The sequence below is a fragment of the Meles meles genome, chromosome 9, assembly GCF_922984935.1.
Source record: "Meles meles chromosome 9, mMelMel3.1 paternal haplotype, whole genome shotgun sequence".
Lineage (NCBI taxonomy): Eukaryota > Metazoa > Chordata > Mammalia > Carnivora > Mustelidae > Meles > Meles meles.
Genome location: NC_060074.1, coordinates 17,864,891 through 17,936,979, shown reverse-complemented (window position 1 = coordinate 17,936,979; position 72,089 = coordinate 17,864,891). Strand labels below are relative to the sequence as shown.

Here is a 72,089-nt window from a genome sequence, read left to right as displayed (position 1 = left end):
CATGAAATTCACTCTGAGAGTAGATCTTGAGTGTTCTCACCCCAAAAAGAAAGAAGTGTTCATTCTGTGAAATGATGAATATGTTCATTAGCTTGATTGTGGTGATCATTTCATAATATATATGCATTTCAAAACATCATGTTATACATCTTAATATATACACTTTTCAGATGTCAATCATCCTTCAGTAAACTTGGAAAAAATGGGCAAAGGACTTGAATAGATGTTTTTCCAAAGAAGATACACAAATGGCTAATAAGCACACAAAAAGATGCTCCACATCACAAATCATTAGAGAAACGCAAACCAAAACTACAGTGAGAGATACCACTTTGCACCCACTAGGTTGGCTATTATCAAAAAAACAACAGAAAAAACACGTGTTAGTAAGAATGTGGACAAATTAGAACCCTTGCTCATTGCGAGTGTGAATGTACAATGAATGCCACTGCTGTGGAAAATGTTACAGTGGTTCCTCAAAAAATTAAATTACAAAATTACCCTGTGATCCAACAATGCCACCTCTGGGTATAGACCAAGAGAACTGAAAGCAAGGGACTCAAAACAGATATTTGTACACCCATGTTCAAGCAGCATTATTCACGAGGGCCAGAAAGCAGAAGCGTCCCTCTAAAATGTGGTAGGAACGCCTGGATGGCTCAGTCAGTATAGCAGCCAACTCTTGATTTCGGCTCAGGTCATGATCTCAGGGTCTTGGGATCAAGCCCCATGTCAGGGAGCCTGCTTGTCCCTCTCCCTCTACCCCCACTTCTTCATGCTCTCTCTCTCTTTCAAATAAACTTTAAAAATCCTAAAATGTGGTAAATACATACAAGGGAATATTATTTGGTCTTAGAAAGGAAAGGAAGTCTGACCCAGGCCACAGCATGGATGAAGCTTGAAGGCATTGCACTGAGTGAAGTAAGTCTGTCGCACAAAGACAAATAGACAAATGCGATATGTTTCCAGCTATGTGAGGTGCCGCAGTAGCCAAATTCACAGAGACAGAAAGTAGGATGGAGATGGGAGAGAATGGGAGTTCTTGTTCAATGGGTACAAAGTTTCAGTTGGCGAAGATGAAGACGTTCTGGAGAGAGATGATGAAGTCTCCACGATGTGAAAGTACTCGATGGTCCCGAGTTAACTTAACAATGGTTCCAGTGGTAAATTTTATATTATGTATATTTTACCACCCAAAAGAGCTTTGTTTTACCAACAACATCAGGCCTACCCCTGAAACTGTATTCTGTACCAGCACTTCCCAAAAGTAAATCAGAACCCTGGACGGGCGCCCGGTGGGCTGCATAGGAATCACTTTCAGAGCTTGGCCAAATTATAGGCTATAGGGCCCATACCAAGATTCTAATTCATAATACCCAGGGCGAGGCCCGAAGTTTTGTTTTTTGTTCCCTGGGTGACTGTAATGTGCAGCTCTGTTTGAAAGCTGCTCTTCCGCAATTTCACATCTCCAATTTAAAGCAAAGAAGCAATTATCTATCTTTCCTTTGTAACAGGCTCAACTCGCAATGTTCTATTTTTATATAATGAAACTGTATCTTTTAACATAATGCTAAATCAATATTTAAGAAAAGCCTAAAATTGAATCAATCAAAATCTCAAACCTTGACTTCACAGACATCACTCAAAAGAAGAATTGATGTGAATCTTTAAAAATTATGTTTTTAGACACATTTTTCTCAACTCCTTCTGTCAGCTTTGTGTTGAAATCTCTTTGATGGTCACAGAATATTTTCTAAGCCTGCAAGGAATTGTCATCCCACATATTTGTGGGATTTTACCAAATGCTGGCATTATAAAAATATCTGATTCTGGGGTGCCTGGGTAGTTCAGTGGGTTAAAGCCTCTGCCTTCGGCTCAGGTTGTGATCCCAGGGTCCTGGGATGGAGCCCTGCATCGGGTTCCTAGCTCAGTAGGGAGTCTGCTTCTCCCTCTCCTTCTCCTTCTGCCCCTCCCCACACATCCTCCCTCCCTTCCTCCCTCTCTCTTTCTCTCTCCCCCTCAAATAAATAAAACCTTTAAAAAATACAAAATAAAAATAAAAACCAGCTTTGAGGCACCAGGTGGCTCAGTCAGTTAAGCGAGCATCCAACTCTTGATCCCAGCTCAGGTCTCGATCTCAGGATCCTGAGTTCAAGTCCCTTGTCAGGTTCCACACTGGGCATGGAGCCTGTTTAAAAACAACCACCAAACAGACAAAATCAGCCTCCACCTGAAACAATCAGTGTCTCTTCAGCGAAAGTACTATGCAATAATTACATCCCGTTTGCATCTGCAGGTTCATTCATTTTTAACAACTTTCTGATTTTACATTATTGATCAGCATCTTTCTGGAGCCAGGAAGTTTATTTAATTACATGCTAAATCAAGAGTCTAAAGATGTCTACGGGCAATCCTTGATCAATGGTGACACATGGTGTCATGGAAACACTGAACTGAAACCCAAAGGCCTGGTATATTTGTCTGTGTGCTGCCAGATCCCCGCTTTGGGACTTAATATTCTCTGCCTCCACTGAATGCAGGAGAGTGCCCTCAGCTTAAAGGTTTTGCTTCCTCCTACATACAATGACCGGTGGACCCAGAGCTTGTCCCCTGATCCGCACATCTCTAAAGGTCCACCCCAGCTTTACACTTTTCTGGCTAAGGCTCGCCTATGATTCAGCTGCATCACTGTTCCACCTTTCTCTGCCCCTGCCTTCCTCACTCCCAAGAGCAAGCTCTAATGAATCATCCATCAGCAACAGAATGTTCAGCTCAGAGTCTGTTTCCATGGAAACCAGACCTGCATCACCTATTCTCTCAACTAGCTCTGTAACCATAGTAAAGCCTCTTAACCACACACCCCCCCTAATTGAAGTCTTACTGAGCTCGGGCCCACCGAAAATCACCCGTGCCACACAGAGTGAGCTTCTGCAGGGGCAGAGACCTGCCCTCAGGACTCACCTGCTATGAACAAATTCATGTATTTTACAACCCGTCCCTTTATATTCCACCGCCTTGGGATGGCGAGGAGGAGAAATTCTTTATCACTACCAGGCACTTCTTTAAGGTTCATCAGTTCCAAAGGAGGCTCTGACCTTTATCTGGACAGAAAATGTCCTGCAACAGGGTAGATTAGGGTGATCAAGCCACCGGGACCTCCCTAGTCCCAGCGCTAACAGTCCTACATCCCAGGAAACCCTCAGTTCCAGCTAAACCTAGACAGGTGGTCACCCTAACATATGTCCTCTGCCTCATGGGTTTGCACAATTAGTCGTCATCCTAGTGAATGGCTGCGGACCTGTACGTGAGGCAGCATGTAAGACCAGGGCATATCTACCGCTGTACCTTTTCTTTTTTGCATCCCTTTTATTTTTTCCTTTGTAACACCATAACTGTCCTTAGTTATGCAATTCTTTGTCTAATTTTTGTCTCGTCAACTAGATTGCAAATGCCAAATGAACCTGTTTGCCTTGCTCATGGTTGTACCCTTAGTGCTTGGCAGGGAGCCTAGCACACAAGCAATGACCAATAAATATTTGTTGAATAAATAAACAAAGAGGGAAGGAGGGAGATGTGTTACACCTGACACCCACTCAAAACGTGAAAAACTAACAAAAGGATAAAGTGCGGTATAGTCAGAAGGAAAATAAACAAATAGGGGGTAGAGGACCATATACATGCATTCAACCTTGTACCACATTTCCATTCTCCTGTATCATAACATTATATTGCTGAACTATTGCTAAGTATTTGGCTAATGCCAACACTCAGTTTTGACATATATTCATAATTTTCCAACCGATTAAGTACAATGAAATACAACAGGCCCTCAATTTAAAAAAAATTAAAAGTATTGTTGAAATGAATGAGCCGTATCACCATTCTGAGGGTCACTATTGCAGACAAGTACCCTGACAAGGAGATTTTAAATTCTTAGGATCAGAGCCCTTTTTCTAGAAGAAACTCTAGCAATTTTTGTTCAAACCTTCTTCCAGTTTCTCTCTCAAGGCAACTGCATATCGCATCTTGGTTCCCTTAAGGTAGTAGTATCTGTGAATTTTTATTTTTTCTCACTGGCTACTACTAAAATAAAGCACATCCTTTCATATCACTTAGAGACACACTGAAATTCTCTTTTTATATCTCCTTATGACCATAATAAAAATCTTTATGCGAAACTCTCCACCCACGTAACAGCTTTTTGATCTTGTTGATGCTTAAACTGAAACTGGCCTAAATTAAAACATATGCTTAAAAAAATACAGGAACTTCTGTGAAGTCACTTATCAGTAAACGTTATCCATTCTGAACAGCAATTCCCAGAAACAGGATTCATACTGAAATGCCATGCTTTTAGATTCTCGTATAATGATAAGTTTGGAACATGAAAATGGATTTAGCAAAGGTACCAAATTCGAGGTACCAAAATTGATTTTGCCCTTGTTCTTTGTTCTTATAAGAGAATTTTTTTTAAATCAAAGCTGGGTTTGTTTGTTTGTTTATTTTAGAGAGAGACAGAGAGAGCATGCTCCAGCAGGGCAGGGATAGAGGTGCGGAGAGAATCTTCAGGAGGCTGCACACTCAGGACTGTGCACAATTCAGGGCTCCATGTCACAATGCTAAGATCATGACCTGAGCCAAAATCAGGAGTCAGATGCTTAACCAGCAGAGCCACCCAGGTGCCCCTTTTATAAGAGACTTGATATCCCTGGATCATCTAGAATCTATAGAAGCTGAACAGCTTCACTTGCCGAACTGAAAAATTATCTTTTTTTAGAGAGATTTTATTTATTTATTTGTCAGAGAGAGAGAGAGAGCACACAAGGAGGCAGAGTAGCAGATAGAGGCAGAGAGAGAAGCAGGCTACCCGCTGAGTAAGGAGTCTGATATGGGACTCGATCCCAGGATCCTAGGATCATGACCTGAGCCAAAGGCAGCGGCACCCAGGCATCCCTGAAAAATAATCTTTATCTCACCAGTCTAGTTCATACCAACTATGAAATATTTATATTTCATATATTTCTATGATTTTACTGCTGTAGCTTATAATATAAACCATATGAACCACGTGATAGAAATAAATAGGCAAATGAGCCAGGTGATAAACAGAGAGTCGGTAGATTACACATATCAAAACTCCTTTGTCTCTGGCCAAACTTCAGTGCAAAATTGTGACTTACAGTCCTCTCACCTCCACTGCCAGTCTTCCCCGTTAGGATGACGAGCACATCCAGCTCCTGGGAGTGGCTCAGGGAAGAAGGCAATGCTAAGGCAGCAGTAACAAGACTCGCAGACCACTGGAGATCTGGGGGACCCTTTCAGGGTCTGATGAGATAAAAAATCAATTTCACAATATTATTAAGACATTATCAGAGGGTTTTGACTCACCTTGCTAACATTTCTATTAATAGCACAAAACAGTAGTGAAGGGAACATCTGGCACCAGAGGACATGTCATGATAATGGCACCAAACTGGGCTAGCAGCCATTGTATCTTTTACCATAATGCACTTAGTGAAAACAACAAAAAAACAAAACAAAACAAAAAAACAGTTTCACTTAAGAATGCTCTTGATGAATCAGTAAAAAATCATTATTTTTATTAAATCTGGCTAGTGGAGGGGGCATCTCGGTGGCTCAGTTGGCTAAGCATCTGCCTTCAGCTCAGGTCATGATCCCAGGATTCAGCAGGGGAGTGTGATTCTCCCTCCGCCTCCCCCCGCCACCCTAGCTCATGCTCTCTCTCTGTGTCAAATAAATAAATGAAGTCTTTAAAAAATAAAAACAAATGAAGCATGCCACTAAAATATTTTTAAAAATAAATAAATAAATGTGGACGGTTGAGAACATGTCTTCTAAATATTCTATAAGAAGTACGCATAAAGAACTGTAGTTTACTGAGAACAAAGTGGTGATTGCAATGGGGGGTGAGGGGAGGGAAGAAGTAGCTGAAGGGAATTAGGAGGTACAAAATTCCAGATGTAAAATAAATAAGTCATGGGGATGAGAAGTACATTCCCTGCAATGTAAGGAATAGAGTCAGTAATATTGTAATAACTTTGCATGGTAATGGATGGTAGCTAGAGTTACCAACATGAGCATTACCCAATGTATGAATTGTTGAGTCACTATGATGTATACCTGAAATTAACATTCTATGTCAACTATACTTCAATAAGATTTTTTAATTATAAAAAATATTTTAATAATAAAATCTATACTCTCTCAGAAAAAAAGAAAAGAATCACTGTATATTAGAGTAAAATAGTTGTCTCCAGGAAGAACATTTGTTAGCAGTTGGTTTGCAGACTGAACTGGCTGCTTTTTCATGTGATACCATTTTATTTGAAAGAACAACTGACAGGCAAAGTATGCTTATTCAGACTTGGATATTTGGCAGACATTTTACTGGAAAAGTGAGCCTTTAACTTCAAGGAAAACAACTGACAATGTTGTTGCCAATGATAAAATGCAGGATTTCAAGTGAAAATTAGAATTTTAGAAATTTGTATCCAACGCTGTGAGCTTAACAGCTTACCAGTGTTTAAAGACTTTTCTGATGAAACTGGTAGTAATATAAACAAATGTGATTTTTCGATACTGCATAATGAAATGTGTCAACATTTGGGAGATCTGCATAATTCAGTGAAATGATATTTTCCACACCAACGCATGACGTTACAAAATCACGCATGGGTAAAAGATCCATTCAAAATGCAAGATAGATAATAGATGTTAATGCAGCAAACTATTAAAAGATCGTTGGTATGGTTTTAGATTCCATACTGCAACGCAACTATCCTTTAAAAAACTACCACTTACTGGGGCAGTTGGGTGCCTCAGTCGTTAAGCATCTACCTTCGGCTCAGGTCACGATCCTGGGGTCCTGGGATCAAGCCCTGCATCAGGCTCCCTGCTCAGCGGGAAGCCTGTTTCTCCCTCTCCCACTCCCCCTGCTTGTGTTCCCTCTCTCACTGTATCTCCTGCTGTCAAATAAATGAATAAAAATCTTTAAAAAAAAAAAAGAGACTACCACTTGTCATGTTTGGGAGTCAATTCAAAGACAAATATTCACAATTACAGGACAATACTATTAAAATAGTCCTCTTTGTTCCAATTTATGTCTCTGTGAGAGTGCATTTTCTTCACAATTCAAGCAAAGCCACAGATTGAACGCAGACAGAGACAAGAAAATCCGAGTGTCTTCTATTAAATCAAACACAAAGAAAGATTTTAAAAATCATGAAATAATGCCACTCTTGTCACTATTTTTTTATGGGGGAAAATACAGTTGTTTTTCATTAAAAACCTGTTGTTTATGTTTTAACATGTAGTCAAATCATTTTAGCTATTTCTAATTGAATGTATATACAAATGTTTTTAAATTCTCTTGGTTTTAATTACTAATGCAGCAATCTCAGGAGATATAACCTATGTAAACAAAAGCTCCTTGGGATCCTCAATCATTTTTAAGAATATAAAGAGGTCCTGAATCCAAAGTGTTTGAGAACCCGAGCGCGAGATGCTTAAGTCTTTATTTTGCTTGAGCCGAACTCTGCTTGTTGTCACTGGCAACTAGAGTCAGAACTGATACTGAGAAAAGACGGTTTCGAGACCGGCCTCACATCAATACAGACATGAAGCATCCCCCTCAGTATTCAGAGCAAAGAACAAGAAACCAGTCCATACAGGACACGGGAGCCCAAAGTCACTGAAAATGTAAGCTTTTCTCACTCCACCAACTTCAGGCTATGTAGAAATATTGAGGATTTTCAGATCTGGAATTGGGATTTACTCAAAATATAAAGAAGGATGATTTAAACTGACATCTGGGTAACATAAGTTCTTTTTTTTTATTTTTTAGAAGATTTATTTATTTATTTGTTTATTTATTTGAGAGAGAGAAGGAGTGGGGAGAGGGAGAGGAAAGCAGGCTCCAGATCGTGACCTGAGCAGAAAATAGATGCTTAACCAACTGAGTCACCAGGTGCCCCTGGTTAACGTGAGTTCTAATAGAAAAAATTCTGCTATAGAAATTTTATTTCAAGAAATAATGCCCACATGCCATCACTGATGATCAGGTAAAAAAAAAAATGTGGTACATCCAGAGAATGAAATGTTGGGGCACCTGCGTGGCTCAGTCTGTTAAGTGTCTACCTTTGGCACAGGTCATGATCCTAGGGTCCTGGGATTGAACCCCGCATTGGTCTCCCTGCTCAGCGGGGAGTCTGCTTCTCCCTCTGCCCCTCACTCTGCTCATTCACATACTCTCTCTCTCAAATAAATAAATAAAACCTTTTTTAAAAAGAATAGAATGTTATTTATTTGCCCATAAAAAGGACTGAGGTACTGATTCATGCTGTAACATGGAGGAATCTTGAGAGCATTATGCTAAGTGAGAGAAGCCAGACCAAAAGGGCACATCCGTATGAGTCCATTGATATACAAGGTTCAGAACACATATATCCACAGAGATATAAAGTAGATCAATGATTGGCAGGGACCCGGGTACAGGGAAATGGGGAGTTGCTCCTAACAGGTATGGGTTTCTTTTGGGGGTGATGAAACATTCTGGAATTAGTGGTAAAGCTTGCACAACTTTGTGACTATTCTAGAAAATCAATTTACATTTTTAAAGGGAGAATTTTATGGCATTTTAATTATATCTCAATTTTAAAAAACCATTAAAATAGATATTACAAGCCTGGTGCATTAGTTTGCTATGGCTGCTATAACGACTATAAAGTTATGACTTGAAACAACAGAAATTTATTTTCTCACGGTTATGGAGATCAAAAGTCTGAAATCAAGGTGTCAGGAGGGCTGCACTCCCTCTGGAACTTCTGGAAAAGAACCCGTCCCTCCTCTTTCCCAGCTTTGAGGGTTGCTGGCGTTTCTTGGCCACATTAATCTCTGCCTCTGCCTTCACAGCGCTTTCTGCGTGCATGAGGGCGTGCGTGCGTGCGTGCGCGTGTGCGTGCGTGCGCGTGTGCGTGCGTGCGCGTGTGCGTGCGTGCGCGTGCGCGTGCGTGCGCGTGCGCGTGTGCGTGCGTGCGCGTGCATGCGTGTGTGCGGTCTCCCTCTGCGTCTTTTAATAAGGACACTTGTGATGGCATTTAGGATCCACCCTGATAATCTCATCTCAAGATCCTTAACTCAATCATATCTGCAAAGACCCTTTTTTACAAATCAGGCATTTCCCAAGTTTCAGGGATTAGGAGGTAGGCATGTCTTTGAGAATCATTATTAACCTACCACACCTGGTTTATATGTAAATAACTGATGGCGGATGGCAGCCCAAGATGAGCACCACCTCCATCTGCCTTTGAGAAAGAACTTGCCAGTCACATAAGGAGTGCCATTAGCGGACAGCCTCCAGCCAGAGCACCTTCAGGATGTGCCATGCTCTCCTAGCAGCCCCAAGCCAATAACTGAGCGTGGCAGGTGTATAAGGGGCTTGTAATCTGGGCAACATAGAACCTCTCTCCACCAGCTGTCTTGGTACCAGAGCTCTTTATGGAGTTGACTGATTTTAGCTCCTCCTACTTAATCCACCTTCCTTCTTTCTCTACTTTCCTGCCTACTATTTTCACGGGTTACACCCATGAATTTGTTGCATTCCCAACTTGGGCTTGATACTGTCTTCCCAGAAGATCCAAACTCAGTCAGTTAATACTAAGAATGGTCCAAGACAGCCCATAGCGAGACAGATTTCCGCAACTAGGTTACTCACTGACCAGCTGTAAATGATGACCCCACACCCCAGTGGCATGGAGAGTACAAGATGGCACAAGGTGGCAGCCTATCCCCTAAACTTTGACCAGTGGTAACTCAGGAAAGGGTTCTAGTGGAGACTTGTCTGGCCAGTGCCTTGATACAGGAGCTTGGGAGTGAACGACGCATACGGGGACAATGGAATTGACTGGTTATGATGAAGGGATATGAAGAGATAGTGAGAAACTGAAAGCAGTTAACATTTTAAAACTAAGCATGAGACCCAAAGGACCTCTCTGACAGCTTACAAAGAGACTCACCTCCTGCAAGAAGAGAAGAGAAAGAAGAGACACAGTGAGGGAAAAAATTCAGGGTAGTCAAACTGCAAAGACCATTGAATACTCAGTCAAGGCAAGTATGTTATGCTAAGTTTGGGGCTCTGGCTAGAAAATAGGGAATGCTGAAACACTGAATGGGGTTGTATCCCCTAAAAGACTTGAGCTCTGTGGGCTCCCTTGAACATGTAGAGACTGCAGAAGCTACCTACCCCTCCCTATTAAGAGTTAGTGTTTCCAAAGTGGCTGCACCAACTTTTGTATCAACATGGAAGGGACTGGAAGAGATTATGCTGAGTGAAATAAGTCAAGCAGAGAGAGTCAATTATCATATGGTTTCACTTATTTGTGGAGCATAACAAAGAACATGGAGGACATGGGGAGATGGAGAGGAGAAGGGAGTTGAGGGAAATTGGAAGGGGAGATGAACCATGAGAGACTATGGACTCTGAAAAACAATCTGAGGGTTTTGAAGGGGCGGGGGGTGGAAGGTTGGGGGAGCCTGGTGGTGGGTATTATGGAGGGCACGTATTGCATGGAGCATTGGGTGGTGCATAAACAATGAATTCTGTTACGCTGAAAATAAATAATTTTTTTTAAAAAGGATAGTAATGAGAAAAAAAAAGAGTTAGTGTTTCCTCCATGAGACCCAATTCGGAGTCAGCGTTGCCCCTAGTCAGAAAGACACTGCAGAGGCCACTCCCCTCCTCACCAGGCTGCCAGATCAATGACTAGGGCAAAATCCCAGCATGACTGAAAGACCCGCGGATCCCCATACCCAAGAATTCAACACTGCCACAGGATGCAAACAGCAAGAGGATCTTTATTGTAACGCGGGCGCCTGCAGGTGGTCAGCAGCTCCTGCCAGCTGAGCACACCAGGCTGGGGTGGTGCAGGGTTTTTATAGACAGGTACAAACAAGTTTTGGGTGGGGCGGAACTGATTGGCTGACAGTTTGAACATTTGAAAAAGGCATACTTGGCGTTAGCGGATTGGCTTTGGAGGACCCGTGCGCGCGAAGACGAAGGAAGGCGGGAAGGGGGGGTAGAGCGGGGGAGCGGGAAGCGGACTTACAGAAGCAGATGCTTAGTTACAGGAACCTGATTGGTCTATTTAAATTAAGCATAGTCAGGCGTTGGGTTCAAGACAAAGACATAGCTGTTTGTTCTGGCGTGGCGGCCTTGTTTCAGCACTCTGGAAAAAACCCTCAGCAAGGAGGAAGGGGGTCTTTCACGACGACAAGGGAAGAAGAGATTACACCCTAAATGAGCTGCAAGGATTAGCTAGGATGTCCTAGAACCACCACAGGATTGGATTTCAAGTGCGCTTGACCAACTCCTGTATAAGCAAGCATTCACTCACTTAGTGGCACTCTCTCAGAACACAAGAGTTAACACTTGGGGAAGGACCCGAAAGGATGGGACAAACTCACTGGTAGGGTGGCTTTAGAATTCCAAAGAAAGCAATGGCCCATGCTAAGCGAATCTGAAATGCAAGAGTTGCCATGGCAGGAGGTGGAGAAAATAATTAAAAGGCTCAGGGAACTGGAGATGCTGGGATGCATGTATTACGTGGGGCCAAAAGACCACTCAGAGGATCATATTCCACAGGAGGACCGAAGGCCATCACTCACGGAGGCCATCAGAAATGTAGTGGTGAGAGGGGCAGGGACATCACTAAAAATTCCTTGCCGGTCCTCCTCTGCAGATTAGCGTCAACAGTGGGACTGGCAGTCACAGAGAGTGGTTCCTTCATAGCGATGGTAAGAATGGGTCCACAAAAGAGTAGAGGCCAGGTCATGGAACTCAACTGCCTAGCAGAAGCCTCTTTAAGATAGAAAAGGTACACGATGGGGGACCTGGGTGGCTCAGTGGGTTAAGCGTCTGCCTTTGACTCAGGTCATGATCCTGCCGTCCTGGAATCGAGCCCTGCATCAGGCCACCTGTTCAGTAGGGGAGCCTGCTTCTCCCTCTCCCTCTGCCACTCTCCCTGCTCACTCTCTCTCATTCTCTCTCTCTCTTTCTCTGTCTCTCTTAAATGAATAAATAAAATCTTTAAGAAAAGAAAAGAAAGAAAGAAAAGGTACATCAGGGATGAAGCTGAAGCAGGACCAGAGCATGTGTGAGCTGCGTGAGGAGGTGGTCCAGGCTCCCACGTACCTTCCCTAGTTGCACCAATGGTCCTCCTTGGGTTTATGCTTCCTGGTCATACAGAGGGCCTTGCGTGACCAACCGAAGCAAGAGGAGGGACCCTGCCCTTGATTTGAAAATGAATTGGCTCTGGATGTGAGTGAAAGCTGAAAATAAATGGAGGCTGCATTACAGTCCCATTCAGGGTGATTTTGAAAGACAGTGGTGAGAGGAAAATCTTTACAGTGGCTGGAGCTTCGACAGTTACCTGAACGTTCACCTTGTGCAGAAGGAGAAAGGGTTCAGGGTAAGAATGTATAGAGAGAATCGTGGACGGTAATGGCCTGGTAGGCTGGTCAGGGCCTAGAAGAAAAATTCTGGAAGACTGAGGCAGGGAGTTCTGGAATAAAGGCAAGTAGATAAACATATGAGAAGGGGCACAAAATGGAAAGATCTTTGTATTGCATGTTAACACCTATCAGGAAGCATCCAGGGGCTCCTGGGTGGCTCGTCAGTTAAGCATCTGCCTTGAGCTCAGGTCATGATCCCAGGGTCCTGGGATGGAGCCCTACATGGGATTCCCTGCTCAGTGGGGTGTCTGATTCTCGCTCGCTCTCTATCCCTCTGCCCTGCTTCTGTGCATGCGCTTTCTTTCAAATAAATAAATAAAATCTTTTAAAAAATAAAGTAAAATGTTGTCTTTCCAGACCAAACTTCCCCTGCCAAAACCATGATCTGGGGGTGCCTGCATGGCTCAGTCCCCTGAGTGTCTGCCTTCAGCTCAGGTTATGATCTCTGGGTGCTGGGATTGAGCCTAGCATCGGTCTCCTAGCTCAGTAGGGAGCCCACACCTCCCTCTCCCTTGTGCTCTCCCTCTCTCTCAAATAAACTAAACTAAACGAAAATAAAATAAAATAACCACCACGAACTGAAAGCTTAGAGTGAAGCACCTGCAGCCCTGAAGTCACACACGACACAACATGCAAGCGACTTCCCAGCAAAGGAAGTACGGTCGTGGGCCCACGACCGTGAGATCCAATGGTTGTATCAGACACAATCCTATTCCAAAAGCAGCCAGGCTGCAACAGCAGTGAAATGGCCCACGAGGGTGCAAGCTTACAGGCAATACTCCGTAATGCACCCCCCCATTGTGTGTGGAGAAGTGCCGCAGCACAACTCAGGAGAGGACCACAGCAACCGGTCACCCGTAACCACGGAGCTGCAACTCTTGGAGCTCCCTTGAAGAGCTGCAGTCAGGAATGCAGTTGGCGGACAGCCCCTCTCCGCAGCCCCTTCGGGGTCCCAGTGAGCTGGGCAGCACCCCGCCAATGATTGAGCCATAGCTGCACGGCGTGGAACTCCTCTCTGGGTCATCTTTATATTAGAGCTCCCTTTAGAGGCAGGGAATGGGGCCGAGACTTTATCCCCCTGCACCACAGTCTAGGGCTCTTCCTACCCAACAGTCTTTCTTTCCCCCTCTCCTTTCGGAGGTGTCAGACCTGCATTAGATCTGAAGACTTCCTGTGCCTAATCTTGTTTCCCAGCTCCCTCCTCCCCCCTCCCCCGCAACACACACATTCATTTAAGGGGACCTTAACCTGACAGTGATGCTTCACAGTGAATCTTCTGCATTTATAATTCTATCCCAGTGTTTCCTCCTGGAGGGCCTGAGCTGACACAGATGATAATCACATTTTTCCTACCAGTCAATACAATAAAATTAACTTAACATTTCCTGCCTCACCAGTAGCCCCCTATTTAACACCATGCAGTTCAAGCACTTACTAATGACCTCAATTTGTGTTGTTAGCTACAGCTCCTATGAAAAGCCCTGAGTCATTAATGTATTCATTCAACAATTATTTATTTGGTACCTAGTCCCTGCTAAGTACAAGCACTAGAAATACAGTAACAAAACGGGGGGGGGGGGGGGAGTCCTTCTCTTCATGGAACTTATATTCTTTTTTTTTTTTAAGATTTTATTTATTTGGGGGCGCCTGGGTGGCTCAGTGGGTTAAAGCCTCTGCCTTCCGCTCAGGTCATGATCCCAGGGTCCTGGGATGGAGCCCCACATCGGGCTCTCTGCTCTGCGGGGAGCCTGCTTCCTCCTCTCTGCCTGCCTCTCTGTTGTGATTTCTCTCTGTCAAATAAATACAATATTTTAAAAAAGATTTTATTTATTTGAGGAGCTCCTGGATGGCTCAGTGGGTTAAAGTCTCTGCCTTTAGTTCAGGTCATGATCCCAGGCTCTCTGCTCAGTGGGGAGCCTGCTTCCCTCTCTCTTCCTGCTTCTCTGCCTACTTGTGATCTCTCTGTCAAATAAATAAAATCTTTAAAAAAATTTTTATTTATTTGAGAGAGGTAGAGAGCATGCAGGCGCACGGACGCACGCGCGCATGCACACACACACACACACCACACACACAAGCGGGAAGTGGCAGAGGAAGAGGGAGAAGCAGACTCCCCGCTGAGCAGGGAGCCCCACTCAGGCGGAGCTCAGTCCCAGGACCTGAGATCATGACCTGAACCAAAGTCAGACACTTAACCAACTAAGCCATCCAGGTGGCCCTGGAACTTACATTCGAATGGAGGAGACAGACAAGAAAAAAAAAGAGAGATCACCAGAAAAATGCATATCTATTTTATATTGGGTTTTTTCCTCAGTGAAATTGCCTTTCACAATTACAACAGCCAAGAGTTAGTGTGAACTTTCTATTATGAGCCAATATAAGAGAGAGTCATGTGTAAAATCTCCACTGCATTATTTTAGTTAAAAAAAAAAATACCAACAACTAATTATAAATCCAATTTGGTCTATATTAGAAAGAGTACTTACTAAAAATGCACATAGGCTTTGTTCCAACTTCCACTTTTAAGAATTTATCCCAAGTAAATTACTATGGATATTCAAAAAGGTTTATTCATAGGAATATTAGTTGCAGGGTTTTTATACTTGCAAAAATAAACTGAAAACAGGGCACCTAGGTGGCTCAGTTGGTTAAGCGGCTGCCTTCAACTCAGGTCATGATCCTGGGGTCTTGGGATCAAGCCCCACGTTGGGCTCCCTGCTCAGTGGGGAGTCTGCTTCTCCCTCTGACCTCTCTCCCCTCATGCTCTCTCTCTTGCTCACTCTCTCTCTCAAATAAATAAAAAAATCTTTTAAATAAATAAACAGAAAACAATCTAATATATATGACAACCTAGAACCGTTTACATAAACATTTGGCTATCTATACAATGCAATACTGCACAGCATTAAGACGATGTCATAGAAAATACAGCGAGGAAAGAGGTTCACAAAAGATGTAGTCAGAGGCAGGAAAAGCTAGTCACAAACAATACCCCATATTCTAGCTATAGGATCATCCCATAAAACGTGTCTCTGGAAGAACATACACCGAAAAACCAGCTGTGTTATTTCTGGACAATGGGGTTATGAATCATTTTAATTTCCCAGTTTGCTTATTCATAGCTTCAAAATTTTCTGCAATAAACAGACAAATTTCTCTAATCTGCTAACTTAAATTTCTTACACTTGTGTTTTCACTTTTGTTTTTGGTAAAGAAAAGGCAGTCAACATCTCTGACTTGAACATCCATAAATAAACCCAGATGACTTTCAGGTTGGTAGCCGGAGTTGTTCTAGAACTAAGTTTTTTTTTTTTTTTTAAAGATTTTACCCATTTATTTGACAGACAGAGATCACAGTAGGCAGAGATGCAGGCAGAGAGAGAGGGAGAAGCAGGTTCCCCGCTGAGCAGAAAGCCCGATGTGGGGCTTTGATGTGGGGCTTGATCCCACGACCCTGGGATCATGACCTGAGCTGAAGGCAGAGGCTTTAACCCACTGAGCCACCCAGGCGCCCCTAGAACTAAGTATTTTTAATGGCCACAACCCTCCCCCTCAGGGCGCTCTGAGAAAGGGGTTAAATTGCCTTGCACTCTCCTTTAATTAGCCTGAAGAAAAAGTAGTCCCCAAACACCGGTGTCCTCAGAGGCGTCTGCCCAGGAGCACAGATGCAGAAAAGCTGCTGAAGAACACAATATTCCTTCAGCAGTAATTGATTGATTATAATTGGTCTCCTTCTTTGTCTCAGTTTTCTCTCAGTTAAGAGGTCTTCTCTTCTTCCCTAGCTCTCCTAAGAAAAAACACACATATGAACACACACACACAGCATTCTGTAATACCAAGTTATGAGGATTTTTTTGAAAAGGATTTTTTTTTTTTTAATTTAACAGAGAGAAATCACAACTAGGCAGAGAGGCAGGCAGAGAGAGAGGAGGAAGCAGGCTCCCTGAGGAGCAGAGAGCCCGACGCGGGGCTCGATCCCAGGACCCTGAGATCATGACCCGAGCCGAAGGCAGTGGCTCAATCCACTGAGCCACCCAGGCGCCCCTGAAAAGGATTTTTTAATGAAATTCAAAGGAGGGGAAAAAAACCCTCTTGTGCCTAATAAGAAGTCAAAAGCTGTATGGCAATTGAAAAAAGATTAACCCTTCCAGAATCCTAATGCTAGGTGTTTGAATTTTAATATATGTTTTATAAATAATTGAGGCTATTAATTAGATATAGATATAACTAATTAGATATCTATTAGATATAGATATATCTATATAGGATATATACATATGGATATTTTTTTCAAGGCCAGTCATAAGGGGGGGGAAAAAAACAGGCTACCACTCCAAGTGTATGCATCTCAGTAAAATTTCCCCTCTCCAATTCTTAGCATCTCCTTCTACTCAATTTCAAAATTGGAAAAAAAAAAAAAAAGACAATGACTCACCCTACCCCACAAATTCTTAAAAATTGAAAGGAATCTAGGAGAAACAACCAGCATCTGGACTTCAAAGCCTAGGGACAGAGTTCCACAGAGGGAAGACATAGCCAGGTGAGGGAGAGGCAGCCCACAGGTCTGGGGTGAGAGGACTCCCACTGTGGGACCAGCACCCTGCAAAGCACACAGCAGCAAGCAAGGCCAAGGTCAAGACCAGCTGACAGATTGAACTGGTAAAAACAAACTAGCCCTTTTTAGAGTTAGGCGGTTTATAACTTACAGACAGCAAAAGAGTAGCCAGCGGCAGTAGGGGGTGGGGAGGGGGTGAGGGGGTAAGGAAGTGGGTGGGGGGGTCGTGCCTGGGTAGTTGCGATGGTTAAGTGTCTGCCTTGGGCTCAGGTCATGATCCCAGGGTGCTGGGATCAAGCCCCACGTTGGGCTTCTAGTTCAGCGGGGCGTCTGCCTCTCCCTCTCTCCCTGCCTCTCCCCCTGCTTGTGTTCCTCTCTCTCTCTCAAATAAATAAATAAAATATTTTTTTAAAGATGTATTTATTTACTTGGCAGAGAGACAGCGAACACAAGCAGGGAGTGGGGGGTGGGAGAGGGAGAAGTAGGCTTCCCGCCAAGCAGGGAGCCGGATGCGTGGCTCCATCCCAGAATCCTGGGATCATGACCTGAGCTAAAGGCAGACGCTGAACAACTGAGCCACCCAGGCGCCCCAATAAATAAAATCTTTTAAAAAAAGAAGAGTAGCCAAAACTCCAACTCCATCTTATCTTGTCCCACACAACAAAGAGGATGACCCCCAAATAATAAGAGACAGCAGATTGCAACAATACACGGCGGGGTGTCCCATGGCTGCAGAGCTAATTCTAGAATGCAGCTAGCTGGCTGTGTAGTCTGCCGCTATATTCCAAAGGGGCGTGGCAGAAAACTCCATACCTCACCGTACCCCTAAGTGATGAGGAGCTCAGGGGTGATGGCCTTGGGCCACCGCATCACAGATCTCCTGTCCTCTCCTGTTGTGGGAGAATAATAAGGCAGTCTGCCGAGACTCGGATTAGCTGTAGCTCAGTCTTTTGCAGATATGACCTATGTGGGTGTGCATAAGGTTGCCACCCGGCCATATGGAATCCTTCCTCTGCAGGCCCCGCATAAATCCTATCACTGTGAATCATGCAAAGACTCAAATAAACATCTGGAATTCTGTGGATGCTTATTTGCGAAGGGCAGGAGGAAATCAAACACCCAACCAACAATACTCAGGGGAAGAACCAGGGAGGTCCAAAATTTCCTGCCTTCAAGATCGTCTGATTGTTAGCCTGAAAATAGTATGTTAACCCAACCAGTTTTGCTAGTGGTCTTCACCGCCTCCAAAATAAATTAACCCGGATTATAGAGATACCGATAGCCATGTTGAAAGGATTACAAAGACCAGTTTGGATACTATATACGAAAAGCACAGTGTATAGTATGCAGCAGATGCTTATCGAATGGTAGTTCCTCCCCTCTCTTTAGGCTCTCTCTCACACATAAATACACAAAATCTTTTTAAAACTTTAAAAAATAAATTACAAGCAAACTAATGAATGAAAGGAGCTATCATTTTAAAACCTTAACCATCAGCCAGATATGAAGTCAGATACTGGATAGATGCGAAGTTGAAAGTACACAAGGCCTGGGGGCGCCTGGGTGGCTCAGTGGGTTAAAGCCTCTGCCTTCGGCTCAGGTCATGATCCCAGGGTCCTGGGATCGAGCCCCGCATAGGGCTCTCTGCTCCGCAGGGAGCCTGCTTCCTCCTCTCTCTCTGCCTGCCTCTCTGCCTAGTTGTGATTTCTCTCTGTCAAATAAAGTACACAAGGCCTGATTCTCATGAAGTCTCCAAGCTGGTGGGAAGACAGGCAAACAAAAAATACATATTCACAATTACATATGCTAAGTGCCAAGCAGGAAAACCAGGTATTACACTAGACCTAGGGAGAGACACAAAAATGTAAGGTGCCTGATAACCATTACACCTTGAAGGAGCCTACCTAGTAAGGAGGACGTGATGTTTGTGTTTTTTATAGAAAATTTTTACTGAAAAGATTGTTCAACCCCAGAACTTCTGTTTTGTTTTGTTTTTCCAATTTCTCTTTATTGAGACCTCTGTTTGGTAAAGCATTGTTCTCACAGTTTAATTCTTAAGATATGGTTTCCTTTATTTACATTTATGTATTTATAATATTAATATTTATAAGTATTCATGTTTATATTTATCTTATAAATAGGAGTCCAAAATTCAGACCCCTCAGGAATAGTTTTCCAAGAGTGGTTTTTGGTTTTGTTTTGTTTTGTTTCCCCTGGGCATGGGCCATGCTTTCCTGTTTCTTTGCAATTACACAAAAAAGATTTTTATTGAAAACTGGACATTTTTAGGGGTACTCGGCTGGCTCAATGTAAGGGGCATGTGACTCTTGCTCTCAGGGTTGTGAGTTCAAGCCCCGTGTTGGATGTAGAGATTACTGAAATGATTTTGTTTGAAAAAGTAGTCATTTAAGGGGTGCCTGGGTGGCTCAGTCCTTAAGTATCTGTCTTTGGCTCAGGTCATGATCCCAGGGTCCTGGGATCGCCAGCATTGGGCTCCCTGCTCTGCCGGAAGCCTGCTTCTCCCTCTTCCACTCCCCCTGCTTGTGTTCCCACTCTCGCTGTGTCTCTGTCAACTAAATAAGTAAAATCTTTTTTTTTTAAAGCAGTCATTTTAGATAATGTGACAACTCTGGAAATCAGACTTTCCCCACCCCAGTGTCTTTTGTTGATGCTGTTTTATTGTTATCTGGGCCGCTGTTCGTTAGGCTAGTGGTCTTTCTGCAGAGACTGATTTTATAAACTCTTTATTCTCTAGAGTGCACAGACACTGAACTCTCTTTTCAATTAGCTTAGTGGTCAGTTAATGATTGGCCAGAGATTTCCTGAAATGCCTGGAACCAATACAAATTGCAACCTTTTGTGAGAAGCTCTGTATAGGTATGTCGGGGCATGACCTCGACACTCGGGCTGTTTATAATTCTGCCTTATCCATCACCTCCTTGCACAGGGCCTCCAGCCAGCTCCAGGCAGCCAGAGGTGAGAGACGGTGGGGGCGGGGGGGGACCTCTTGGGTCTTTTCCAGGCATGCACACAGCCTAACACAATTGCAGAGCCTTTTAGAACCCCAGGAATAAGTCAGAGCTTTTCAAGTCCTCCTACAGACACTTTGTTCCCCCAAATCTGCCTTTTAGGTTTGGGCCAGCATCTTGTTGGCCCCAACTGGTATCACAGCTGTGGTGTGAAACAAAGGCTGCTGGTTGTTTTTTGACGAGGGTCCTGAGGAAGGAGCTTTTCTGCAGATTAAACTTGAATCAGGACAGAAGGAAAAAAAAAAAAAAAAAACCACCCCATCCTGGGTTTTCTTCCGGGAAGGTGCAGGACAGACAGCTCAAATAGAGCGAGTGTTCTGGAGAATAGGACTTTCTGAGGAGCTTGATACTCACTCTGGCCCCTCCAGGAGCTGCAAGGCTGCGGGTTACACGGCGACAGGGGGGTTGGGGAAAGGGTAACGGGAGCAGGACAGGTTAAAATGCCGCAAAGCCCACAGTTCCTCCTTGAGAGGCAGCAGTTTTTCCTGAATAAACATTCCTCGTAGTATTGCAAGACTTTGGTCAATTTCCCAAGTTCTGGAAAGGTAGATTCGGACATACTTTCTCAGTATTCTCATTGTTCCTGTGGATGGGAACATGTATAGAGGTCTTCATTCCATCGGTCCAGAGACCTTGGCCTCTTTTAGAAGACAGTAGGCATAAGATGAAGAAGTCCAAGATGAGGTTAGGAGCCCCAGGAGGGGAGATGGGAGAAAGGGTAGGTAAGTGTGTAATACAACTTGGTATTAGGATATGGTGGCCAAGAAAAAAGTGAGGAGACAGAGAGGATGGTGAGCCCACTGTGTTATTCTCCCTGACCCAAGTACGGGCTCCTCATGTTCATTCAGAGGCTGGCGTGATTCACAGGCAGAGCGGCCTCTGCTGAAACACTGGGCCCTCCTCCGTCACCCCGGAGGAGCGCTCACTGCCTCTAGTTATCATCAGGCACTTGCCTCTCAAGCAAATACTTCCTGAACAATTACCTTTTTGTTTGTTTGAAATTTTTATTTATTTATGAAAGAGAGACACAGCAAAAGAGGGAACTCGAGCATGGGGGAGTGGGAGAGGGAGAAGCAGGCTTCCTGCCAAGCAGGGAGCCCGATGCGATGCGTGGCTCAATCCCAGGACCCTGGGACCATGACCTGAGCCAAAGGCAGGCGCTTAACAACTGAGCCACCCAGGCGCCCCTCCTGAACCATTTCCACACAGTTTTATTGTGGTTCAGAAGGAAAAGAGAATTACTTTGGCGTGAATGCTAAGCCCTAAGTACTATAAAATGAAAACGTTTCTGTATGTCTGAAAGAAAGGTCACATTTTCAAAAGACAATCACAAGCTTTTCTGTTGGACAGGGGTTGAAGAATGCCAGGCTCCGCGGTTATTCCTTAGGGTAATTTAACTCACTGAATCTGTGCCAGAAGTACTTTAAGGACTTAGCCTGTTAAACAAAAGTTCTGTTGCCACAATATACCTGCACCTAACTAAAAAGGATTTTTGCCCATAGTCTCACGGATGGCAAGAGAAATCAGCTGCTTCGTGCCTGAAAAGGATGTAGGAAAAAAGAACAGAGAGTTTAAATTTACATAACTTAAGCCACATCATTTGGAAAGAGTATAATCAACATTATCTGAGAAGAAGCTAGTCTTCTCTTGATTAACACCTAAAGTGAAGTGGCCATTTTTCTCCAAAATAATCCTCATCAAAATCTTTCATTTAACAGAAACTTCATACATTTTCTCTCTGAAAGAAATTATCTCCCGATAGAGGCATGTTTGTCTGAATTAGAGTAACTGCCCTGTAGGGACTCAACCACAGCATCCTCTGTGTGGGCTTTGTGCTTTTGTTCAAAAGCCTTCGGAGATGGTTGCTTTGAAATACAGTAGCTGCCCCTTATCTGCGGGGCACATTCCAGGACTGCTCATGGACGCCTGAAACCATGAGTAGTACTGGCCTCTATAGATACTGTTTTTTCCTATACAGACACACTGACAATAAAGTTTAATTTATAAATTGGGACAGTGGGTGGCTCAGTCGGTTAAGTGTCTGCTTCTGGCTCAGGTCATGACCCCAGGGTCCTGGGATCCAGCCCCACATTGGGCTCCCTGCTCAGGGGGGAGATTGCTTTTCCCTCACCTTCTGTCCCTCTCCCCGACTTGTGTTCTGTCTCTCTCCTCTGCTCTCTCTCTCTCTCTCTCTCTCTCTCAAATAATAAACCTTTTTTAAAAAGTGACAAGAATACACCAAGGGATTAGAGCAGTTCGCCCTCACCAACAGGTTCAGTTCCCCAGGGTCCACCTCAGTCTAGAAGCCGACGACCGCCTGCTGGTGAATCACCAGAAGGCCAGAGTCGACTTCATTAGCCTCCGCCATTCACCACGCTTCATCTCTCGTCAGGTCAGTGTTTTATCATCTCACATCAATCAGGAAGGGTGAGAACAATACAATGAGATATTTTAAAAGAGACTGCTTTTATCACAGTGTATTGTTTGAATTGTTCTATTTTATGACAGTTACTGTTGTTAATTTTTTTTTAAAGATTTTATTTATTTATTTATTGGAGAGGGAGCGCAAGAAGGGGAGCAGCAACCAGAGGGAGAGGCTGAGCCACCCAGGTACCCCTCTTGCCACTCTGCCTTAAAAAAATTTCTCCCTCAGAACGGAGAGGGGAAGAGGAGGAGGAATATGGCTAAAATCGATGATCAAAGGAAATAAAAGTCATGGAAAGTTTCCTTCTTTGTAAAACAGAAAGTGACTTGAAAGATAACACTGTTAGTAATCTAGATGAAAGCAACATGGATGTTATTTAATATTCTTGTTTCTCCTTTATTTTAGAAATCTCTCAATATAAACAATAATGTAGATGGTATACAGATGTGCCACAGTCACCCAGAAGGGACGGCTGAAGGTGGGCGACACCAAGCTAGGCCAGTTGCCAGTTGCAGGGGTGCAGAACTGAAAAGCACATTCCAGCCCTCACAGTGTTGCGGTCAAGCATGAGACTGAGAAAAGAGAGTTGCAGGGTCTGTGACAGAGGCGAGCCAGGAAAGGCTACCTGGAGAAGGTGAGACCAGAGCTGCCTTTAAGAATCAGGGCTGGCCATCAAAAGAAATGAAATCTTGCCATTTGCGACGACGTGGATGGAACTAGAGGGTATCATGCTTAGTGAAATAAGTCAATCCTACCATATGAACTCCCTGATATGAGGACATGGAGATGCAACATGGGGGGTTAGGGGGGTAGGAGAAGAATAAATGAAACAAGATGGGATTGGGAGGGAGACAAACCATAAGTGACTCTCAATCTCACAAAACAAACTGAGGGTTGCCGGGGGGAGGGGGGTAGGAACAGGGTGGTGGGGTTATTCACACTGGGGAGGGTATGTGCTATGGTGAGTGCCGTGAAGTGTGTAACCTGGCAATTCACAGACCTGTACCCCTGGGGATAAAAATACATTATATGTTAATAAAAAAATTAAAAAATTATTAAAAAAAAGAAAGAATCAGGGCTGGCACCCATCAACAGATGATGGGATAAATTAAATGTGATATATCCATACAATGAGATGTTACTTGGCAATAAAAAGAAATGAAGTACCAATCTGTGCCACGACATGGATGAACATTAATGTTATGCTAGGTGAAAGAAGCCATCCCAGATAGGCAACATTTTATATGATCCTGTGTTTTTGTTTTGTTTTGTTTTGCTTTAAAGATTTTATTTATTTATTTGACAGAGAGAGAGATTGAGAGAGAGAGACAGCAAGAGCAGGAACACAAGGAGGGGGAGTGGAAGAACAGGCTTCCCACTGAGCAGGGAGCCGAATGTGGGGCTCAATCCCAGAACCCTGGGATCATGATCTGAACCAAAGGCAGACGCTTAATGACTGAGCCATCCAGGCGCCCCATATGATCCTTTTTTTTTTAATAAAATGGCCAGAATAGGCAAATCCATAGAGACAGAAAGATTAGTGACTGCCAGGAGGCTGGGATAAAGGGAGGCCAAGGGAGTGGAGGACAACTGCTAACAAGGATGGGGTTTTTTTTGGTGGCAAATGCTATTTATTTATTTATTGATGGCTGGTATGCATGGGGTTTCATTAACCAAAGTGTTCTAAAATGGATTGTGGCAATGTCTGCACAACTCTGTGAATATACTAGAAACCATTGAATTGTACTCTAAATGGGTAAATGGGCATATGAATTCTATTTCAATAAAATGGTCATATAAAATATAATAGGAATTAATTTTTTAAATGTCTTAAATGTTAAAGTCATTTAGGGGCACCTGGATGGCTCAGTCAGTTAAGTGTCTGCCTTCAGCTCAGGTCATGATTCCAAATTCCTGGAATCCAGCCCCGCTTCGGGCTCCCTGGTCAGTGGGGAGCCTGCTTCTCCCTCTCCCTCTGCTCCTCCCCACCACACTCATACTCTCTCTCTAATAAATAAAATCTTAAAAAAAAAGTTAGGTCATTTAATTAGGTGATCCAGACATATTAAAAATAGCCAAGCTATCATCTTTTTTAAGACTTGAGAGAGAGCGAGTGGTGGGGCAGAGAATCTCAGGTAGACTTCACGTTGAGCTCGGACCCAGTCATGGGGCTCCATCTCACAATCCTGAGATCATGACCTGAGCCGAAACCAAGAGTCAGACCCTTTACAGACCGCACCACGCAGGCGCCTGCTATCATCAACTTTAAAATGAGCACTTGGTTATAGATAATACTAAAATTTAGTTTTTTTATTCACCACTTTTTCCCCCCACCCCTCCCCCCCACACACACCACCCCTCTCTTCTGCCACTTGGAACCATCCTCACGTTCTGCCACCTCACATGATCACTCAGCACAACTGAAGAAAAGTCCTAGCTCCAAATGCTACCTGGCAGTTGTTACTGGTTATGCTGGGCAACTTGGGATTACTGTTTGTTCTCAGAAGACTGTCACACGCTGTCATGCAAGTTATCATATTGATGTGAGATTCTTTCTCTATGGGGAAAAAAAAGAACTTTCTAGTTCTACTCGGTTATGGATATGTGAAGTAGCATACCCAGAATGAAAACCTGAAGATGATGATTTATAAGGGTCAAGTGGTTTCTCCGACTCTATAGAGCCATCAGTGCTCCCTCAAATACTCCCTTAAATACATTCTAGATGTAAGAAGGAACTGTGTGAAGCTGCAGTCATAGTTACAAGACCACCACCATTTGGTACCATGAAATAATCACGGTAGATAGTGTTTGCAAGTGGTCACTCACCTCAATAATTTCAGCGCAATGGCTATATCATGTAATTCCGTATGTGAACAGTCGTACCAACTCTCCAAAAAAAATGAATAAACCCTATGTTTTTCCAGTTCAAAAGAGCTGACAACGGCTCGACTCCAAAACTAAACAGCTGCTGAATATGTCAACTTGTCCTTAGGAAGTCTTTTCCGTGCCCCATTAAGACAAATAACTAAGGGGGTCTATGTAACAATTCATCTTGATTCATCAAACCAACAGAGGAGAGACTGGTCATAATAATGCAAACACAGGAAAGCAATCTTTCCAGATGATGAGAAATGCCTTGCAAATGGTCTCTGTGCGAAGCTGATAAATTTTTTCACACCAAAGAGCAGTATCTCGTGTTATCTGTACAGGTTTACTAACAATCTTTTGAAAGGGCAAGAATAAAGCTGTATGCCCACTAACTTATGACGACTGAAATTCTCTGTCACTCGTATCAGTTAATGAAAGTGAGCAACCAGAGGCTTGTGTGGTTGATGGTTGGACCCTTGGCACCCACCAGGGGACTTGGCCTAGGCCCAGAGGTACTGAGGTCATGGAGAGTAGTATTTGTTAAGTGTACACATAAGCTACCATCTTATGTATGAGTTGGATGATGAATATAAGTTAATTTTCCTTCCCAATTCTCTCAAAATTCAGTTGTGAAAAAATGTTACTGTTGATAACGGCTTACCCACCACAAGAGCCCCCATTTCAGATCCTTAAAAGTTTTCCCTCTAAAATAAAGACAAAGGCTGGATATTTTCAATCACCACTTTTATTCAAACTGACGTCACATGGCTGCGATTATGATACATTGAAAAGTCCACAGAATTTCTGCCCCCCCCCCGCCCCCGCAAAGCATTAACTATAAAGAAACACCAGACAAACTCAAACTGAGGGACATTCCACAAAGAAACTGGTTTGTACACTTCAAAATGTCAAGTTATTAAATACAAAGAAAGGCTGAGGAACTGCTCCATACAGAAGGAAACTGAACAGTCATGACAGTGTGTGAACCTGGGTAGAATCCCGGACCTACAGAGGGAACTGTAGAACAATCTGTAAAATCCAAATGAGGTCTGCGGAATAGAGTTATACCATTATCAATGTTGACTTCTTGACTTTGATGGTGTGTACTGGGGTTATGGAGAAGTGTCTTGTAAAGAAGAGTATTCACCATGACCAGTACCGTCATCAACACTGCCTGGCTCTCCAGCCCGTGGAGATTAAGAAGAGAATGGCTAACTTGGGTGTGATTCTTAGTTCCATTACATTCAAGCACTCCACTGTGAAAAAAGATTGAGAAAACGCAGGATAATGTGTTGACAATGAAAATGAGAATTCACAGAGCACGGTGAAGAATGCCAAGATGGGCAATAAAGGAAGTAAGAGTAAAAGACAGAGAAGTATAAGCATTCAAGTATGGGATAAGGGCACTTAAAAAGGCAGATATCCAGTTGGTCTTGGAAATGGGATAATAATCAAGGGTAACAGGTATGAGAGTCATAAAGGAACAGCTAGCCTCAAGCCTAACAGCTTTTATCATATTTGTCAGGAGACCAGCATTCTGTTACCAGCTTCATTAAAAACTAATTATAAATACTATTCAGCAATTAAAAAAAGGAACAAAATACTGATACATGCCACAACATGAATGACCCTCAAACACACTATAGTAAATGAAGAAGCCAGACAAAAACACCACGTATTGTATGATGCCATTTACATAAAATGTTCAGAAAAGGCTAAACTATACAGACAGTAGTTTAGTGGTGTCCTGGCACTAGGGACTGTAATCCCCATCTGAACACAGTAAATAACAACTCATTTGTAATCCCAAAATTGAGGCATAGAGCTACTTAGTGACAATCACAGTACCTAACTCATAGGGCTCTTTGAAGATCAAATGAGATAATACAGGTTAAAAGCTCAGAACAATGCCCGGCACTTAGTAAGTAAGGGCTCAAGATGTACACGCGCGCACACACACACACACACACGTCCAGCTTAAAAACTTAGAAAATAAAATGCATGTAAAAAAAACAACATGCATATAATAAATTATAAACGTAAATAAAGTATAAGTTCATACTTATTTAAAGATTCAGCAACAAATTATAGTTCATCCTAGACCTATTTCTTAATCAAGGTAAACTGTTTAAAATATTTGGGGAGAACCTTTTAAATACACATATAAAGTGTAAGAAGAACAAAGGAAACTTACTGTCTCATTTCCCAATATTTGGGGTCTAAATAAAGTTTAAGGAAATGTTGAGACTCTTCCTCAGCCTCTCATCTTCTCAGGTTGACATTTTGATGTGTTAATTCCCTAATTACATGATTTTTCCGTATGTTCCACATTTTATTATATAGACAAGTCCTTTAGTGAATATGGACATCCATCATATATTTTTACTTTAGTAATTTTTTATCACAGAGAGTAGGCTGTTGTTCCATCTTAGCAATATAATCCTGGACCAAAAAACCCAGAAATCAGTCCTATTGAGGCCCAAGGCCCTGACCTCAGTGACATACGTCTACTTTTCCATGTTTTCTTGTCCTTTATAACATACGCTATGATACTGGAGGCACCAAAGTTCTCTCTTCCCACCAGGTGTCAACTAATGATGTGGCTTCTGCCTCCTGACCTCAGTCCCGTTCATTGACTCTTTCGATACAGGTATACGAAGTGAGAAGTTGCTAACCCACTACTCCACCAGAGAAACAAATAGCTGTTAAATTTAATCCTTTGAAATAAGTACTCCGTGAACATACCTGTATATCTTTGGTTAAAATATTTCCTCACCAGCATCAACATTTATATTCTCTTATTTATTATCTCTAAGACCATTTATAAAATGAACTCGTTTTCATTATTCTCTGATTCCTTAAGTATTCCCAGAAAAACTTCCTAACTTGAGGAGAAAGTAGAGACAAATTTCAATATTTGATAAATTTTATCTTGGCAACCTTGAAAACAAATTTACTCTTTAAACTGCATTATAAAAAATACATTAGTCTTCACATTAGCTTTACATGGAAATATATACTTGCTTGAATATTTAAATATAGTTTCTCTTTACCAAAAAGTGTCACTCAGAGCCCTAATTACACAAATAATTTAAATGCACAAATGCAAAACACACTTCACACAATATTGTCCACATACTGTATAACTTGGGACAATCATAATAAAAATTTATGCAAGATACTGAACAAGGACAAGAGTAATAAAATATTCATTGTGGTTATAACTTGATTTATCACTATTAAAAGAATTTAATGCACTCTTGAATACACAAAAAACATCCAACTGTTTCATCTAAACTGCAAATGAAGCCAAAATATATTTTGACAAAGGGGCACATCTTGTAGCCTACCAAATTCTGAAAGTAATTCATTTCTAATTTAATTTAAATTATAATTTTTACAATTTCAAGTTTTCAAGCTTGTCTAAAATAATGACTACAGGAACTTATAAACATTTGCAAAATGTTAAAAAAAATAATCAGGACTGTACTATACTTTGATATTTTTAGTAATATAAATTTTCAATATAAACCTTTTTTCTCTCAAAAAATGGTATTTAGAAGTCTCCAATGTGAAAAAAGTAGTAAAATTTTTTTTAACTGTTTTGATCATTTCACTTATAAGAACTGTCCTCTCCGCATGATGTAATCACAATAGATATGACACATCATATTCATTGAGTACATTATTTCCATACGATCTGCTTTTTAACTTAAGCCTAAAGCATCCAGAATGCCTACTAATAGTACTTAAGGAAATTACCGTGTCTACTTTATAAGGAAAAAAAGACACCAGTATCCACAAATAGAATATTTTCACATATTAACTGCTGTTTACTTCCTAAACAATAGGACAGTTTTCTTTCTAAATTAAAATTGGAGGATTATTTTAAACTAGTGGCCCATAGTATCGTTTTAAGGAGGGGAATTAAAATATGTTTGTATATGAGGCAAGGCTGAAGTTGCTTTGCAACTAAAAATATAAACATTTGCCCATTTGTTTTTCAACAGAATTACTGTTTTAAATTTAGAAGTAAAGAAATTACAACAGAACGCCATCATAAACATACCCACAGGTTAAAAACGGCCCCTGAAATAAAACTACATTTAGACACCAACTGTTACACTATATTTCATTAAGTCTAAAGTAACACATTTTTATCTCTGAAATCATGGTACACTGATCTAGTTTCAATAAGATATGGTTTATACAAGAGAGTTGAAATTCATGTTTCCTTTAACATTAATGATAGAAAGGATCCAGGATCCTTGTCTTAAACAGGGTAATTAGATGTGTCTGTACCAGCTCAACCAGTGTGCCCGAATAAAGGATCTAAACATGTTCTGAGTATCTCAGACCTAACTGCTTATCTTTTGTTTGAACTATTAAAATCAGTAAGTTTACGGAAAGCCAAACGAATGTACAAATAGGTAGTTTTTCCCTTGCAAAACTGACCTCCACATAGGTTATCAGTTTTATTAGATCTTTTGAAATTCTAAGATTACAAATAATTTGTTAAGGACAATTAATGGTCTGCCCAAATTACCAAAGTTGTAATTTTAGTTCAATTTCTGTTCGATAATTACAGAAAATGATATGATAGTGGCTGAAATATTTTTAGGAGGTAAGGCCATAAAGATAACCCAGATTTTCATATTCAACCACCAGTACTTCAGGTGGAGAGGAATAAAGGTGGTGGGAAACCTAATTACACTGGCAAGATCATTTTCCCCTTAAGATCTAATAATGCTAAAGAAAAACCTACAGAGACTGTATATGTGCATGTGTCCAAATAAGTTAGAAACTTGCAAATCCAATTTAAAGGTAGCAGAAGGAGTTTGTGTGTATGTATAGAAAATCACTAGGCAGTTTTTAAAAACTGGATTAAAGATTACGGAATCTCATTTTCTTGGATGCTTTTAAAAGAATGATCAATTCTATTTTGTTGGTGATTATTTAAATCAACCTCGCTGGAAAGCTGAGAAACTTATTCTAGTTTTTTAATTCTCCAGTTAGAATACGGTATTGACAATGCCACTCTGAAACGCACAGAAGTACATATTCCTTTGTTTCCATTTTTAAAAAGTAAAAATAAGATAGCATTTAATGTTTGCCACATTCATTTTTGCAGTATTATGACCTGCTGACATGAGATACAATCATAAAAAATAAATAAGAGGGATGTGATTTGAGGGAGAAAAAAGTGTGTATATATACTGTGCTAAATTATAGCTATAAATTAAGGTGAAGCTCTTCTAAGGCAAATGGACAAAGGATGCGTTTGGATCTCAAAAAAAAAAGAGAAAGAGACCTTAAACACTAATTCTAAATGAATTATAAAAGTTCTGAAAAATAATGTCTGTAGCAAAATAGTTGAAGGTAAATTTTTTTCACCGAAGCTGGGAAAGCTATGCGCACAAATGTGTTTCGAGTGAAGCACGGACTGCTCAGCTCGCCTCCACGCGTCTAGGCGATCTCGTTGGCCTCCCGCTTGCTGGAGAGCCGAGTCCTCATCCTGTCGGAGTAGGGCACCTGGGAATACAGGCTTCTCAAAGCGTAGATCTTCACGGGTCGGGAGAGCCGTCTTCTCTTCTTCCGAGGGCGTTTCTTACCATTCCTCCTCCTGCCCGCCCTACGCTGCCTCGGAGGCTTGGGGGCGGAGCCGGGGGCCGCAAGGGACCGCCCCTCGGCCGCCGCCGCAGCAGCCGGCAGAGCCCGCGGGACCGAGGGAAGCCGCGGCACCGGGGGAACCGAGGGAAGCCGCGGCACCGGGGGAACCGAGGGAAGCCGCGGGACCGGGGGAACCGAGGGAAGCCGCGGCACCGGGGGAACCGAGGGAAGCCGCGGCACCGGGGGAACCGAGGGAAGCCGCGGGACCGGGGGAACCGAGGGAAGCCGCGGGACCGGGGGAACCGACGATTCCGCGGGAACCGGCGGATCCGAGGGAACCGGGGGATCCGCGGGCACCGGCAGAACCGACGACCTCAAAACCATATGGGTGGTGCTCCTCGCCGCCGCCTTCTTCTTGGGGGGGTCGCATTTTTTCTGGTTGAGATGCAGTCGGAGAAAGGCGCTCCTGGACTGATACTTGCGACGCAGGAAACAGTACTTTGAAAGATACTTCCGAATGATGTCGTTTACTTTGGTCTGAATCCAAACTGGCCGTCTTTCGAAAGCGATCCTGGCTTGTGCCTGGAGACTCAGCGGTTTATAGACCTTCGGGGGGACGTCTGGCTTGTCATCATTCGTTGTCACCCTCCTCTGAATTCTCTTTTTCCCTTCTGAGAACTTCCCGGTACCTGCTTCCGAAGAGGTGCCGGCGGCGTCGCTGTTGAGAGTTACCTGGAAATTACTTTCCTTCGGAGCTGCGCCCGCGCTCGCGGTCGAAGTCCCCGAAGTCCCCGGCCCTGAAGTCCCCGAGGTCCCCGGCCGTGAAGTCCCCGAAGTCCCCGGCCGTGAAGCCCCCGAGGTCCCCGGCCGTGGCACTCGCTCAGGTGAAACAGGGGCCCCCGGATAGGCCAGCAATTCATCTCTTATGGTCCAAATGGATGTTGGGTCACAGTCTTCAGCGTCTTCATCGCCTGAACTGGAGCTCAGGTCGCTGAGACTAGCTTCAAGCCAGTTAACTCTGTTAGGGTCTGATACATCTATGCTCAGAGGAGGATTAATTACAATTTCCTTACTCAGTGGGTCATAGTAATTAAAGGAGCTCCGTTTGTATTTGTACTCTATGCTAACATCCCGACTTCTGGGGGTGCGGTATTTTTTAGCGAAGTTGGCAGTTTCACCGTCCTGAAATTTCATGTTTGAAGGAATAACGTAGACTAAGGCATTGGGTTGCAAAGGCTTCAGAACTTTAGTACATGTTTCAGGATATTCATGTGCTCCAATTTTCACTTTCTTTTTTGTTTTTTTGTCCTGTTGAAGCGAACGCTTCCCTGTTGGCGAGTCGTCCTCCTGTCCACTGTCTTGTGTGTCTGACTGATTTGAGAAATTGGTTTGAGTTCCATGGCTGACTTTTACAGCCTGACATCGAGCAGCGAGTCGCCATGATTGTTCATAATAAGGCCTCTTGACTGTAGAATGATGGCTAGATTTATCTAAGGCCACTGGAAAGTCATCGGTATCTGAAACGCCACCTGCATTATCATCACAATCTGAAAGAACTTGAATTGCGGTAGTGTCCTGACTCGCGTCAGTCCAGGTAATCTTTTTTTCTTCATTCAAATTTTTTTTTTTTATCTTCCTGGTCTCACTGTCATCATCAAAGTAACAGTGGAAACGACCTTCCTTAAATTCTTTCACAAGAGCATTAATTTTCATGTCATCTTCTCTCATTATCTGAGACCACGTTTTCCCCACAAATGAAGGAGGGACATGAGGCAAGGCTTCAAGGACAGGCTCATCAGGATCGTCTTGTATGACCTCCTTTACCTTTTCCAGGTTCCTGGCAGGATCAACTATGAAAATAGAGGTTGGGTGGGAATCGCGGTTTGTTTCTTCTGGGTCCAGAGACATCTTCTTGTAGAGTCCCGTTTTATTAACGGCTTCTTGAGGCTGGTCAGTGTCAGACTGAAAAGAGCACTGGAAACTCATCCCAGAACCACATGGTTCACAGCTCATACTTTCTGGATCTGCATGTTTTAACTTCAAAATCTTTCCCTTACTAGCCCTCTGATGGCCTGCTGACCCAGAAGAGGCACTACAACGCACTGCAGAAACAGTAGCTTCGCGGTGCCTTTCTTTTCGGCCAATGGTTTCTAGACTTTTCCTTTGACAAATGCTGATTCCTTTGTCTTCTTCCTGGAGCTGCTCAGCCATTGGCTCAGCATCGTCTTCCCATTTAAAATCTGTTTTGGGACTATCCGATTCACAACTCTTCTCTTCTGCGTCAATAATTTTCACCATTTCTTTATCAGATTCTTGTGATGAGTAAGTCACAGACCGATCTGGGGGGTCGATTTGAAAATTTATTTCAGAACCGTAAGACTCACAGCTTGACTCCTGCAGAATGATATAGTCTTTCTTCTGGTTTACCACTTTGAAAGTCTCTTTGGATTGGTTTTCCAGTGACTGCGGAGAGTCTTCACAAACATACCCTATTTCAGAACCACAAGAGTCACAGCATTCACCTTCTAGATCATAGCCTTCTGTATTTATACAATTGATTTCTTTGACAGTCATGTGAGGTGAGTCAATCACTGGCTGAAAAGGCATATCAGACTCCGCAATCACTTCACAATCACTATCAGTGGTCACCAGGTCCACAAAGAGCATCTTTCGAAGATTTGCTTCTTTAACTGACACTTGAAGTTCATTAACCACTATTTCAAGAGGGACGTCAGAATCACACATTAATTCCGAATCACTAGGCTCACTGGTCTTTACTTCCATGCCAAGATGCCCTTCCTTTGGAAGATCTATTTCTTTGCACACCACTTCGGACTGGTCAACTTCTAACTGCAAATGAATACCAGAATCACATTTTATTTCAGAAACACTAGGTCCACAGCTCTTATTTTCTAGGTCATTTTGCAAGTTTATTTCTTTGACAGCCAAAGGGGACTGATCAATCACAAAGTGCACAGGAACATCAGAATCATAACTTACCTCAAAGTCACCTAGTTTGTAGCTCTTATCTTCCAGGTAAATATGGTCTTCCTTCCAAAGACTGACTTCTTTAACAGATTTTTGAAGCTGGTCAGCCACTGACTCAAGATGATCATCAGAAATGAAAGTTATTTCAGGACAAGCGATAGTGCTCTTATCTTCCAAACTGGCCTGTTCCCCTTCCAAAAGGTGTGGTTGCTCAACCACTGATTGAAGAGGGACATTTGAAACATAAATTATTTCAGAATCATTGGGTTCATAGTCCTTATCAGCCAGACAAACGTGTCCTTCCCCCAGAAGATTTATTTCTGCAATAGCATCTTGAATTTCATTAGGCACAGACTGAAGAGGTTCATGAGAATCAAAATTTATTTTAGGATCACTAGGTTCCACAGTCTTCCCTTGCATGTCAACATGCTCCTTCCAAAGGTTCATCCCTTTAACGACTTCTTCAGTTTGGGCAGCCACTGACTGATAAAGGACGTTAGAATCATACATCATTTCAAAACCCTTGGGTTCATCCCTCTTATCTTTCACCTCAGCTTCATCCCTCTTATCTTTCACCTCAGCTTCATCCCTCTTATCTTTCACCTCAGCTTCATCCCTCTTATCTTTCACCTCAGCTTCATCCCTCTTATCTTCCACATCAACTTCATCCTTCCAAAGGGTTATTTCTTTAACAGTTTCTCTAACCTGCTCAGCCACTGACTGAAGAGGATCCTCAGAATCAAAACTCATTTCAGAACCACCAGATTGACTGTGCTTATCTTCTACTACCTCAGTATGGTCCTGATCCGAAACAGTTACTTGAGGTTGCTCAGTTATTGACTCAACCAAGAAATCGGAATCCAAACTCATTTCAGAACCACTACATTGGCTGTTCTTATCTTCCACGATCACATGACCTTCATTCTCTGGGTTTACTCGTTTAATAGCCCCTTCAGGTTTATCAGCCACAGACTGAAGAGAAACACCAGAAGAGCGTATTAATTTAGAAACTTTAGTTTGAATCTTTTTATTTTTCAATACAACATTCCCTTCCTTCCTCAGGTTTGTTTTCTTAACCACTTCCCTAAATTGTCCAGTCAATAGCTGATGAGGGTCACCACAATCATATCTTATCTTACAATGACTAGGTTCACGGTTTTTATCTTCCAGATGAACATTTTGTTCCTTCAAGCGGGTTTGCTGAGGTTGGCCAATGACTGAATGACGAGGGGCACCAATATCCAAATTGACTGCAAAACCTCTAGCTGCAGTACTCTGACCTTCCAGGACAACATGGTCATCCTTCAAGACAGCAATATGAGGTGTTTCAGTCATTAAGTGAGGAACGACATGAGAACCAAACATTATTCCAGAACTGCTGTATTCATCACTCTTTTTTTCTAGAACATGTTCTTCTTTCTCAACATTGACTTCTTTGACTGCTATCTGAGGTTCAGTCACTACATAATGAGGGATGTCAGAACCTGTTGCAGAACTACTAAATTTAGGACTTTTACTTTTGAATTTAGCATGCCTTTCTTTTGGAAGCCACATTTCTTTAACAGCAGTTTCAGGCTTGTGAGTCACGGACTGATGAAGATGGACACCAGGATCCAAACTTGTTTCATAGACGCTTAATACATTATCCTTATCTTGTAAGTACATGTGTTCCGGCTGATGGCTTATTTCTTTAACAGCTATGTTAGGATGATCAGTCATTAAATGATAAGAAAGGTCAGATTTCAAACTGATTTCAGAAACACTAGGCCCATTATCTTTATTTCTCAAGTGTATGTGCTCTTCCTGAAGATTCATTTCTTTAAGGGGACTGTTAGAATATCCAGTCATTGAATGAAAAATACCATAATCCAAACTCACTTTGGAACCGCTAGGCTCATTGTCCTTATTTTCTAAGTATATCTGCTCTTCTTTTTGAAGATTTAGCTTTTCCATAGCTACTTCAGGAGGGTCAGTCACTGAATGAGAAGGGACATAAAAATCCAAACTTATTTCAGAACCACTGGGTTCATCATTCTTCCTCCCTAAGTGTATATATTCTTCTTTCTGAATGATTATGTCTTTAACAGCCAGTTCAGGTTGATTAGTCCCCGAATGAACAGGTATATCAGAATCAAAAGGTACTTCAGCAACACAAGATTTATTAGTCTGATTTTCCAGATGACTCGGTTCTTCCACATAAATAGCTACTTGAGGCTGGTCAACTCCTGAGCGAAGAAGAATATCAGAGTCAAAAGTTATTGCAGAACTATTTGACCCAGAGTGCTCACCTTCCAAGTTAATGTGCCTCTTTCTTATTTCTTCCATGTCCACCTCAGAATGTTCAGTACCCGACATAGTAGGGGGATCAGATTCAAAAGTCAACTCAGAACTGGAGCACCCATAGCTCTTAACTTCCATGTCAACATTTAACTCTTTCAGACTTATTTCACGTTGGTCACTAGGTGACTGATAAAGAGAAGCACGAGAATCCGAACTTTGATCAGAATTGCTAGATTTAACACTCTTATCCTCCAGGTCAAGAGCTACTTCTCGAGCATTCACTTTTTTAACTATGACTCCAGACTGGCCAGCCACCAATCGAGCATCAGTGTGAAAACTCATTTCAGAACCATGAGAATCATAGTTCATATCCACAGGTTCATTCTTCTCTTCCAGGTGTATGTCTTCAACTGCCCTCTGAGATTCATCAGTCACTGCCTCAAGGGAGACAGCGTAATCAAGATGGGCTTTAGCACTGCTGGATTTAAGGTTCTTATCTTTCAGGTAGACCTGTCTATCCTCTACGTTTCTTTCTTTGACAACCAGGTGAGGATGCTCAACTACAGACTGAGGAGAAGCATCGTTATCAATACTTGTGTCTGAACAACTTGAACCATAGTTCTTATCAACCAAGCCAATGTGAACCTTCTCAAGTTTTGCTTCTGTGACAGCCACTGGGAGTTGGTCACCCACTGATTGAAGAGGAAACGGAGAATCAGTGCTTACTTCGGAGCTACTAGATCCATAGTTCTTATCAACTAAGTCGATGTGTTCCTCCTTCGGAAGGTTTCCTTCTTTTGCAGGTTGCTGGGGGTAGTCATCAGTTGATTGCAGTAAGGCATCACATTCAAAATTAATCTCAGAATCACTAGATTCATAGCTTTCATCAACCAGGCTAATAGACTTTGCCTTCTGAGCACTTACACCTTTAACAATTACTTGAGCTCGGTTGGTAGCCAACAGAAGAGAGCCATCATGATCCGAACTCACCACAGAAATGAAAGATGTCTTATTCTTACACTGCAAACCTGCATACGCTTCCTTTGAAAGGTTTACTTCTTTGGCAGTTGCCTTAGATTCATCAGTCAGTGAACGAGGGGAACTGCAGTCAAAACTCATTTCAGAAGCTCTCGAATCATAGTTTTTATCTTCTTGGTCAATTTGCTCCTCCTTCCAAAGGTCTTGTGCAGTCTCTTCGGGTTGGTCAGATGCTGACTGAAGAGAGCCACGAGCAAATTTCACTGCAGAAATCACTGAGCTCTTCTGTTCTAAAAAGGCTGACTTACTAAAAACCAAATGCTTTTCCTCTTGGGTCTGATCCATACCAGAAAGGAATTTCTCACGGTGCTTTGCTGTAGCATCTTCAAAGGTTCCCTTATTAGAAGGCATGCCAATTTTATTCAGGTTGATTTCTTGGTTGACAGCTAATTTGGAAAGAGATTCAGATTTTAAGGAGCCTTCAGTACCCATAAATTCACGGACTTTAGCGCCAGCTGACAAAGCTTTACGCTGAGATTTTCCAGCTTCCTGTATAATCAATTTATCTGAATTTGTACCTAAAGATTTCCTATTTGGTTCTTTAGGTTTCTGATACGAAATTGAAGAAGTCTCTAGGTTGGATGACGGCACAGGATTTCTAGAGCCCCTGTCTGGCTGTTCAAGGTATCTGTCAACTTTGTTCGGTTCATATTTCCTGACTGAATCCGAACTGGCTGCTGCTGCTAACTTAGTTGTTTTAGTTGTAACTGGTCTGTCAAAGGAACTTCCAGCTAAACAACTAGCAGGAGCACTAGAAATCACTGACGGGCATATTAAGCTTGGTCTAGTACGTGTAGCTTGACCAATACCAACTGGGTTAAATTCTTTCATGCCACTCCCAATTTTCTGAATGAAACCCAAGGGTTGCTGCTGTCCCTTCTCCAGTTTTTGAATAACTGATGGTCTTACGGAAACACCCTGTATACATTCCTGAGATTTGCCAGGTCTAGCATGTAACTCTTTACTAGGTTCAGAACCCTTGCTGGAGCTCTCTCCTTTTACACCTGCGGCATCCTCAGTCGCTTCTTCGGAAGCAGAATCATCAACAGGAACCACTTCAGGTGGTGGCACAGTATTCGTGAGAAGTCTCTCATGTTGGGTTGATCTAAAAAGCAAGGGGGAAATCCATAAAAATATTCTAATATCTATTTTAAATGTTACAATAAATGTACAATAAACATTTTCTTGCTCTCCTGGGCCCGACTGCGACTGTGAGAGGACAAAGAATCAAGGCGATCCCATGAGGCTCTATACCGTGGGTATTTTCAGGGAGGGAAATCAGTAGAGAAGGTGGAGGCAATTCCACCAACTGCTACTTCATAAACACAAATGGCTCCTAAACATAAAAAACTGTTTAAAAAAAAAAAGCGATACATCATTTGTCAGTTATCCCAGCAGTCAACAGCAAAAAGTATTACATGTGTTACTTAACCTTCTAGGCTTCAGTTCTCTCCCCCCCCCCCCCCAAAAGAACATAATGTTATTTTTCCCCCATTAGATTGTTCTGAGGAGTAAATTAGTTGTTGTATGTTCGGAGCATTTTTTAAAAGCCTGGAAAATATAATCATTCTAATGTTAGATATTATTTAACACACTGTTGGGTTTTTTTTCAAAGTTTTTATTTAAATTCCAATTAGTTAACATACAGCGTAACATTAGTTGCAGGTGTACAATTTAGTGCTTCAGCACTTCCATCAGATGCCCGGTGCTCGTCACGAGTTTAACTCCTTAATCCCCATCACCTATTTCACCTCTCCTCCCGCCCACCTCCCCTCTGGTAACCATCCATTTGTCTTCTATAAGTTAACAATCTGTTTATTTGTTAGGCTTTTTTTCCTCTTGCTCATTTGTTTTGTTTCTTAAATTCCATACATGAGTGGATTCATATAGTATTTGTCTTTCCAACTTGTTTCACTTAGCACGATACTCTAACTCCATCCATGTCATTACAAATGGCGAGATTTCATTCTTTTTTATGGCTGAGTAATACTCCTCTGTGTGTGTGTGTGTGTGTGTGTGTGTACACATTTCCTTTAGGCTATTGTAGATAATGCTGCCATACACAGAAATAAATTCAAGATGAATTCAAGACCTAAATGTGAAACATGAAACCACTAAAATCCTAGAGGAGAACACTGGTAGTAACCTCTTTGACATTGGCTGCAGCAACTTCTTTTGACATCGGCTGCAGCAACTTCTTCCTACATGTCTTTCTGGGAAAATAAACTATTGGGACTTCATCAAAATAAAAAGCTTCTGCACCATGAAGAAAACAATAAAAATAAACGGCAACCTACCCAAATGGGAGAAGATATTTGCAAATGACCTATCTGAAAAATGGTTAGTATCCAAAATATATAAAGAACTTATAAAACTCAACATCTAAAGAACAAATAATCCAATTTAAAAATGGGCAGAAGACATGAATAGACATTTTTCCAAAGAAAACATACAGATGGCCAACAGACATGAAAAGATACCTAGCATCATTCATCGTCAGGGAAATACAAATCAAAACTACAATGAGATATCACCTCACACATGTTAGAATAGCTAAAATCAAGGGCATCTGGGTGGCTCAGTCAGTTAAGTGTCCAAATCTTGATTTTGACTCAGGTCATGATTTCAGGATCACGAGAGCAATCCCTGCACCAGGTTCTGTGCTGGGCATGGAGCCTGCTTAAGATTCTCTCTCCCTCTTCCTCTGCCCCTCCCCCCCACAAAAAAAAATTTTTTTAATTGCCAAGAGGAGTTAATGGAACATGGTTATCCCAGATGGGACCTTGAAACAGAAAACGTCATTAGGTAAAAACTAAGAACAGCTGAATTAACTACAGAACTTAGTTAATGTATTAATATTGGTTCATTAATTGTAACAAATGTGCCATAGTAATGTAAGTTCTTAGTAATAGAGAAACTAGGTGGAAAAGGTATATAGGAACTCTGTACTACTTTCTCAAGTTTCCTGTTATTCTAAAACTGTCCTAAAAGTGTAGTCTATTAAAAATAAATGTTTTTTAAAACAGATTAACACCTAAAAAATAGCTTTATTAAATATTTTTCAATTTGAGAGATGCTTTAATCATCTAAGAGAAATGTATACATGCTCAGCCACATGCAACTTTTCTTTAACATGTCATAAATATCATTTCTTTCCCATAAAAATCTATTATAATTAACACTGAAAGAACATTTTTTTGGTATTTGTAAAATTAAAAAGTTAACCCAGGTATCAGAATAATACAGGGCAAAAAAATTCCAGCATGTTTCACACTTCTGAACTCTAATCAATAAAAGTGCAGTACAATTACCATTTTACCCTAGTTTTTCAGAACCCTAGAAGACTATCACAACATTCTCAAAGTAAAATTAATCTTGTAACGTTTGGCAAAGGAAGTAAGGTGGAATCATAAAATCAATTCAGCAAAATCCCAAGAAAGTTAGGAATCACGATCTAGGTGCTTTGATTTGCCTCTGTATTTGCATGTGGTTAAAATTAACTAAATCACAATCTATATTTCTACTCATTTTAAACTAATTTCACAACAAAAAGCCCTCTAAAAATCTAACCTTAAAGATTAAAACCCCTTTTATATAATTCTTGTGCTAAATTTTTGAAATCTATAAATAAAATTTTAAAACTACACGTCAAATCTATGAGATGTAAGCAAAATGGAAACCTCACACTTTTAAATCTTCCACTAAAAAAAAGAATTAGTAGACACAAATTAACTAAATGAGCACTTAATTCACAAAGAAAGATAAACTCCCCTCCACCCAGGAAATTTGAGGAAATTAATTAGGAAAAAGGAAAACCAATAAATAGGAAAAAAAAATAAAGAGCTAATTTCAAAAAGATTAAAATAGAAAAACCTACAATGTCTAGATAAGGGGGGAAGAGAAAAAACTTTTAGAAATAAACTCTGTAATTTATAATGCTTATAAACATAAATAATGTGTTAGCATGGGATGAAACAAGAAACTTGAGGTAAAAAAATGGAATTAAAAATCAGATCTACTGATGGGAACGTAGATATAGAGACACAAACAGAGGAATTTACGTTACAGATGATATTTTTCTGTTTTTAATCTCCACACCCAACATGGTGCTCAAAACACACAACCAGGAGATCAAGAGTTTCATGCTCTACCCACCGAGTCAGCCAAGCGTCCCTACAGATGACATTTTATATCAATGAAGATAATTAATATACTTTTACAAAAAAATAAGAAATCCTGCCTCACAACTACATATGGCAACAAAGTCCAAGAAGATTAAAAATATTTAAAAGCAGAAATGAGGACATGAAGAAAAAGACATGAAAGAAGCCATAAAGGAAAATTCTGCTAACATCTAATTATGTCAAAATGTTTAATTTCTATATGGTAAGGGACAATACACACAGATGAAAGACACATGACAGATGCTGGGAAAATAATTATATTTAAAATACAAAAGACTATTATCTATAAATATTGCATACAAATCCAAAATACAGAAACAATTCAATAGAAAAATATGCAATGTCTACAAATAATCCATAAAATAAACATATGGATTAAAAAAAACTTATGTAAAGAGATGTTCTGTTTTACTCATAAGTAAATAAAGGCTAATGAAGGGATATGCCTTTTTGGCCTATTATGGGGAAAAAAAGAAGTTGCTAATCCCAGTGTTAGCAAGAACAACAGTAAATGAGCACTCTCATAGACTACTGGTGTATATGTATATTATATAAATTGTATATATATTGGCATAGTCTTCTAGGAAGTGTCTCAAGAATTTTAAAGTTCCACACACCACCTAAGCAACAAAATAAGTAACAGTAAATTATTAACACCCACAGAAGACACAGCCATGAGTTTAAAATGATATAAATAGATAAATAAACTAACAAGAAAGCTGTTCTTTATGGAGGCTAATATACGTAATAACTGTTTCAGGTAAGAATCACCAATGAACGCTTACAATAAATGGGTGGAAATAAGATGAGAAACAGGGTATTTATTTACATAGTCTCAAAGTAGTTCTCCACAAGTCTTATTAATTATAATGGGGAAAGAGTAACATTAGAGAAGCCACCTTAATTAAGTGATCCAAGTTAACATCACCAGCCATGAGACATGGAAACATCATGGATCGCTTGAATACACTGAGAAGGGCACAACACCAATTATAATCTACTCTTGTTCCAAATGTATAACCTAACTTTAGTCATGAGAAAGTGTCAGGCCTACCCCAACTTGGGGAGATCCTACAAAATAACTGGCCAGCAGAGTCCAAGGCTTGAAAGCAAAGACTGGGGAACTGTTCCTGATTAAGAGTGTCTGAGATTGGGCAACTAGATGCCATGTGTGATCCTGGACTGAATCCTGGTCCCAGAAAAAGGACATTAGTAAGACAACTGACAAAATCTGAAGGAGGACTATAAATAGCATGTAATTTCATGGATTTGATCATTGTACCGTCATTATTTTAGATTTAACATTTGAAGAGTCCAATGTTTTTGTAGCAGTTTTACAACTTTTCTGTAAGCCTGAAACTATTCCAAAATGAAAGGTTAAAAAATAGAAAATATTTTCTAAGGCCCAGAAACTTGAGCCCAGAAGCTCAAGTTCTAGAATTCTACATCACAGAAATAGCTGCATGTACAAAAATGTCCGTTGAAGCATTGCTTGAACAAGCTATAAGCTGGAAATTTATACTGAGCCCAAGATGGTCTATCATTCCAACAGCTAAAGAAAAACATTGATTTTTTTAAACATTTTCCCCATTTGCTCAATTCTGGGTTGTGACTTGCAAAACAAAGCATTCAAGAAGTTTATCCTTTTTCTACTGCTGGTGCTTATCTCAACTATTCTGCACAGATATGCTAATAATCTGTTTCGCTTTATCTCCTACTGCTATAGCCGCAAAGCTGCACACAGTACTTAATCTAATCTTCTACCAATGTTTTCTCTGACATACAGTAACCCTTAAATGCTATCAAAATATTTATTTTTATTAAAACAACCAAAACACTGATACAAAAAAAGCTATCAAGACACTGACAGATTAAAAAGCCGATTGCGTTTGTTACCTCTTCTCTTCAGTTAGCAAATAATTCAGTTAAGGTGGAATGGACTTACTTTACTTACTCTGCCGCAATCACCAGCTGGTCTGTTCCTGATCTTCTAAAAGCTATTTTTGCCCCCACCATTTTCCCCTGCTTAATCCTACGATATACTTAACAGAACACCTTCATGATGGATAACCATTTATTGACCTATGGCTTTTATTTAGAAAAAAGCAGGGTGCGGTCCATATCTTTTACAGTGAAATCTCTTATTTAAGCTAGAAAAGATTTTAAAATTGGAGTAAAAAGAAGTTACTAGGTAAAATTTCACTTTATATTCTTTAATGAAAAGATTTAGTTTAAGAAGCACGAGACTGGAAAAACAGTCGGGAGAAACATCGAACATACAAGAATGCTGTACGAACGGAATTCCGGTCAGCGACTTTCTTTACCTGTTTTCTTGAGAATGATAGGGGTGGTGCCGGAGCACGTCCTGCAGGAAACGTTCCATCAAGCTCGTGGTGCCCATCCTCTGTCGATTCTGGGTGGTCAAGTATCTGTGCTGGGCACTGGCCATGTGCTATGAAAAGAAAAAACACACTAAATAGTTTTAAACAGGTAATACTCAACAGAAGTGAGAGTTTCACAAATGGATTCATTTAGATACTCTGGGTAGAAGTATAAATTGAGACAGCCTTTTTGCAGAGCAATTCTAAAATGTGTATCAAAACACATAGAAGTTTCTTTCCCTTGGATATAGTGGTTACATTTCTCTAAATCTCTTAGGAAATCATAGTAAATGTGGACAATTTATGCAAAAAATTAAGCTTATCACAGCATGACAACGAAAAACTGGAAATCTTCAAAGTGTCTAATAGTAAAATCTATAGCATGACCTAAGACCTAATACTGTGCAACTACCTAAAATAATATGAAAAATCTTACACAACATGGAGAAATGTTAGATAAGAGAAAAATGGGAGATGCAAAAATCACATGTATGCTTTTACCTAAACCTGTGGTTTTAAAACATACAAACGAAAATAAAATAAGATAAGATAAAAAATAAAATAAAATGTACAGACAAATCAATGGAAGAAAATGCACCAAAATCTTAAAAGCATTTACATTTGTGGGCTACACTTATACGTAATTTTAATTTTTTTCTTATAAATTCTTGTATTTGTACTGAGCAGATTTTTGTACTGAACAGATTTTAAAAATCTGTTAAAATCGAGAAGAGGGTTGGATCACTGTATTTGTAAAAGTTGGAGATTAATAATGCACAAAAAGCCCATCATTTTTCTTCAGAGCCCGTCATTTTTCCTCAGAGATTACAACTCCTCCCTTAAACAGAATATTGGAATAAATACACAGAATTTTTCTATTTTGGGGCACCTGGGTGGGTCAGTGGGTTAAGCCTCCGCCTTCTGCTCAGGTCATGATCTCAGAGTTCTGGGATGGAGCCCCACATCGGGTTCTCTGCTCAGCAGGGAGCCTGCTTCCGCACCCCCCCCCCCCCGCCTGCCTGTCTCTATGATCTCGCTCTCTCTCTGTCAAATAAATAAATCTTTAAAAAAATTTTTCTGTTTTGTATTCTCGCCACAGAGTCTGTGTTCACAAGTGTCATTCAGTGAACTAGCCAAGAGGGTGGGAAAGAAGCCTACTGAGCCCGTGTAACGCATCAAACACGGTGCTGTTCCATTCCCGCAGTAATCTCATCGAATTTTCACTGAGTATGAATCTTCTCCCCATTTTGATATAAAGAAAGTAAAACACAAAGGATTAGAGTAAACTGCCTCCAGTTGAGCAGCCAGGGACAAAGCCAGGGTTTCGATCTGCATCTAACTCTAAAGCTTATCCTCTTTCCCTGCTAATACTGCTAATGCCCTATTTCCAATGTGAGTTATTGACAACAATTTAATAACACATTTTCATTTAACAATACCAAGGAAAAGTCATATTTTAAATATCATAGTAAAGATGCCAAAAGAACTTAAACCAGGTTGCCAGCTCCTGACCACTGTTAACAACTCCTGGAATTCTCTTCCACGTTGACTTCAGGGTTCTACTTCGATGCTGCCTTAGCCCCAGTCTAAGAGTCTAAATTATGACAGTCTCAAGATCCTCTGCCCTCAAAGCTCCCCACTGCCCAGTACTCTCGCCCTCCTGGTTCATGAAGGAAACAAAGGTACAAGGAAACAAATAAAGGTTCAACTAAAATCCAACCTCATCCTCTCTGCCTCAGTAAAAATTTTAAAAAGTCAACATAAATGGAAAACTTGCACTGACACAAACCGCAGATAACACCACACTATATATTCCAGAAGGTGTCAGTTTCTTTAGATTTTCTGAATTGAAATGTACATAAAGATAAGTGCACATATCATATGTATAGCTCCATAAATCATCACAAAATAAAACACATCCATAACCATCCATGAAAAACTAAGGAGCACTCAGAACCTTTCTAATGTTCCATACCAATCTAATATTCCTTTCCTCTTCCCCCAAATTAACTATTACCTAAATTTTAACAATATAGATTAGGTTTGAAAGTTTCTAAACTTATATAAGTATAATCATACAGTCTATATACTCTTTCACATTCACACTTATCCAAATTAGCTGTAGTCCGTTCGCTTTAATTTCTGTGTAGCATCCCATCATATGAATAGACCATATATTATTGATTCATCTCATTCTTGATGAACATTTGTGTCTTTCACAGCTCATGGCTGTTATAAATTATACTGCAAAAAACTTTCTTATATGTGATTTTTGGTGCCCACGTGCATGCATTTTTGTTGAGTGTCTAAGACTGGAACTTCTGGGTCATAAGGTTTGCGTATACTTAGCTGTAGTACTCTCTGTTGACTAGTCTTCCAAAGTGGCTGTACGAATTCGCACCCTCCCCAGCAATGGATCAGAGTTTCCATTCCTCTTTCTCCTCATCACCACTTGCCATTGTCAGGCTCTTTAATTTTAGCTACTGGAAAGGGGGATGGGGATTCATGTTGTATCACTGTTGCTTTGCAATTTTTGTGATAGCTTTTCATTTTCCTGGCCACCTGGATATCTTCTTTTACGGTGTGTCCAAGTCTCTTCCTGTCTTTCAAGTGCAAGTCTTTCGTTTTTTAAAATGAACTATTTTATTTCTTATTTCTTTCAAGTCTTTCATTTTTTAAAATGAACTATTTTATTAGAAATTATTTATTCTAGACATGAGCTCTTCTTTCAATTATATGTGTTTCAAGTATCATTCCCTGTGGCTTACCTTTTCACTTTCTCTTTTGGGCGGGGTATCATAAAGAGTGTGTGTGTGTGTATGTGTGTGTGTGTGTCCACAGCTTTTCCAGGAATAGTTACAGGGCATTTTCCACCTTTTTAATCATCTCTCATTGCTTCTTACTGCAGTCCAATTTACCATTTTTTTTTCTTTGCCAGTGCTTTCTGTTACAAGTTTAAGAAATCTCTCCCTACCTCAAAATCATGGAGATGTCTATTGATTTCTAGAAGCTTTATTGTTTTACCTGCAATATTTACATCTATCATCTACTTGGAACTGCCTTTTGTACAGAATGAGATAGTAATAGAGTTTCATTTCTTCTTCTCCATATGGACAGCCGACGGACCCAGTACCCTTTACTGAAGCAATTCCTGCCCTCACCATGCTTTAGCACCACATGTGTCACAAATCAAAGACTCCAGAGTCTTTTCTGGAGTTTCTGGTTTATTTCCATAATCTTTCTGACTTTGCACCCTTGTCTTAAAGACTGTAGTTTAGTAATAAATTTGGATATTTATTACTTCTGACTTTGTTCTTTTTCTCCTTCAAGAGTATCCTAGTTTTCCTTAGCCTTTTGCATGTACATACATATTTTTAGAATTGGCTTAATTTTCATTAAACACAATTTTTCTGGAATTTTGTTTGGAATTTCACTGAATACATTTATTTGAGGAGAAATGACATGCTTATAATATTGATTTTTCAAACCATGAACACGGTATAGCACACCAATTATTTAATTTTTCTTAACTTTCTCAATGTTTATACTTTTTTTTTAAAGATTTTATTTATTTATTTGACAGAGAGAGAGATCACAAGTAGGCAGAGAGGCAGGCAGAGAGAGAGGAGTAAGCAGGCTCCCTGCAGGGCAGAGAGCCCGATGCGGGGCTCGATCCCAGGACCCTGAGATCATGACCTGAGCCGAAGGCAGTGGCTTAATCCACTGAGCCACCCAGGCGCCCCTATACTTTTTTATATAAAAACTTTATATGCATATTTTGTTACACTTATTCCTAAGAGTTGATGTCCTCTGATGCTGTTGTAAGCATCTTTTTTAAATCTCATTTTCTGTGTGGTGTTACAATATAAAAATACAATTTCCTTTTATGTTGGCCCAAGAAGTTTTTAAACTCACTAAAAAAAAATTTTTTTAATTAAACAAATAATAAATTCACTTATCAGTTCTAACAGTTTACCTAGATATCTTTAGGATTTTCTATGTCCACAATCACACTGTGTACAAATAACAGGTTTTTTTCTTTTTATCTAAACTTTTGTCATTTTAATTTCTTTTTCTTTCCTTATTTCCCTGGCTAGAATCTCCAATAAAATATTAAATATAGTTTAATTCCAAGCACCAAGTCTATTTTCACTTAATATTCTACGATATCTTTCTATTTAAGCTTTGTTTTTATTTTTAAATCTGTTTTTTATTATTCTTACCTATCCGACGTCCCTATTTCTCTTCTTTCTTGCCTTCTCATGGACTGCTTTTTACTATTCCAAGTTTTCCCTTTCTGTTAACCTGGCAGTTAGTTATAGGCTAGGCTCTTTTCTAGTCTATTAGCAGTAACAGATTATAACAAGCAACAAAATTATTTGTTACTTTTACTCTCTTCTTGAGCAAGGACTTAACTTGATTTACTCTCTTTACAGTGTCTATGCCATTGTTGTTGACCCCTCATGTGAGATACTATGCATTTAGGTCTCCTACCGCCTTTCCATTGATCTTCATGCCTTCCCATCTCTCTGAGCTTCCAACCGGAATCATTTTCCTTCTACCTGAAGACCTCTTTTTAGGATTTCCTTCAGTAAGGATCTGCTGATGCTGACAAATTCACTTAATTTCTTTTTCTGAAAATACTTCTATTTCACTTTTTTTTCAAGGATGTATTTCTTTTTTTTTTTTTTTTTTTTTTTTTTTTTTAAAGATTTTATTCATTTATTTGAAAGACAGAAATTACAAGTAGGCAGAGAGAGAGAGGAGGAAGCAGGCTCCCCGCGGAGCAGAGAGCCCGATGCGGGGCTCGATCATGACCCGAGCCGAAGGCAGAGGCTTTAACCCACTGAGCCACCCAGGCGCCCCTCAAGGATGTATTTCTTAAGCATAGAATTCTGCGTTGGTAGCTGTATTCTGTCTTTTGGTTTCCATTGTTTCTGTTGAACATTCACCTAGATTTGGGCGCTGTATTTCTCCACTGCCTTAAAAGTTCTCCAAAGCCATGAAATTTATCCATTTCTTTAATCTATTTATTTAATTATTATTTATTTAAACCTTTTAAAATGAATTTATTTAACCTTTATACTTAGCACATATTACTTTGATTGTCATCAACAGTTTTTTTAATGTCTGTTTAATGCATGAGTATCCAAATGTCTAAAAAACTATTTTAAACCTTAAGAAAAAGTTAGACTGAGTGCTTACCGAATACAGCTTGTAGTTAAAGATTTAGTATGTTTTATTACTATCAAAAGTTCAACAAATAATCTTCCAGTCAAGTGATGCTATAATTATCAATTGTGACAGAAACACTAAAGAGAGCTTTGAAACTTATTACCTGCTGCCTCATGCTTATAACCAGCACTAGAAAGTTTTTTTAAGGCAGAGATCTAGAATTCACCATAAAAATATGTCCTTAGTATGAATTTAAATGATGACTGTTGACAATTCAAACAAATGCAACTATATAGTTGAATTTTTATGTACTACAATTTGTCTTAGATTTCACTTGGGATAAACCAGTCCAGCACTACCAGACCAGAGCTTCGTTATGTTACGACTTCACCTATGACACAATTCCTCAGCCTACACCCTGAAGAAAACCTTGAGACTCTTCCAAGCTAACAACCCCTGTCAGAGGACTACAGGTACTACTACCATGAAGACTTGCTTCAAAATGTCCATACACGAGGCTTCACAAACTCTTCCAACGAAAAGAAAAGAAAGGAGCACTCCTCAGTTCATTAAGCAAAGACATCACGAGAAAAGAAAGCAACAAACAATATCCCGTATGACTATAGATATAAAAATCCTCCACAAAATGCTGGCAAACCAAATCCAGCAACATACAGAAGGATTAAACACCACGACCAAGTGGGATTTAGCCCAGGGATGCAACGTTGGTTTAACAGCTAAAACTCAAAGCAATATAATTGCTAGGGACTGAATTGCGTCCCACCCCCAAAATTCGCATGTTGAAGTTCCAACTCCCAATGTGACTGTCTTTAGAGACAGGGCTTTTAGGAAGTAATTAAAATCACAATATATTTTTTTAAAAATTAACTGAAAATGAACCAAAGACCTAAATGTAAGAACAAACACTAAAATTCTTAGAGGAAAATACGTGGCAGAAATCTTCATGACCACAGATTAGGCAATCTTTTATGACACCAAAAACACAAGCAACAATAGGAGGGGGGGAAAGCTACATTTAACTATAGCAAAACTTTTTAAACATTGTTGTGTTAAAGCCTAAACTTCAAAGTCCTTCCCTTACTCTGCAACGGTCTTATAGAATCTAACCCTCTGAATTCTTCCCCTCTCATTTAACACCTGCCCTCCAGTTGGCCGGCACTGCAGCTACACCGGCTGCCGGCTTCGGGTTAGCATGCTGACCACCCCTCTGCCTTGCGGTCTCCGTTCTCTCTTCCCTCTACGTAGAAATTCTCCCCCCAGAGATAAGCAAGCCTGCATCCCACACTTGGTTCAAATCTCAACTCGAATCTCACTTCCTTCACTGCACTGGCTACACGATCTAAAACTGCCCTCTCTTCTCTCTTTTGTTTTCCTTGTAACATCTTTCCCAATCGGACATATCCCTGTATTAAAATTTATGTGACTATTTATTTTCTGTCTTAGCACACTATGAAGCAAGCTTCACGAAGAAAGGTAGCTGCATTTGTTCACAGTCTCGCCCTGAGAACCTTAAACAGTGTCCACCGACCAGAAGATTTGCAACACGATCTCCTCCCGGGGACGAATAAATGAATTTAACGTATGAAATCAACGAGGTCTTCTGAGGTCAAGCACGTTCGCAGGGGCCTCTCACCTGTTCCAGGTTATTATAGCGCACGCAGCAGTAGCTGCAGTATCCTTGTCTGCCCTGCATGGTGAGTGACCAAAGTCAAGCGGCTACGGTCCTGGAAAACTCAAACTGGAAAAAAAAAAAAAAAGAGAAATGGCAAAACACAATCATTCCCGACTACTGTGCGGAAAACAGCTATGACAGTGTCACAGAGCAGAAGTGCATCCTCGAGTCCGAGGCACTCTTCTTTCTGATGATGATGGAATTAGGCGAGGCTGCCGTGAGCTGCGGCATCCATCCGTGAGCCTGGAGTGCAGGTGAGAGCTGCGCATCTTCCTCTCTCTCGCTCTCTTTTTAAGATTGCTTTGTTTGTTTGACACAGAAAGAAAGAGGGAGCATAAGCAGGGGAAGCGGAAGAGGGAGAAGCAGACTCCGCGTCACACTTAACATCTAAGTCTGTCACGAAAATAGATACTGCACGTACCTTTTGGCTTACTCCACAAAGGGGCAGAATTTAAAATAAATTATCCGAGAGAGTCTTTAAGAATCAAAAGTACTAATTCATGTCTGAAACACAAGACACTTCTCACAACCACATAAAACAAATTAAATATGAGGAATTTTTTCCAACGGTGAAATGAGATTTCTCCACAAATAAAGTTCCCACGTTCCTACTCCCTTAAAACTATAATCCTTCAACATTGCATTATTGCAGTGGTTCACAAGCCAGGCTGAATATCAAAATTATTCCCCCAAATTCTGATTTAGTAGGGCTGAGACACAACCTAGAATTTAGAATTTAATTCCCCAAGTAATTCTGATATACAAGCAATTAATTTACTGACACAGTGTTTACTAATACTGATTATGTTAAGTAATGAATCAATACAATTTCAGTTTTGGAGCTGTTTCATTAAAGTGCAAACAGAATTGTAAGAAATAATGTCATCAAGTTTTAATTCTAATTAGTTTAAACATTCTTGTCTGCTGGAAAATATGTAACAGAATGATCCTATAATGTGTTGAGTATTTCTGATGATTCTGCAACACAAAAAGTTTACTAATTAAAATCATCCTTTAAAAATGAAATCACAGCTTTGAAATCAAAGAAAACAGAAGAGTTTTATTAAATGAAAATGCTACCATAACATTCCCTTACCTGTTACGTCTTATTGTAAGAAACTCTGACTTTCTGACTTCCACGCTTACAGGGAAAATAAATCAATCAAACCAGCCTCTGAAACAGAAGAGTATATAAAAAAATAATTTCCTTAAAATACGGTCTTTTTTCTATTATTTTACTTCATTTAGTGACCTGAAACAGCAAAATGAAACAAGCTTTAGTTGTATTTATAGACAGAGCAATTTTCCAGCTGAAAGAACCGTAGCACTTAAATCTGAACTTTGAAAATCATAAAATAACAAACTTTTAAATGCTTTTTTCAAAATATATTTAAAACAATCATTGAATGAAAGGCAAAATTAAAGTACGAATCTTAATATCAAGCACAAAATTGAACTTCAGTTTTTTTTGATCTTCAACACTTACAGTCTTCAATTACCATTTTTATTTCCCATTCCCATTCCGCGTTATTATCCGACATTTCTATGACATCTCTATCACCTCCTGTCACATACATGCCGTGATGACAATGAGCTACAATGACTCAGAAGCACCGGGATGTGCATTTTTAAAACTTTGCATGCGAGAAGCCCCACCTGAAAATCCTACCGAATCAGAATCGCCTGGCAGGGAGCCAGGCACAGGCATATCATGCATATTTAAAATGCTCTAAGGTGATTCTGAGACAGGCTGAAGCAATGACATAAGTCATCATTTTTTATGCACTAATAAAATTCTTACTTATTAAAGGGATCATTTCTTTGGGGTCTGGGATTATGTTACTTTTCACAACTGAATGGGTCTTTTACTACCAATTCTGAATTCTACTGGTACCTGGTATATTCATAAAATAACAACTCACCTACCTTGAATAGGAAAGAGCAGGTATTACATCAGCTGTATTAGTCCTGGCAAACATCTGTAAATTAAAGCAATTAAAAAAAAAGATAAGCCCCCTAAGTATCTTCCATGGGCCAACTACGTACCCCCCTAAAGAGTCATAGTTAAGTTTGAAAAATAACAATTATGCTTCAACGGGAAAAAAAAAAAAAGATTAACTCTTGAACACACAAAACACTTTACATACTACGACTCATTGAATCCCACATGACCTCCTAAGATGCTCTGGAGCAGAGTAACTCTGACGTCCCACCGGTATAACCCACCATCCCGTATTTCACGTCTCTGGGTTTCGAGAACGAGCAGCTGCAAAAGAATAAACTGGGTCCCTGGTAAGGCTAAGAACAAAGATGCTATAACCTCCTATGAGAAACGTTCATGGGAAATGTCTGAAAGAAATATTTACATAAAATTAACTTTGGGTCCTGGACTAACCACATAACTCAGCTCCTATGTTAGTTTCAATGAAGAATGCTGTCAATTCTTTATCATCTCCCTTTATCAATCGACAATTAAGCCAAATTATCCATTTTTTTTTTTATTCTTCCGCTCTGTTGCTGGCAGTGTGTTGCCCCTTGCCCAGAACCACTGGTTAACAAATAATTCCAGCACTTGGGTTCAGAAGAGCCGGGACAGCATTGTCTATCAAAGAATAAATCTCTGGCGCCTACCCTGTGCAGAACGCCGCACTAGAGGCTTTAAAGGAGAGAAATAGACAAGCTTTCTTGCTCTCCAGTAGTTTAAAATGGCATTAGGAAATGAATGCAAAAATACCAGGTGGTATTGGAGAAATGCACAAAATAAGTGCCAAGATGTCACAGTGGATGTGGTTTTTAACCGGATATTGGAAAGTGGGTAGGATTTGCTTAAACAAAGATCAGGAAAAAGTATTCCAAGTAACAAAGACGCATAAGCACAAAAGCGAGAAAGCGGAGGTACATTTAGAGATAGTAAGCTGACAAGTTCAGCTGGAGCCAAGATTTCATTTAAAAATTTAAGGGGCAATAAAGCAAGAAAAGTAGATCCAGTTTCAACATATTGTATTTAAAAGAAAACTTGAGAGTTTAGACTACATATTTAGGCAGTGTGGATATTTTTTTTGGAAGGCAGTTTATACAGAGAGCTTTAAGAAAATTCTGGAACAGAATTTAAGAAAATTGTGGGGCAATGGTTATTCCCTCTTGAAGGGAGATTTTCACAGGGGAAGTTAAAATATTCAGCACCATTTTGCAGAATATTGGAAAAATTAGTTAACATCCAAAATATCCAAATTCAAAGGATCAGTATTAGATCAAAGACTTAGTCTCATTTATGCTTGCAAATTAGGAAAACACACGTGAGTTTTTTTCTTTAAAAAATTACTTTTATTCATTTTTATCAGGAAAATTTTTATTATGGTACAATTATAAAAATAAAGAGCATAAAATCAGTCATAATCCCACTACCCACCATTAATATTCATCATGCATTCTTTGTTCTAAACAGGTTTTTACAAAAATGGAATGACACCATACAGTCTACCCTATAGCCTCCTCTCTCACTTAACCATATGCCATGGCACCTCTGTATGATATTACATATAATTCCAAAACAGAATCTTTAATAACTGTGTAGTATTTTACCCGTGTAAGACAAAAGCCCTCTTATCTGACAAGATAAGAGCTAGCAGTCAGTGAGTTAATGATTTAAAAATTAGAAAGACTTTAAAAATACAGACACACATCATCAATATTTTGTCTAACCTAAAATATATAAACATGTATGTTTGATTCAAGGCCAAGTTAAGCTTTTTGTTTCACTGACGTTTTTTGTGGCTAAGACAGCTAGAGTTCCCAGTCGTGTTTTTTTCATATTTTCATAAAACCACATAATAATTTACCATCAATGAGTTTTCACTTTGGTTCCTCTAAAATAGAACAAGAACTTCAAGACATTTCTAAAACTGAGAGCAGTATTATGATTAACATTTAAGATTTCCCTCAACCTTTTACAGTTGTCACACCCAATTAAGTACTCTAGCAATGGCGTTTCCTTTTTTTTTCCTTTGAGTGCAAAGCATTCATTTTTTATAAAAATAATAATGCTATACAAAAAGACAATGCTTACAATCTATTTCATTGGTTCATGAAACAATTAAAACTGTATAAACTGATGGGGGGCCGTGAACAAAGACCTCTGAACTGCCTGAGGTGACTTCAACACAAATGTCTCAAAATTGCATTTTTTTGGTCTATTTCTTGCACACCTGAGATCTGTACCCACTGCAGAGATAAACACACTACTGAAATGAGTTCAGAGTTGTAGCGTGTGTTTCCCAAGCTGACTGCGGTATTTTGAAATAAGAGCTAACAAAATCCAGAATCCCTATGGGAAACATTTTTCAACCACCTAACGAGAGAGACGCCAACTTCATATTAAATTCAAAAAGACAACAGAAAGCCTTTGGGTTTATTGAATAAGATCATCTAAATTACCTGTCCAGCAATAGGAAAACAATTGGGGAGCGATCACAAAACAATGGCCAAATGAAATAAAAAGACCATTTTATTTCAGTGTCCCTTCCCTTACGATATTAACTCATTTTCAACTTCCCACTTGTTTGGATTATCCATCTTCTGCATCTGGTGACAAGCATTATCCTAGACCCTCCATTCACTCTTAATAAAATAATAATGGCTAAATTTTAGTGAATACTTAATCTGGGCTAGGCACTATGTCAACAGTTTCATATACATTATCCTACCTGAATGGCAAACAGCCATTAAGAAACTGGTGTCCTGGGTACTCCTACTTTATAAATCAGGAAACTGAGGTTTAGAGAAAAGCAGTATCTTGTTCCAGGTCACACACCAACAAACAGTGTAGGGGGATTTGACCCTAGGTCAATCTGAGCCGTTTATGCTCCTAACCTCTTAACTTCCATAAAAAATACTTCATCTCTGTATTTTCAAGAATGCTAATTGATTGTTTTAACATTATGAGAAAACAAATAATTAGGAATCTAATTTGCTGCAATAAACACTGTCACATATTCCAAAGAAAAGAGTAAAGATAACGTTTAGCTTAATTGCATCATTGCTCCCATTCTGAGATCAGTGCTGACAGTACCTTGCATTAGGGACTTTCAAACTTAATTAGTATGGCACAGAGGAAGCAATACATTTTATATCGCAACCCAGTACACATACGCAATCACACATGCAACGCCACCTTCACACGCACGCACCCCACACACGCACCAGCCCTCCCAAACACACACGCAGTTAAAACAAAGCTTACAAAATATCCTTGCTACGTGTAATGCATTCTGATATTTCCTATGCCATCTTATTTCGTTAATTTCAAGTGCTAGCTATGACCCACAAAATTAATTTCACAGTTCACTAATGGATGAAAACTGCAGTCTGAAAAAAAAACACTGCCTCACATTAAGCAGAACCGACAATACTTTACAGAAGATGGCTGTTAACCCTGAATTCAGCTTTCTTCTATCCAATATCTTGGCCACTGCGGTGATACTTTGTCAAATCTCTAACGAGTTTTACTAAGGTTGGCCACTGGCCACGGTGCAGGGAGAAGAAAATTCTTGCCTTCCAGGCTCTGGGTCCAAATCAGTGCAAGGTAAGAAGGCAGTGCAAAGACGCTTATGCACTGATACAGAAAAAAGCCACAACGCATTAAGCAAAAAAAAGGTAGATTACATTAGTATCCCCCTTTATGTAACACGAATATGCGTTTACGTACCCCTAATTGTTAATACTGACTCCCTTGAGGATGAAATTGCTATGGGCTTTTTCAGTGGGTTCCCCCCCCTCCCCGATAGTATATAACTGCTGTAAAACAAATTAAATACAATTCTGTTCTGGGGGTAAAAAAAAAAAAAAAAACAACGTTTTAGCTCTTTGCAAGCCAGCATCTCGTTATGCACGTCTTCCCCGCGCTGCCAAAACCATCGCGACGGATAACGTTAGGAGCTGCAAAGGGCCTTCTCAGGAGCACGTAATAACGACGGCGTAATCTGCCCAGATTTACACAACTGTTGCGCCACAATAGTGAAACGATCGTTCACACAAAAATCTAACGCTCCCAAAAGAAATTCCAGTCGCCAGAGACTGATAAAGGCCTAGGTCTGGGGACAGCTGGATACAGCGCAGGGCACTGGGGGAAGGGGGTCTGCGGACAGGTGGCTCCGGATCTCGGCCCCACAGGTGCCCCCGCAAGTCCCTGCGGGTACAAAGCCCCAAATCCGACCTCGGCGGGCAGCCCCCTCCCCACCGCCCAGCCCAAGGCCCCGTCCGCGGGCCCCTCCGACCCAGGGCCCCCCGACAGAAGCACAAGGCAGCCTGCGCCCCACCTCCACCCCACGCCCCAGCCACCTCGATCCGGGCCCGGAGACGCCGGCCCCGCTGCCGCAGGAGGTGCAGAAAGGGGAGTGGGGAGACGAGACGCCGAGGAGGATCTGCGAGACGGGTGCGGGAGCCCGGCGAGCTGTCCCGCCGCCCCTCCGGAGGAAGAAGGCGCCCCGGGCGCGAGGCGAGCAGGCCCCACCCCCGGCCGCGCGCACGGAGCCCGCGGGCGTCGCCCTGGCCGCGCGCCGCCTCGGCTCGGCTCGCCCCGCCCGCGCCCGTGCCCGCGCCCGGCGCGGTGCTCTGCGGCGCGGTTCTCACCTCCGCGGAGGCCTCCTGGATTCCTTCCGGGCCTGGGCGCCGGCCGAGGACCGGGGGGCGCGCTCCCTTCCTATTCCGGCTCCATGGCGGTGCCCGGACCCCCGGGGCCGTCCAGGGCGCCGCGGCCGCCCGCTGCCTGCCGCCCGCAGCCCGCGGAGCCGGACACTGGAGCCCCCGGCCTCTCCCGCCGCTGCGAGAGGAGCGGCGAAGTGCGAGCGTCACTCGCGAGCCCCGGGCTCCGAGTCACGACTCAGCCCACGTAGACATCCACCGGGAGCGTAGCGCTGCGGTCCTGATTGAGCTTTGACGTCAGGGAAGGTGCGAAAAACAGGGCCCCTTCTGACGCAGGAGCCGCGCACCGCCCCCCGCCCACCCCCGCCCCCGGCGCTGGAGCCCCCTTCCTCCCGCCCCCACGCTCCCCTCCCCGAGCTCTTTTAAAGCGAACACTGCCTCCGGGGTCAGGGCCCCACTCGGGAGCTTGTAAAATCAAACCTGTTCTAACCAAAATGCCTGGGCTCACAGCAGACTCGGGGGGCGAGAGAGACCCCAAAGTTCTAGCATTTGAGGGCCCCGAGGGAGACTGCTCGCCCGTTCACAGCAGCTCAGGCAGGGGCGAAAGGCAAATGCGGCTCCGAGGGCTCAGCGTTCGCGCCGCTCGCGTGTTTGCCGCAGTGAGCTGCAGCCCACAAACCCTGCGGTTTAATGAGCGCTTACTTCGTGCTAGGCACAGTGTTTCAGGCTTAGGCATGTGTTCTTGCACTTCGTGCTCAGGGCAGCCCTTTAGAGAGGACCTGACTAGGAATCCTACCGTTGGAGAAAACTGAGCCTTAGGGAGGTTAGGTATTGAAAGACCTGCCCTGCGCATGAAAGGGTTACAAATATTAACCAAAATCCCCTCAGTCATTCGGTGGTGTTCTGTACCACCCACTGCGAACATGGTGCTGTGCAAAAACAGCTGACTGTAATGGGCGACACAAACCTGAATCGATGAAAATCTGTGATAAGGAAAATAATCATCCCTAAAATGGAGAGAGCCTCCAATGGGAGAGCTTCTGTTTTAGGTAAAAAATAATCTTAGAATGAGCTACCTTGTTCTCTGGCCATTGTTATAATTATCATTACATTTTTTTTTTTAAAGCTTAGGGACCTTGTCCCTTTTTTAAATTTCTCCATTGCTTTTGCAGCCATTATTTCCATTCTTTTTGTATTACTCTGATCTTGCCTCACCCAGGACATCTTTCTGTGATTTCTAAACCTGGGAATATTTCAACTATTTGGTTTATAACCCTATTTAGATTTTTTTAAACATACCAAAAAAAATACTGATTTCTTCTAAGGCAAGCTCTTTCCACATCCCAGCTTTGGAGATGGTGAAAGAAAGCCTATTATACATTAACCCAGCCACCATGACATAATGTATTTCACAGATGCGAAGACACACATTTTTCACACTTTGACATCTCAGAAATCAGGGTGCATTTTCCAAACTGGTCTCTTCATAGTACTGGCCAGGTGGTTATATGAACCTAGTTATCACCTCCCCCTGCAGAAACTCGGACGTAGCCTTTCACATTGTCCTTATTTCCACTCACTTGAATGCACTGTTTAATAAAACCCACAACCCTAAAGGGGAAATTAACAGGCATAGAATTCTCTTAAACTTGAAGAGAGCTTTTTCCTAGGAAAAAAAGAACAGGTCTTCCTAGGACCAAAAAGAGATTTCCTTCAGCACTAAAAAAGAGATGCGACTAGCGAAAAGTGTTTAGACTTCTGAGAGTCACTCACCGAGTACATTAGTTCTTAATGCATTTTAGAGACCTGCATCTGAACAGTTAAATAAGCCTCACAAACACACACACAAAGTGAAACGACCTACTTATTATTTTTAATGGTATGGTTTGTCGATTACAATCCATCTTAAGTTTTGGTAAAAAAAAAAAAAAAAAAACCCATTGAAGAAGAAAAATACGTTCTGTATGTTCCTGGGAAGCCATGGGTTGACCTCTTCTGGTTATATCAGAAAATGCCAGCATCAAAACCTGAGGAATAGGATCAGCTCCTTGGGGGGAAAAAAATCCTAGGCTTGATGCATCACCAACACTTCTGGTGGCTCTGGAGACTATACTGTATGGAAAACCACAGAATACAACTGATTCAAAAAGTGACCTAGAAAAGTTGGGTTCCAGGGGCATCTGGGTGGCTCAGTTGGTTAAGCAGCTGCCTTTAGCTCAGGTCATGATCCCGGGGTCCTGGGATGGAGCCTCGCTGGGCTCCCTGCTCAGTGGAGAGTCAGTCTCTCCCTCTATCACTCCTCCTGCTTGTGCTCTCTCTGTGTCAAATAAAATCTTTTAAAAGGAGGAGGGAAACTGGGTGGCTCAGATGGTTAAGCATATGTCTTCAGCTCAGGTCATGATCCCAAGGTTCCGGGATCCAACCTCAAGTTGGGCTCCCAGCTCAGCAAGCAATCTGCTTCTCCCTCTCCTTCTGCCTCTCCCCCCCGCCCCCCACCCCACTTGTGCTCTCTCTGTCTTTCTATCAAATAAATAAATCTTTACAAGTAATAAAATAAAAATGAATTTTAAAAAGCTGGGCTCTGAATGTAAAGAAGTTTTTGAAATCCCTTAACCAATCTTACTTCTATTTCCCTTTATATGCATGTGCAAGACTGATCCAGACCAAATCTAAGCCTGAAAGGGCGATTTCACTTCTTAGGAAATAAAAATACTAAACTATAAAAAATCAACGTGCTGTGATTGGCAGCATTTTTTTTCAGCATGATATTATCTTATGAAATTCAAGGAAGTGTCATCCTACATCAGATTAGCAGTCCCTCCACACTAGATTTCTGGCTACTGGCAACGAGTACTTTTCTGGCTGAGCTTAGTTATGTATAGGGTTAAGCTTTAAAATTTTTCAGTTCCCCACAATCTTTTATTAACCCATTATAGATCTAAACCTGATCAGCAAGTATTTACTTAAAGTACATTAAAAATCAAGGTTGGTGGGGTGCCTGGGTGACTCCGTGGGTTGAAGCCTCTGCCTTTGGCTGGAGTCATGGTCCCAGGGTCCTGGGATCCAGTCCCTAATCAAATCGGGCTCTCTACTCAGCGGGGAGCCTGCTTCCTCCTCTTTCTCTGCCTGCCTCTCTGCCTGCTTGTGATCTCTGTCTGTCAAGTAAATAAATAAAATCTTTTAAAAAAAAATCAAGGTTGGGTTTGTATGTACCCCATTTGTTTTCCAGGGGAAAAAAGGGATCCTATATATGTGTTTTTTCACATTATTCCTTAAAAGGAAGAGTAAAAGCTTTATTTTATGTCAGAAATCATTCTGATAGTGCCTTTGTTTTGTGAGCTGTTTAAGCTAACATTAGCTTAATGTCTTAAGGAAAAAGGGAAAGCCTAGATCTCATTCCCAAATCATCAAAGAATTTAGATTCTGTCAGTTTAGAGTTTGGTTTATTTTTTCCTGAATTTCTCTTCATGCGCATCTACCTATTCATAGTCAGGTGATATCATTTTGAAGATTTTACCCATCATTGGCCCTTTTTTTTTTTTTTTGTAGGCTCCATGCCCAACCTGGGGCTTGAGCTCAGGACCCTGAGATCAAGAGTCTGATGCTCTCCCGACTGAGCCAGCAGGTGCCCCTAGCCTGGCATTTTTATAAAGAGTATATAAAGAGTATAATGCCATCTTTTTTAGAAAAGGATTCACTCATATGTCCCTTCCAAATCATAATTTAAAAACTAATAAGAACGATTACAAATTATCTCTATTCACTTTGTCATGGTTTTGATTCTTCCCTGTAAGACAGTCCCTGTCTTTGACAAAAATTTCATTTGAAAGGTAGAAGGCAAGATGGGAGTTGAACAAGAAGGAACAAAAGGCTCTTGAAAAAGGAATACAAGTAAAAGTGTGTAGCTTAGGGTTGCAAAGGTATACGGTGGACACACGGAGCATGGCGGTAGATCTCAGTGTGGAGAGAGGAGTGCAGGGGGAGATCATAGAGATGAGTTTAATCCTCATCCATCATACTAGAATTTAATTATGGCTGAAGTCGGCAAACCACAGCAGAGCAATATAAGCTTTCTTTTTTTTTTTTTCCTTAAGACTTATTGATTTATTTGAGAAAGAGAGTACAAGCAGGACGGACAGAGGGAAAGGGAAAGAGAATCCGAAATGAACTCCAAGCTCTGTGCTGAGCACAAGCCGGACACAGGGCTTGATCTCACTATCTCAGGGATCATGAGATCACGACCTGAGCCAAAACCAAGAGTCACACACCGAACCGAGTGCGCCACCCAGGCATCCCAACATGTGCCTTTTAAAAAAAAAATAATAAAGATTTTTATTTATTTGACAGAGACACAGAGAGAGGGAACACAAGCAGGGGGAGTAGGAGAGGGAGAAGCAGGCTTCCCACCCAACAGGGAGCCCAATGCGAGGCTCGGTCCAGAACCCCAGGATCATGACCTGAACCGAAAGCAGACACCCAACAAATGAGCCACCCAGGCGCCCTTATGTGCCTGTTTTTAACTAAACATACAGTTGATCCACCAGAACTAGAGACAATAAAATTTTTTTAAATAGTCGCCTCTGTCAGGAGGAGATGCCGGCAAAGGAGCGGCAGCAGGACAGGCGACCACAGGTCTAATATCATCCCGGGTTCCCCACGTTGACTTAAAATTATGCACAATGAGATTGAACTTCTTTGTTACACTCTCCCCATTCTATTCTTGCTTCAGTCTAATCAAACCAACTCCTTCCCACTTTTACATTCTGTGGAACAACTTAATACACTGTCTTATAAAGACATCAATAGCGCAGAGTTTGAGATAGGTTTTACCTTTTTAATTTATTTTATTATTTTTTAAGATTGTATTGACCCATTTGAAAGAGAGCACAAAGCTGGAGGGAGACCGAATATGAAGCAGACTCCCGCAGAGCACAGAGCCCGACTCAGGGTTCGACTTCAGGACCAAGGCTACAACCAAGAGTCAGCCACTCAACTGTCTGAGCCACCCAGACACCACTGACATAATTTTTTCTAGTAATCCTTTACCAATTCTTACCATATTCTACTCTCTTTTTTTTTCTTTCACTCCTTTCCCTCTTTCATTTCTATTCCCACATTTTTACTTTTTTTTTTTTTTTTTTTTGTCTTGCTCCCTGAAGAACAATTTATAATCCTGAAAGATAGTGCCTCTAACTTCTGGTGATAATCAGGACTGGATATGTGACTAACCACACACTTGTTCCTTCCTCTAATTCAAAATATTTTTCAAAGTTTATGTCCTCTGGAGCTTTAAATTAAAAAAAATAATAATAATTACTATTGGCTTTCATAAGACTAAGTCATCAATATGAGAACTATATTTTTGAGACTTTCACTATATTTAAACTTCCAGTTGTTGGGGCACCTGGGTGGCTCAAGCAGTTAAGGGTCTGCCTTTGACCTGGGTCATGACCTTGAGGTCCTGGGATCCAGCCCCACAACGGGGCTCCTTGCTCAGCAGGGAGTCTTTCTCTCCCTCTTCTTCTGCCCCTCCCCCTGCTTGTGCTCAGGTGCGGCTGCGCTCTTTTTCTAAAATAAATAACATCTTCAAAAAAAAAAAACTCCCAATAGTTTTCATCAGTCGACTTGCAACAATATAGAATTCTTCCCCTTAAATATAGTTACATAAGGACAAATTTAGAAGCCAGTATGAATTCCACAGACCCTGCGTTTAAAAATTAATTGATAACATTCAAACATTATTTAGGAAGAGCTCTGGAATATATTAGGTGAAAACAGCAAAGCATAATAAATTTTTGTGTAAGAAAGGGAGAACTCAGGATATAAATTTATAATTATATTTCCACAGAAAAACTCTGAAATGAAACCCAGGAAATAATAAAATTGGTTATGGCAAAAATAAGGTGGTGAGACATGGGGATGGGGAGGGTGAGGAGAGTGACATTTGTCACCGTGTACTCATCATGTTATGCTTTATGAGTCTTCTGAATTTTTTCCACTAAAAATAGCAGCTAGATTAAAACTCAAAGTAGGAGACATTAGAAAGGGGAGAAACAAAGTTTGGACGATGGGTTCTAGCACAGGAGCCTGCCCAGGAGACATGGAGAAGAAGGAGCCCAGAGGAAGTCCATATCCTCAGAAACACCATCTACACTGTTTGCAACTGAACTGACTTCAGCATCCCTTCTGGGTGACTGTATAGTGAGAAGCAAAGTGAAGTCAAAACTGGAGTCGTTTTTTTCTTCGAAATCTGAAGTGCTGCTTGCCCTCCGGACCTGGGTCCTCCTAAACAATTTTACTTCAAGCCACCACAGGCCTGAGAACAGACAGACCGTCCGCCACCTGACAGCCCCGAGTGGCTTCCTGGCATCAAAACAGATGAGCCAGGCTACAGAGGACTTACTGACTTCTCGGAAAGAATTTTGGCTTGCTGCTGGAGAGGACCTCACTGCGGGAGGCATGGCTCCTGCCGGCACACGAGTTCACAGTTCAAAGTGACCTCACCTCCTGCTCAAGCTCTTTTTAAAAACTATCCCTTGGACTCAGCCCAGTTGCATCGCTCCACACTTATGCCATCCTCCCGGACTCCTGACCCTGAACTTCCCTGGGGCTGTTTGCAACAGTATCACCCACCAAATGTCTATTTCTGGGAGCTGGCAGTTTGCTTCACCTAGGACCCTGTTATATCCTATCCTGCCTTCAAACTCCAAGTAACAAGCCCTGTGATTGTAAAGCTATTCTAGCAAACATGCAATCATTAAGATAAATAACGAGATCAAAAACTGGCATCTGAACCGTATCTCCCAAATTCAGCCCCTAAGACGACGGTTAAGGACAAACTTGAGCTCCATCTGGAGAGATGGGTGGTTTCTGTTTAGACTGAGAAGAACACAGATGACGTTCATGGAGGGAAGAGAAGGACATTTAAAAAATCCACATGGGATCATAAACAATATACTTACAAGGCTATCACTTGAAATATACCCTCTAACACTACTGTGCTGACATGTTTAATTTTCCATTTATAAGATTGGCCCTTTCTATGCGTAGTGCCACAGATCTCCGCTGATTCGTGTGAGCTCCTGCCTGCTACCATACAATTGCTCATCACACGCCTTCACTACACCAATCCAATGCTCTAAAGCTACTTCATCACGAGACTTTTCACAGCCCCCACCAACCACTCATTCTTTGCCTATCAACCTTAGACCCACACGTTTAAAGCCAAAGGCCAAGCAACCTGTCTTCCCCAAAGTCATCCCGATACAAGCAATATTTACATTCAACTCTCAGAAAGAGTAACGCAGAGTTTAAATACCCACAGTTGTGGGGCCTGGCCTCCACAGACCTTCCACAATCCTCCCACTATATGCGTATCCTACGGACATAGCTGAGCTCCCTTACTGATGAAGGTTAACCAGCCCAGAAATAGTCCAGCTCACTTCAGCACTCCCATTACACCAAGCTCCTGAGATTTCAAAAAACTGTTCTAATTAGGGGATCCTCTGGATAGGATTTGTACCTACCCTCACTGCTAAACGCTATTGGCATTTTTTGCTCAGTCGTAACGTGTGTACTTTTGGCCTTCATACAGCTCACAAAAAAACTAAAAGAATTATGCTTAGGATCCCAATTTTGCCTGAAGCCATGTACTTCGGGATTGGGCTTTTCGTAAGGCCCTTATAACAAAAATCAATGTCACCTGTACCTGGTATTGCCCAATAAAAATTGGATTCCCATTCAGTCTTGCTCACACTGGGGCTTCCTATGACTATATATCAGTCTCAAGCACCATGCCCTTCAACTTCACTTCGGCAAGGCCATTAATTGACGTGACCCTACTGCCATTCCCTATTATGTGGAACAGGTCATTGGGAGTTGCAGGCTTTTCAACCGGGGTCACCGTCATCAACAGACAAAATCAAATCACAGAGAACTATCAATGAATGTCCAAGACTTTATCTAATTTTGACTAAATTTTGAGGCATGGCACCTATGAAACACAGGTCAAGACTCTGTGTTCTGCAAATCCTTAACTTATTTTCATGGCTGGCTAAGAACCAGCTTCCAAGTTAGGCTAATTTTACTAATAGGAATGTTAGTGATCAATTTCCTCCCTGTTTGCCTCTTAAAAGACTGCAATAATGCAGTTCCCAACTATTATACATAATATAATTTATTTTATTGTGGTAGGAACATTTAACATGAGATCTACCCTCTTAACCGATCGTTAGCGTACAATATCGTATTACTGTCTCGGAGCACAATGTCGCACAGCAGATTTACAGGAGATATTCACCTTGCAGACATACCAGGGCTAACATATCTCCCGTAATTCCACTGAAGCACCTTGAGAAGCCCATGCACCACAGGGCCAATAGCATTAGCTATATTTTCTTAATCATGTAATTTCCATGCTGCGGAATCTGGAGACTTCTGACCCAGGGAAACCACCCACCCAGGATTAACTAATTCCAAGAGATAACAAACAACCTGCCGACTAGCAAAGCTTTGATACACAGCGAACCAACCCGAGTCCATACCCCCAACCTGGATCCATTAATCGGACCTCAAAAGCCCAGGATTCAATTCCCCTGCCCTAATCACTACTGGGCAAAGAACCAGACAACTGGAGACCATCCTACAGCCCAGAGTCCATAGAAACTACTCAAACTTTCCAATTATACACAATTGTACGCCTTTCTTACCTTGCTTAGCCTTCCTTCCCGAGAAGAAATCTCCATTAAGGCTCCCACCTAAGGTCTCCCTACCCCCTCTCTCTGCTAATCAGACTCTTTCCCCAGCGGCCTTCCTAGCAGGCCTGCCATCTGTTTCTAAGGGACCGTGAGTATAATGAAAATATTTTCATTCACGGCAATCACTTTCATGTCCCTGTCTCTTACGGTTTCTCCTCAAAACAAGTCAGGGAACATTATTAGAACAATTGGTGCAGACAGCGTGTCGCTTCACACCAGTAAGGGATGCTATCTCCCGGAACTGCCTGGGCTCACCAACTAAACTCAGCAGCCACGCGCACTGCCCGCGAAGATTCCACCGTAGGGCGTCTCCCACCACACCACACAGAATGCCTCCAAGAGTGCCCGCTAGACTATAGCACCAGGTCTGGAAACCTACCAGGTCCTTTTTTTTTTTTTTTTTAACCACAGTGGGATGAACATAAAATTCACTCGCAGGAGAAGTTTGGAAAATGCACAAACATGTGGAATTAAACCACAGCTCCAGAACAACCAATGAATCGAAAAGGAAATAAAAATGGAAGCCAAAAAAGTACCTTGAAACAAAAAAATAAAATAAAATAAAACCACAACAAAGTTTATAAGATAAAGCAGAAGCAACGCTCAAAGTAATGTTTCACTGAAAAATTACACAAAGAGGGGCACCTAGGTGGCTCAGTGGTGCGTTAAAGCCTCTGCCTTCTGCTCAGGTCATGATCCCAGAGTCCTGGGATCGAGCCCCAAGTTGGGCTCTCGGCTCAGTGGGGAGTCTGCTTCCTCCTCTCTCTCTGCCTGCCTCTCCACCTACTTAAGGTCTCTGTCTGTCAAATAAATAAATAAAATCTTTTAAAAAAAGAAAGAAAGAGGGGCACCCGAGTGGCCCAGTGGGTTAAAGCCTCTGCTTTTGGCTCAGGTCATGATCTCAGGGTCTTGGGATCGAGCCCCAAGTTGGGCTCTCGGCTCAGTGGGGAGTCTGCTTCCTCCTCTCTCTCTGCCTGCCTCTCCACCTACTTAAGGTCTCTGTCTGTCAAATAAATAAATAAAATCTTTTAAAAAAAGAAAGAAAGAGGGGCACCCGAGTGGCTCAGTGGGTTAAAGCCTCTGCTTTTGGCTCAGGTCATGATCTCAGGGTCTTGGGATCGAGCCCCACATCGGGCTCTCTGCTCAGCTCCCCTCCCCATCCACCTGCCTCTCTGCCTACTTGTGATCTCTGTCTGTCAAATAATAAATAAAATCTTAAAAAAGAAAGAAAGAAAGATTACACTAAGAATGCAGAAAGATCTGAGGTAACAATTGAACATGAACCACAGGAAACAACAGACAGAACTACGGACGTCACCAAAAATTAGCAGGTAGGTAGAAAATAATAAAGTCAGCAGAAATCAAAGAAATACACAATGGAAAGATAAAAGAAAAGATCAGTGACAAAGGGTTCCCTTTAATAAAGATAAACAAAACTGACAATTTTCGTTAGACTGACAGACAAAAAATGGAAGACTCCGTGTCGTATAATCTGGAGTGAAGGACAGGACACTTCAATTCCTACCACACGGACAAAGCAGCAGAAGAGAGGACTGTAACAATTCCATGCCCACCACGGGATCGCCTCCAAGAAGTGGTTAAGTCCCATGTTTCTAGGTCTCCTTGACCTGGCTTTGTTCACTCCTTCCCGACAAATCTCTGTTCAGGCTCCATCCCGCAGGGCCCCAGCCCCCTCTGCCTGCTGACCTTGCAGGCTGCTTTCACGCTGGCCCTGCCCACCGGCCTCCTCCTCTGTTTTCGGGGACCATGAACAGAATACGAACTTCTTCCTTCAGGCCAATCTTTCTCCTATCTGTGTTCCTCTCTCTTTCTGCCCAGAACAACATCAGGCCATGTAGATGGGACGACGGGCCTGTAGGAATGTGTATCCCCACACAGGGCCGAGGACACACGCCCTGGATGGCTCAGATGCACAGAAAGGACCCAAGGGCAGCAGCCGCCCCCTGAAGGGAAATACTGCTTGGGCCTCCCTTGCTGCCGGAGGGCTGCCGCGCGGTGCTGACTTTGGTCCCGTGTGGTCACGATGCCCCACATAACCCTGAGGAGCTCGGAAAGTGGGGTCCCTGTAATCAGCCTCAAAGATGCGGTGAAGAGCACCGAGCCCCGCAGAGCCCCACACTGGACCCAGAGGGGCCCCAAACTGAATTCGGGAATTTCTATCCAGCATATTTCAGGAAATCCTACAACTCAACAAGAGAAAAACAAATAACCTGATTAAAATAGAGGCAGAGGATTCAATAGACACTTCTCCAAAAAGGGAATAAATATGATTAACAAGTATATGAAAATGTTTCACATCACTAATCATCAAGGAAATGCATGGGAATGAATCAGGGAAATCACGCCCCCGGTGATAGAACACCTCACATGTATCTAATGTCCCTTACCAAAGGAACAGAAAATGACGATCCCATTGCAGGCTGCAGTGGGAGGAGATGAAGAAACTGGAACAGTAGACCTATTATGTGAATGTACTTTATCCAAATACTTCACCCATGCAAACAGGAAACAGTAGGGAATTACTCAAAAATATAAGAAGAGAGGATACCATATGATCCAATAATCCCACTTGTGATTTCATCCAAAATTACTCAGAGGAGAATCTTAAGGAGATAGTTGGACCCCCATTTTCATCACAACATTATTCACGGTTGCCCTGTGGTAGAACCAATCCTCATTCTCATTGCTAGGTGAACAGATGGAGAAAATGGGATATATACATACAGTGGAATACTCTGCAGCCTTAAGGAAAAAATTCTTTCCCGTGCTTCTACATGAACAGACTCAAGAATATCATACGAAGAGAAATAGGCTAGTCTCAGAAATGACAAATAGTATATGATCCCACTTGTTTGAACTATCTAAAGTACTCAAAAGTCATTAAAAAAAAAACAACAACAAAGTAGAATCGCAGTTCCCAAAGTCTAGGGGAAGAGAGAGGAGACATTAGTGTATTGGTTATACAATTTCAAAACTGGAAAATAAAAAAGACTTAAGGAAATGTTCAACACAAAGTGAAAACACTGAACAAACACTAAGTATACACTCAAAAATGACTAAGATAATAGTTAGGAAAATCTTTTTTTACGCACAATAGCCTCAATGGCATAAATCCTGCAGGTCAGAGGAACTTGAAGGATCTCTATGTTGAGCTCTGAGCCTGGGCTCACCGTCCAGGAGAAGCAAATCGCCTCCTATCCAAAGATTTCAGGACCGACTGGAAGATCTTTACATTCTTGGAGACCAGGTTTTACACGGCCAGGAACCATCGCTCTACCCTGCCGAGTGACCCCCACTGTTCAAACTCTCCAATCATAGTTTGCACCCCCTTGGTTACCTTGCTTAGTCCACTTTTTTTTTTTTTTTTTTTTTTTTTGTCTTTCAGGTACGCTCTGCACCAACATGAAGCCTGAACTCAGGATCCCAGAACAAGACTCATAAGCTGGGTACCTGTGTGGCTCAGTTGGTTAGGCAACTGCCTTCCGCTCAGGTCATGATCCCGGAGTCCCAGGATCGAGTCCCAGGATCAAGTCCTAGGATTGAGTCCCACATCGGATTCCCAGTTCCATGGGGAGTCTGCTTCTCCCTCTAACCTTCTCCCCTCTCGTGCTCTCTCTCTAATAAATAAAATCTTAAAAAAAAAAAAAGTCACAAGCTCTACCAATGGAGCCAGCCAGGAATCCCCTTGCTTAACCCATTTCTGCCTGAGGAAAAGTCCAATGATACCCTCACCCACAGTTTCTGCCCACCATTCACCATTCCTCCCTGACCCAACGCAGCTGCTGATCATGCAGACTGCTACACCAGAGGCCCTTCTGGTCACCCATGTCAAATAATTCTAGGACACTGTGAGTATGAAAAATTATTTTCCTTTATAACAATCCTTTTTATGTCTGTGCATGTAAGTATCTGCAAAACCAAGTCCAGGGAGCCTTATTAGAACAACTGGTACAGCCGCCAGGCACCGTTCACAAGGAGAGGATGATACATCCTCGGACTGCTTGAGATCCAGGAAACCTAGCAACCACCTACGGACACCACTGTTTGTTGGCATGATTGCTGCTGCGCTGCGACTGCATTCTGTTGTTTTCGTCCAAGACAGCCAAGATTTCTCAGCCTAAAATCTGTGCTCCCTGCAAGAGCTGTCATACAGAATGTGGTCTTCAGAGCCCAGCCCCAAGCCGACGTGAGAGCAGGTCGTACTGCCCCACACGGACTGCACCGAGGGTGCCTGGGATGCCAGAATGTCCAGAAGGCTGGAATCGGATCCAGTTCCGTTCTCCCCACAGGGAACGAATTCACTCCACATGTGTGGACTCAAAAAGTGAAGAATTCACAAAGCTGTGGAAATTGAAACACGACACGAGAATGATCAATGGTCGAGCAAGGAAAGCGAAGGGAACTAAGAACTAATCTTGAACAGAAAAAAATGAAAACTATATATAACAAAGTGTGAGATGCAGCAAATTCAGTTATCAGAGGACACTTGTCCCGAGCACATTACATGAAGCTTAGAGAGGGATCCCAAAAGGCAACCAAACTTTAACCTCAGGGAAAAGGACTGAGAACAAACCACTAAATCAAAAATTAACTGTAGAAGGAAATAATATGGATGGAATAAAAATGAGGGATAGACAGACAACAGAAAGATCAACAACTCTTTACTTTCTAAAGATTTATTTATTTTATAGAGACAACACAAGCCAAGGGAGGGACAGACCGAGAGGGGAGAAGAGTCAGTCCTAAGGAGAACCCGCGACGAGCGCAGAGACCAGACCAATCTCACGACCCTCTCAACACCTTGAGATGATGACCCTAGAAAAACCAAGAGCTGACTGCTTAACGAACCATGCCACGGAGATACCCCAAAATGAGACTTCCCTTTTTATTTATTTTTTAAAAGATTTTATTTATTTATTTGACAGAGAGATCACAAGTAGGCAGAGAGGCAGGCAGAGAGAGAGGGGGAAGCAGGCTCCCCGCTGAGCAGAGAGCCCGATGTGGGGCTCGATCCCAGGACCCTGAGATCATGACCTGAGCCGAAAGCAGAGGCTTTAACCCACTGAGCCACTCAGGCGCCCCGAGACTTCCCTTTTTAAAAAGACAAGCAAAATTGACATGTTTTAGTTAGACTACCATACAGAAATAAGGAGGAAACCAATTAATAAAATCAGAAGCAAAAGAGGAGACATTACAAGTATTGCCATAGAAATATCCAGCCCGTCCCGCCACCTGCCTTTTTCTCGGGGACCCTGAGCAGAATAAGAACTTCATCCTTCAGGCCAATCTTTCCTGTCTGTGTTCCTCTCTCTTTCTGCCCCCCAAAAACAGCAGACAAGGTAGGTAGGAAAAAGGGCCTACAGCCATGTGGACCCCCACACAGACCCAAGGACACACACCCCGGGCAGCTTGGGCCCACAAAAAGGACCCAAGGGCAGCCGCCCTCCCCTTGAAGGGAAACCCTGCTTAGGGCTCCTTTGCTGCTGGAGGGCTGCCACACTGTGCTGACTACGGTCACATGCGGTCGCGACGTCCCACACCAACACTGAGGAGATCGGAAAGTGGGGTCCCCTAAGTGACCTCAAAGATGCGGTGAAGAGCACCGAGCCCCGCAGAGCCCCACACGGGACCAGACAAACGCCAAACACGGCCACATGCGGTGCCCCGCCGTGCCGCCAAGGAACACTGATGGGGCTGAGGACGGCGTCGCGGTGCTCTCGGACCACTCACTGAGGCCAAGAGGAGCCTCTGCAAAATAAAGGGTATTCCAGGACACCTCTTGGGATGGTAAGGCAGGCATGACAAGGATCGTAGCCAGAGAGATGGACCCCTCCAACTGGGACTTCATGTCGGGGACACAGCACCATTCACTCCAACTACTGCGCGGGCCAGTGCGAATAATTTCTAGAGTGGACGGTG

The 72,089-nt window shown here is 41.8% G+C and overlaps 1 protein-coding gene across 2 annotated transcripts; it reads right to left on the bottom strand.

The window, feature by feature from the left end:
• Positions 1-26,148: 26,148 nt before the first annotated feature.
• On the bottom strand, positions 26,149-57,616 carry ZDBF2 (zinc finger DBF-type containing 2). Of its 2 annotated transcripts, none has more exons than XM_046019544.1 (7): positions 57,382-57,616; positions 52,681-52,733; positions 51,851-51,928; positions 50,716-50,820; positions 43,830-43,957; positions 34,016-38,426; positions 26,149-33,865 (listed from the first exon to the last, which is right to left on the bottom strand). In XM_046019544.1, the coding sequence occupies exons 4-7, from the start codon at positions 50,773-50,775 to the stop codon at positions 30,872-30,874; spliced, it is 7,593 nt and encodes a 2,530-aa protein (XP_045875500.1). In that variant the 5' UTR covers positions 50,776-50,820; positions 51,851-51,928; positions 52,681-52,733; positions 57,382-57,616; the 3' UTR covers positions 26,149-30,871. The 2 variants fall into 2 exon arrangements, with proteins under 2 accessions (XP_045875500.1, XP_045875501.1); XM_046019545.1 differs by lacking the exon at positions 57,382-57,616 and adding an exon at positions 57,091-57,213.
• Positions 57,617-72,089: the final 14,473 nt, after the last annotated feature.

Coding starts and splice junctions, on each gene's coding strand:
- ZDBF2 (XM_046019544.1), bottom strand. CDS start 50,775: ATGCAGGGCAGACAAGGATACTGCAGCTACTGCTGCGTGCGCTATAAT. Junction 43,958..50,715: donor GCTATAATAACCTGGAACAG/GTGAGAGGCCCC, acceptor TTCTTTTCATAG/CACATGGCCAGTGCCCAGCA. Junction 38,427..43,829: donor TATCATTCTCAAGAAAACAG/GTAAAGAAAGTC, acceptor CTTGCTTTTTAG/ATCAACCCAACATGAGAGAC.